The following is a 72,089-nucleotide window of genomic DNA, read 5'->3' on the forward strand; positions in this document are numbered from 1 at the left end:
GTCTCAATCAAAATTGCAAAAGCATCGATTGATTCACTTCATTTGCCATTCACGCGAAATAATTGTCGTTACAGAAAATTTTTTTATTTATTATTTTTGAAGAAGTGTGAAATTTTAATTGCAAGACTTTAGCTACGAGACTGTAGTATGTTTGGTCGTTGGTAAGAATTCGAACCTACTATATGTATGCATTTACTCGACTAAAGAATAAAAATTTAATTGTTCAGAGATTGTTCTCCTAATGGATATTTTGTTTGAATTTTTAGATAATGAATTTGAGGACACTTTCGATCAAAATGATTCAACTATTATTTTCCAAGATTTTACGTAATTTGACAGAAGTGTAAATCCCATAATATTTGTACAAGGGTCATTTGTGTCAAAAAATTACCCACGCGAAAGTACTTATGATTGGAAACATTAGCACCTTGAGTAGGTGTACAAATATATCGAAAGGAAAATTTATATAAAAACTAAACGTAAAGTAAAATCTATATAGAGAACGGACGGATGGATGGATGGACGTATAGATGATATCTGACTAAATCCACCCTTAAATATCATCTCATCCCCCAATTCACAATAACCAAAATGGGGTTAAAGAGAAATGCATGGGGTATTCACGTTTACAAAAGTATTGATTTGTAAATTGTTCTTATACATATATAGTGTATGTTATCATATTTATCCTTCCTATATATGCCTACGAATTTTTACCCCTCTTATTTTTTCACTTTTTCTACTCTGACAACAACAATATCAGCAGGAATAGTTCAAACTCGAACCATGAAAATGGGTGTTGTTGGGTGAATTTGTATGTATAATAACTTTTCTTTTAGAAAGATATTGTTTTCACACCCAAAAACTAATTGAAATATCTTACGTTTTAAAATGTGCACACAGCGAAAAAGTAATTTTTGAAAAACCATGTATGGTTTCACAAATTTCATAACATTTTGCGGATATTATCGGCTCAATTGATTTGAGCTCTGTCAGGTACCTACTATTGAAGACTTGAAATTCTAATCCTAGTATATCATGACATACTATATTTCTATTGTGATATTTTGTGAGGATGCATGTATATGGATTTAACATAATCTCTACGTTATCATTATTTTGCGAGCATGAGCTGAATTTTCAACTATTTTGTAAGTTAACATCAAAATTAAGCCCTTTATAAGATTTCCTCTTCGCGTAGAACAATTTTTACTCTGTTATTTTTCTCAAAACACTTAGTTGAAACAAAATTAAAGTGAGATTGAAATAAGTCACTCTATACCATGTGTATGCTTAAAAAAGGGTGTTTTTTAAAAGGAATCAACTTTATCTCGAAAATTCTGCTGTAAGTGTAAAATATTATTTTCTGATATATTTTCTTTAAATGATTATCAAGATTTATATCGTCAAGTTGTAGTGTCTTATTTTTATAAAGATACTAGCTGACCCCGTGAACTTCATTTCACCCACAACTAATTAGTTTCATTATTATAACTTTTGTAAATTAGAATTTATAATTATAAAATCTTAGTTAGTAAGGGTGTCTATTACTTCCGGTGAAAGAAAATATATCGTTTTACGCTTTACAGAAACTGAAAAAGTTGAAAACAATTTATGGTAGAAATAAAACCCTTTATCAGTGCCTATTAAATAATAATGGGGGTTTAACCTCCGTTTTTGCGACGCATGTCTAGTCACAGAGGCCACCCACATCATTATTTGTTCATCTTTATTTATTAAATTACAAACATATTTACAATTACATTTTTGATGTGGGTGGAGTCGGTTACTTCGTTCTTATCCAAGCGACGACAATGTGATCAATTCTGCACTCCCATTGATTATAAATTGTTCACACTGCCGCAGCCTGGATTCGAACCCGCAACCTAAGTCTAAACCGCTCGGCCATTTAGGCTCAGTGCCTATTGTAAGCAATGCATAAAGAATATTCGTGTTCTAGCCATGAAAGACCATGAACTTTCTTAATGTATTTTTTGATAGAGAGTTTAGAAATACTTCACAACGTTGTTGGAACCCTTTTTGTACGCCGGATGTATACCATAGCAAGTTCTTTCAGTCTAGATGTTTTAGATGTTTTTTTTTTCCTCAGTGAATAGTTTTATTTAAAAAAAAGAGGTGAATACTCTTTAAAAGTAATAATTCAAGGCAAAATTGTTGAAAATAATGTTCATGTAATTGATTAATGAATATTGCTTTACGACTTTATTGGTGCAGAAGGATATTGGTCTGACCTCTCAAAGGCCATATCCATCACAGTTTGTATATTTTTAGGTAATTCTATATCGCTTGGCACCCACAATATACTGATTCTAGTACAATATAATATATACCTACATATAATATTGAACCGGCATATCAACTATATTGCCGCCCGCGTTCTAAAACATACACACTCTCCCTTTCAAAACGTACACAAAACTCCCTCTTTTCACAAAATCAAAGTGGCCTATGTATGACGTCATCGTGCGCCTGTGAAAATATGATTGGTGGAGGATGAAAAACGGACGCCCATTTGGTATAATGGCGGCATGGTGACCGACGTTCGAATTTAATTTAAGAATATTGAAAAAAAAAAAATTTTTTTTTATCGTGTGTGTTATACGCATTTTTTTGTTGTTGTTTGTTCGAAGAAAGTAATTTTTCTATAGGATGCGTGTAGGGTGAATGTATTTTATTTTTTCTACTGGACATACTAAAGGAAAAGATTGATTTATGATGTAAATTTTTATGTGTAACATCTGGTTATATTTTTATGCTTTTTTTTTTTTTTGACTAGTTATGATTTTGAAAAATGTCGTCCATTTGTAAAATGACATTTGAAATGCATTCAAATAAACCTTTATTGGTGCAGATATTAGTAAAATTTTCATGAAACTTAATTATGAATAGTTTATTTAAAATGAGTAACTTCTGTTCACTATGAAACGATGGTTATAACTTTCCCTAGAAGAAAAGGTATCGTCAAATTCGTTGGAGAAAAAGAATCTATGAGCTATTCAATAAATCAAACGGAGAAAAAGTTTCTTTAAAATGAGTGTAGATAACTACTAACTGAGCCAAGGTTTTAATAAGTGGTATATACTTGCAGAACAATGTTTGATCAATTTATAAATTGAAGACTGAACTTCATTAATAGGCTAAGTTCCTAATATTTTATTTTGACTTCTGTTACATCCCAATATATCTCTTTTACCAACTGTATACCTACATACATATCTATAACTCTCTTATCAACGTTTGGGCGTTGTAGGCACCATGAAGGTTATAAGAAGGAGAACGATTGCTATAGAAAATATTGTCCCCGAAATATGGATAAAATAAGTGAGGCGCTGCGACCGCTAAGTAGTATCAATAAAAGCGGGCTGTTGTGTGCTAATTTGAAATGATATATCAATTTGTACATTATGCAACTAACTTCATCTACTTGTACTCATAAACAGCTAACTTTGCAGATACTACTTCTTGATGACAGCGCGGCTGGTGGCTGAAAAATGAACTATAAATTCTACAAATTTTCAGGGACAGACGCGCTAATGCTTTAACACGTAGCGATCGTTCTCCTTCTTTATAACCTTCATGGTAGGCACTATCACTTTTCAATAATCATAGAATTTAATGCTCTTGTACGATGATTGACCTTTATTCATAGTTCATGTCTTATATTTTTAAATTATGATCGTCCATCAACGATTTTCAGTAGTATTAATGTCTTATTAAGTATATTAATCTCAAATTAAATTTTCCATAGGATTTGTATTTTTTTTCAATTAAAAAAAATGGTTTCATGCCAAAACAGTTGAAACAAACAGGGAAAAGTGATAAAATTTCGATTTTTAATGTTTTTTCGCCTGTATCTTTTTTTTTAGCAGAGATAGGCATGGACATTGCTTCATTTCCTTTTATATGGTTTGTTTAAAAATTATTTGGTTAAAAATTGACCGAAATATAGCCAATCAATCTGGCTTTTTTCCCATTTCATCCCTAGTTCGCATTTTATTTTAAAAATTCTTGGTTTACGTAATGAAAGGTATTTTACGTTTATTATTTAGCAATGTATGACAATTGCAACAATTTTGGAATTTAGAAAAAGTAGTAGCTCCATTCTTCCCAACTTGTTGTCATTGTCATATTATTCCTAAGTAATAAACAGAAAATACCTTTTTTTATTGAATAAGACATTTTTACAATAAAATGCGAATGAGGGGTGAAATGCGAAAAAAGTCAGATTGAAATGGCTATATTTCGGCCAATTTTTAACAATAAAAAATTTTCAACATACCATTTAAAAGGAAATTTAATATATCTACTTTCTTCTATCTGGAGCAATGTCAATACAGGCCAAAAGCAAAAACCCATCTATTGAAGACTAATCCTAATGGAAAATGAAAAATCAAATTGTACAGAAAGTTTTATTTAAAATTTCTCGAAATTTTGTTTAATTTACAGGATATTTGGGAAAAACCAAAGGGGGTGCTTTTTTACTCTTATCTTCATTTTTCCACCCTCTATTTTAATAGCACCCTGCGGTTTTTTCTTCTTTAATAACCTATTGAACGATTCCTGCAATAAATTCCCGTGAACTCCTTAGTTTCTTTCTATATGATTTAATCAATAGCCTATAGTAGAAGTTCAGCTTAGTATTTTGTAGTCGCGAATTTCAAAGAACAATGTTTTAGACCATGTCGTGATTGATCCACTACGTATATGTATAGTGATCAACCGATGCATAGTATAAAACAAAGTCGATTCAATGTATGCTTAGATCTTTAAAACTACGCAACGGATTTTAATGCGGTTTTTTCTAATAGATAGAGTGATTGTGTAATAATAATTATTCTAATAGATAGAATGATCGAGTGATTGAGTAATAGAGTGAAGGTTTTAATGTATAATACATGCATAATATAGTAGAGTAAGGGGCTGAAAAAAGATGTGCTTCAAAAACATAAAAAATTGTGCATCGATTAAGCTCGAATATTGACAAAACATCCAATCTATTTATTTATCTATTATCTCATTATATCTATTTCTAATCTTCGGGAGGTGTAAAGTTGGAGTGAGAAAGTGGGGATGAATAATCGAATATTTCAAATATACCCAAGTGGAGTATCAAATAAAAGAGCATGAAGTGTACATTACAAGACAGTAACCCCTACGCAAGGGAATATGGGGAGAAAATTAAAGTGGGGATGTTGCCCAAGGAAGCGGGTAGTTCACAACTAGTATATTTATAAAATAACTATTATTTTAGTTCGCCTTTGCTCACGTCATACGTCTGTGCCACTTGCACTTGACTATTTTTGTTGAGTAATTAGACTCCATATAATAAGCATACACAATTGAATATCCTTTTGGCGCTTTAATGTGCTTTGGGAGCACTGGCTGATATAGGATCGATTCGCTATTTTGATATTTTGTGTAAACATTCCCTCCAAATGGTATCTTTTGTTTAATTAAACAAATTTCGTCAAGTATAATCTCAAGTTCATTTTGTTAGTCTTATTACTGCTATTGGCTATTCGAATAGAATCTGTAGTGTTCTAGTGTTCTCGCCGTTCTCTATTTAGTAAATATTACGTATATGCATGATTCAAATCATATATATAAAAAAATAAATTATGGTACAGTAAATCTGGCATTTTGACTGGAAAAAATTACAATAGTGACTCTGAGGTTATAGATCGTTAGGGGGGCATGTAAATAACTTTAAAAAAAATTAAGAGAATTTTTCGTTCCGCTGTTTTTGAGAAAATCCAAAAAAATGGGAAAAAAAATTTGGAATGCGTTTTTCTCGGAATCTATTGATTTAAGGGAAAAGTTTTTCAAATAAAAAATGTAGAAGACACTGTCAGCTACATTTTATGTCATTGGAGCAACGTCATACGAGTTAAATTACAAAAAGTAAATGGCGTTAAAGTATCAAAAAAAGGGTTTTCCACGGTTTTCATTAAGAAAAAATGATTTTTTTGTAAAAGTGTAAATAAAAAAGTTGTTTGACTCAAAATTAGCTTCAACTTTTATTTAAACAATTTTTTTGTAAAACTTACCGTTTTTGAAATACAGCTTGCTAAAAAATCTGAAAGTTAAGTTTTTTAAAATTTTGAAAAGGAGTACTTGTTTCCTTTTTATTTTCTTGGTTTATTTTAAACATACATTGTTTTACTATAGCTCGGAAACGGTAAGTTTTTTATAAAAATTGTTTAAATAAAAGTTGAAGCTAATTTTGAGTCAAACAACTTTCTCATTTACACTTTTACAAAAACATCATTTTTTCTTAATGAAAATCGTGAAAAACCCTTGTTTTGATACTTTAACGCCACCTACTTTTTGTAATTTAACTCGTATGACGTTGCTCCAATGACATAAAATGTAGCTGACAATGTCTTCTACATTTTTTATTTTGAAAAACTTTTCCCTTAAACCAATAGATTCCGAGAAAAACGCATTCCAAATTTTTTTTTTCCCATTTTTTTGGATTTTCTCAAAAACAGCGGAACGAAAATTCTCTTAATTTTTTTTAAAGTTATTTACATGACCCCCTAACGATCTATAACCTCAGAGTCACTATTGTAATTTTTTCCACGTCCGGCCTTTTTTTCGTCTATATTGACTGAATCATTAAGCGAATGCGCGTATATTAATAATATTGCTACACAACAAAACAAAAAAAACTATTTAAATTGTGCTGTGGAATTTGAAATAGTTACCTAACTGTTTTATGTGCATGTGGTGTGTGTATTTATTTGTGTTTGGACTGGAGGGCCTTAGTAATAGAGTAAAGTTAATATTCATTCATCTAGAATGTATGTATGTACATATCAAATTCTTTACTGATTGAAACAATATTGTTATCTGTCTACTTTTTATATATTTTTACTTAGTCAAATAATAAAAATATTTGAATATGGACCAATTCAAAAATACGAGCAGTTCAAACGTAAAACTTAGCTGACGTTTAGCTGATCATACCGATTCTCCTATTTTTTTTAGCTTATTATTAGAGAAAAACAAAAACTCAAATAAAAAAATATCTAACAGATTTTAATCATAAGCTAACTTCACGAAAAATCAAGGGAATTTAAGTTTTTCTAATTTTTCTAATGTAATCACAATTTTATGCTATAAACAACAAATAAAAGGTTAGTATGAAGCAGGTCCGAGCGCAGGAATTATCCAAGGGAGGGGTCCAAAATTTTTCTCGCCATGCTAGGTCATAAAGTCAATAAAAACAAGAAATTCTTTTTCGAGTAAGAGAACATTTAATTAGGTCAAAATGTGATATTCAATCACTGTTTTTTAATAAGTAATTCTGCGAGGTGAAGAAAAGAACTTTTCCAAAACTCTGTGTGCAATGACGATGTATATTGAGCGAGGACTAAACCGCTTAGCCGATCTTATCTCCGATCTCTGTATTCAGGCATTGTCGATGTAAGATATTGAGACACAGGCAAAACTGCCAGCATTTAAACATTTAATAGAAATTCGGTAACGTATCTTTATTGCAAATATCGAGTGCTTCGAGTGAATTTTTGACACCATCCGGCAATGCGTTTTTTCCAAAGTTGAATTTCGTCGACTCAAATGTGACGGAATCATTCAGAATTGAATATTTTAGTTCAAAAAGTCGAGCAAGAGATTTCATCAAAATATTTCATTTTATTGAGAAGAAACATGCTAAATTTGATAAAATATTGCGATGATTCAAAATTAGATCTATAATCTTGAACTGAATCAGCCTATCAGTATATTCAAGCGTTATGTCTGTTATGACGTGAATTTTTGTTTCCGCACTTTTATTCATCACAGATATCACTCATAGTTTAATACTTTGGCACTACATTATCTCTGTTAGTGAGACAAAGCAAACGTCTGAATCTGGGATTCGTTCTTTCGGCTTTATCGTCATAGTTTATAACTGAGACAGCGAGTGAATTTTAGCGAGACTGGGACAGCGAGATAACATCGTTTTGTTTGTTTACTTACTTATTCTTATTCTATTCGCATAATTTCACACTTAGCTAATTTTGGGCCTGCATAACTTTCAGTGATAGTTTTGCGTTACTATCATATGAATGTTTAGTTGAAAAATGCCTACACGAAGGCTTCAATCATTATCAGTGCGGAAAAAAAAAGTTAATATCCGTTTATGAAAATGGGAAAACCTAATCTTTATAGAATAATTAAGAATAAAGATAAAATTCAATCACAATCCTTGTTCTGAAGGACGAGGAAAGCTCGATGAGGACGAGGTTTATCAGAATATCCTGAACTTGAACATTGATTGCTAACGTGGGTCAAGCAACTTCATAACAAAAACGTAACAAAAACGATTTCGCGAATGCTCGGTATTTAGTTAGGTAGTTTATTTTACAAGTGTCTACCCGACATTATTTTATTTAATAATCGCACCTTTATGACCGGTATTCTTACTTCTATTAATAGATAAAATGAGACATATATTTATTTATACCTGGATATTTGAGACTCTGGCTTAGTGGAATACCTCTATAAGTGAGACAAATTTGCAGGGTCTTTGATGTCTTACTTAACCAGGTTTCACTGTATAACGAAATATATACTGAAAATATCAGTCTCCAAAATGCGCACTCAAGAGTTCGCAGAGCGTACACTTACGCGGAATGTCATGAATAATCTGGCCGCTTGGTCGTCAGGTACTTTTGCTTAATTTTCTCGAACGCTATTTTTTTCTTGAAGGCTCGATTCAAAACATTAACAATTTTTAAATAAACATTATTTTTAAAATGTTAAATGTGGTACAAACTTTTTTATTTTCGTATAATTTTTATCTATTATCGAATTATGAATTTTTCTGGTTTTTCAACGTACTTAAATAATTTCAGTTCTATGTTCAAAATATTGAGATATGGTGGAGATGCATTATAATTTTGTTGTATATTTTTCTGAAAAAAATTTAAAATTGTGCTGCTGTTTTTATTTTTAGACGCTATAATCTGAAAATATTTCGCGTAAATTTCTTAATTGTAAATGGATAATTAAAACGGTAACCGTAAACGCCTTATTATCATGAATAATTTCAATACTATTAAATAAAAATATTTTATTTACGTCATTTTACTATATCATATAAAAAAAATTATTATTGTCGGAATTTGTGAATGGTTTTTTACCAGGATGCATATACTGTGTGTTTATTGTGTATGCTAGGTGCAGGCAAGCAGTTGGGCGGAGGCCTCCTATGAGTAGAAGCGTTTTACTATGGCCTCAATATATCTAATCATTCAAGATAAACTTATAAACGCATATAAATATTATCTTACGCTTCTTGATGACGAATAAAGTATGTTTGATTTCGTAATAATTCAAAATAAAATAAAGTTCAAAAACTATAACCATGACAAAATCAAGCTCATAAAAGTATGAAAACAAGAAAATATTTTCATCTGAAATTATTATGATAAGTAAAATCGTCATTACAGTCAGGGGATCTCTAAGATTAAACAGTTTTCCACGGGACGGAAAAGAGGTTCCCGACTGTAATGACAATTTTACTTATCATAACAATTTCAGATTAATATATTTTCTTGTTTTCATGCTTTTACTCAGTCTCACTCTTTACGTCCTGAGCACGCTATAAAACTTCAGCTTCATATCTCTTTTCGTTTTTGAGTTATCGTGTTCACAGACGGAGGGACAAACGGACAGACAACATCAATATTTTTAAGCGTTACAAATTTGGGACTAAACTCAATATACCTTGATATATTTCATACATGCATGGTTTAAAAAGTGACCACTAAAGGGCAGAAAATTGGTGGCACTGCAGTAGCAAAAGTGTAAGTTTTAAACGAAAGTAATAAGAGTAAGATAAAGATTTAAAAAAGTTGTTAGAGAAGGAGAGAGAAATTCGCATCAAACACCTTTTGCTACACAAGCTCTGGATACTTTTTTACTTTGACCCGTATTTAAGATGGTTTTCCTTTTCTTTACCTTCCATATATGTATATTTGTTCGGGTGGAATCTTCCAACTCTATTTTTATTTTGAGCGCCAAAATTTCTGTCTCTTTTTTAGTAAAATAAAAGCTTGTGATTTAAAAATTATTTTTAATTTTTATTCTTATTATTGTGACAAGGGACGTTAATGTTATTAAAAAATATGTTATCAACCCATTGCCTATGTGCTTTTGCAAATTTCTGTATTTCGAAAATGAAAATTATTTGATGGTATGTTTATGTAAGTTGATTTTCTTATTTTATCTCCTGTTTTATCATATTATTCTTAGTCCAGTTTTTTGTTCTATTAAACTATTAAATATTTTGTAGAAAATAACCAAGGCAAACTAAGGATTGATTTATAAGCTAGCTTTGGCCAACCTCAGATGGTCCAATCCAGCCCTATACCAATACTGGGTTAACCTCGATTATATCGTTACAATATATTTTCGATCGCGAGGATCTCATAATGATGAGAGAGAAGATACACTTGTGATCCAACGGTTTGCCACGAATTTAAGGGAGGTTTATTAAGCTCGAGTATGCGGGTTTTACGCCCACCATGTGATCTAAGCTTTGCGTTTAATGGGGTCTAGTTTGCACAGGCTTACTGAGCTTACTGCTTTTGTGATGTTCACTTAAATACTTGCCTTTACTTAACCAGGGTTGGTCATGCACTTAACAGGTTTCAGTGAGCATAGGTTTTTGGGCCTTCACAAAAACCATTTTTTTTTGTCTTTAAGCCTGTAATTTAGCCCACCAGAGGTTGGCCATGCCTGCCTGCAGGTTTTATGGTCATTACGTTAACCCTATGACTGAAACTCTCTAGCCGCTTAAAAGCCATAAACGCTGAATGCTAACGCTTTGTCGAATGTATATTTCTTTGGATTAGCATAATACTCTTTACCATGAACTTTTTCTGTTCCAAAAATAATTTTTATCTTCAACTTTGGTTATAATCTACCAACTCCACAGAATAAAATGTCAAATAAAGAGTGTTTTATTTGTTGACAATAAATAATAAATAACTAGATATTGTATTTATCTGATATTACCAATTCCACAGGATAAAATGTTAAATAGAGAATTTTTTTTTTTTTTGAAAATAAATAATAAATTATCGGATATTGTATTTATTTTATACTATATTATGTGGATGTTGTGGCATGTGGATACTTTATTTATCGAGTAACGTGTAGTCGAATATTTTTCCTATTTGATTTTTGAGTTGTGTCATTCGATCAAATGCTTCGAATATTTTATTTTTGGATCTCAAGTTACTGCTAACCTTGAGCCATTTGACTGGTATTGTAAAATCTACACTCTTCCTTACTCGGTGATCACTGACTAAAGCAACCAATCACATTCTTATCCAAAATTAAATTTTTTTTTTAACTTTTACTAACAACAAATAATATATGCGATTCACCTCACAGTTTCTTAAAATTTTTTGATACAGATTTTTTTGCATATTCGGTTTACCATTTTTATTTGTGTTTCTTAAACTACATTATTTTGAATAACAACATGCTAAAATACCAACCAATTTTAAACTAGAGGTGTCGTGGGACACTCGGTAGGTACTATGTTCCTATCTTATCTTCGTACGTTATAAATGTAGCGCTTATTTTTTTATTCTGATTTCCTTTAATTTTCTTGCTGATTTGAATGATTATGTACATTTTCAATTTTGCAAGATCATTTTGTGCTTTTTACTTCTATCTATATTTTTTTAAATATTCAGCGACTAGTTGTCTATTTGCTATCAAAAATAACACAATTCCAAAAATAAATGAAAATATACAGGATAAAAATAATTTGAAAAAAATAATTATTGTATTAGTAATTAATTATAGATTAGGTTTGTGGTACGCTACCTTGCAGGTTTAGTGTAATTAGTTTTTTTTAATTGTTTTTTCCCCTTTGGTACTGTTTGCATATCTGTACATTGGTAATTCTGAAAATTTAAAGTATTAATTTAAGAAGTCAAATACTTGTTTTATCGTTTAAAGAATTAAATATCATAGCTACTTTAACTACACTACTTTATATTTTATAAATTAATTGTAATATTAGTTAAAAAAGACATACTTCTGATTTAGTAACCAACCCAATATGTGCGTACATTACTCACAATTTGTTTGATCAGAATATGTAATATGAAATAACAAAAAATTTCCTTGTACTTACTTTAAATTATCTCTATTAGGTTTAACTTCTGAAAACGAAGAAGTTTTAGTTTACTAGGTAACCTACATGTCGGATGTTGGGGTCGTTTTTATTTGTTGCATTTTATTTGGTTTTACTTCCCAACCAGCAAACAATCATAACGTGCGATAAGGAACATAGTTACAAAAATTTGGTAGTTACTTAATTTTTTTAATAATTTTCAAAGGAACTGTATGGTTTATATTTGTAAAAATGTACATCTCAAAAAGAATACGAATGAAATACAATTAAAAACTGCAAATTTTCAAAGTGCATTCTTAAATAAATCTTTCCCTCAAAACGTAAGAGGTAGAAAGAAAATCTGAAGACAAAAATGTCGCAAAAAGACACTTTGATTGAGTTGTTATATAGAGCATGGGAGCAATAACCAAATTACACAAGGGACTATTCATTAAATTTTCGACTGGAAAATATTACTTCGTAAATTTTGCACATAGAGTAATTATCTTAATTATGCAAACTATCTATTCATGTCCCTACATTAGGACAGTGTATGCCCTTGACGCTGGTCAATAGAACATCTGTCCTATTTATAAAAAAAAAAAAAAACCTTTTTTTTCAAAAACACTGCATCCTATTTCATAAACTACTAAAGAATTTGACTCACAGTCAGTCACAGCACAGTCAGTACATACTTCAACAAGTCAACATAACAAGGTTTCAAATTCAGTTTTACAATAATAGCATTAATAATATTTAAAATACTTCTTCGGACATTAGAGAATAGTAAAAAAGGGCCTTCTTATACAAATTAAAACAAAACAACTGCATATTTTTGTTAAGAGAGAAAGCAAATAACATACCGTTCTGTTTACCATTTCAAATGCCTGTTATATTGTAAGTGTTAACATAGTTAGGCTTATCATCATTTTACTAGACAAATTTGTCTTTGTTTAATGTCGGTTTTCACTACACGGAGAGTTGAGGTTTTTGTTGAAAAGTAAAAACAAAAAAACTGACCCAAAACTGAAACTGTAATGGCTATTACATTGCCAGTCTTCAGATGGTTTGTAAAAAGTTGCGATTTTGTTTTTTCAAACTAGTTAAGTGGAAAACCGGCATAATTTTCAAATTTCCACTCCGTCTCAATATTTGTATTTCTCATGAAAATAAATACCACTATCTGGCTCACACTGACGATACATTGTCAAGATTTGTATGTTTATATAATCAAGATATCGATATCCTATATATTTTCTGCACCTCCACCGTTAAATACTTAAAACGTAAAGTATACTTATTAGTCCTATGACGGTATTCTATATTAAGTTTGCAATGAAATAAGCTAACATCATCAGTAAAAGTACTTCGTGCAATAAATCTTATATACGAACTAATAGAAGCAAGCGTATGATAAAAAAAATCGTTTTTATATTAATGCCGGAATATTATTTTGCAAAGTTGTTAGAAAAGGATCAGTTACACTAAAACTCACAGTTTGACGTAAATTAAAGATACTACTTGCTCTTTAGCAGAGGGACTTTAGTTCGTGATATATACTCTGCGTCACAAAATCTGCACACTTTAATTATCCACATTTATTAATCAGTAAAAGTTCTAAGGTTTTCTTGATAGGTATATCACATGTATATCACCATATAGTTATGCTGTATATATCACATGTATGACATTTCCTCTTTTACATTTGCTCAGTGCAGATTTTACCAAATCCAATAATTTCTGAAAAGACGCACATAAAGATGCTTAAATGATGGACTAATCTTGGATGTTGGCAAATTAATAGTTATCGAGATATTCAATCGTTTATTAAAAGAGGTAATTGTTTAGATATGCGATTGTGATTTATCGAAAAGCATTTTACTCTGGAATATTTGTGGCTTTAAATTAACAATACGCCAATATGTATTTCATAGTTAGACATTTCGTGGTTTAGCTAAAATAGGAAATAACACAGTCAGGAGGTGGCAGAGGCGCCAAATGCTTTACCTTTCATTTGACTGCAAATATATATGCTAATACGAAATACAGTAGAAAACATCAACAATTCTGTTTCGGAGAATGGTTTGTATGACACGGTTTGTAATACTGCAAAATACTCGATCATATGATAAAACGATCATATGGAAAAGAAATACTGTTTTCTGTTATAATAGAGGAGCCCAAGAGGGGATTTGTGTAGCAACTCGAGAGCGTCAGGTTAACATATGAAGGGTTTCATGAACCTTCCTTAGTACCTGTTGCAAATATTAGCCCTAAATATGGGGGATGGGCGTAAGGCAGACGATCAGATCAGTAAGAAAAAATTGCGATAGGTAAATTAACTCAAGCGCGCCTGATTAAGATATGATGAGTTAATTACATGCTTAAAAACATAGAAAATGTACATTTCAATAATCTGATTATTTAAGCGTGACGCAAGGAAATGGGAATATTGCAAAGTTGCGTTACCCGTAGTAACTCGAGCGCGATCAAATTTTTTTCAGATTATTGAAATATACATTTTTTAGCATGTAATTAACCCACCATATCTTAATCTGACGCACTCGAGTTAATTCTCCTATCGCAATTTCTTTTTTACTACTAAGCTGATCGTCTGCTCTGCGCGCTTCCCTCCATAGTTAAGGCTAATATTTGGTGGAGGTCCTAACGAAGGTCTAAGGAACCCTCCATATGTTAATCTGGCGCGCTCGAATTACTACACAAATACCTTCTGGGGCTCCCCTATTTTAATGTCGCAGATTACTGAATACTGAAAGTCAATAAACTGAGTACTGACTGGCAGTATTATCAAATATTCAAATTAATAGTAGATTCTATTTTGAGATTGTTTCTGCGACTCAATTATTTTTTTTTTAACAAGTTAATAATATCGATTTTCAATCTGTTCAATTTTCTGACATGTTATCAAATGTCTGGTAAGATATTTCTTTGTCTAAATTTTAATACCTCAAACATATAATGTAATGACGATGCTTAACACAAATACATATATAACGTTTATTCAAAAGCCAGAGTTTATGTTTTTCTTTTTATATAAATTTTATTTTCATCATATTTAATATAGATCGTAATAATTTTCTTTTTGATTTCAAGTGCAAACCTTGAAGTTATATGAGAAAAAGTATGCACGACAAGAGGACGAATAACTCAATATCACGCCAACCGGTTTCGATAATTCTTTTTTTAGTGAAAAATTAGTGTACTTCAGATACACTAAAAAAAAATGAAAACCGATTTCAAAAGAAAAACTTTTCCAAAACAAATTAATATGCACTCAAAAGTAAAATAATGTAGTTAAAATTATTGTTATTTTTGGAGTCGGTGTTAGCCAAGCTAATGTAGCAAACTGTTCTGTCAGAGTTGTTTCCGACTTCGGCTGACATCGACTCCAAAAATAACAATAATTTTAACTACATTATATTATCGTTATTTTTTTACTTTTAAATGCATATTAATTTGTTTTGGAAAAGTTTTTCTTTTGAAGTAGGTTTTCTTTTTGTTAAAAGTTTTTTTTATTTTCCCCTCTCCAGTAAATTATCTTGAAAACGAAAAAAAATATCGGTTCAACTGTTTGGGCGCCACGATGCCACAGACAGACAAGACACACAGGCACACACACATAGGTCAAACATATAACAACCCTTTTTTTGAATCGGAGGTTAAAAAGATAATTTAATTACAAACAGTATCTTTTTTGGATCGCCGAAAACACTATTTAGTAAACCTTAAATATAAAAAATTTTTTTTATATCTACCCTCATATTAAAAAGATAAAAATTTGTTTAGTTTTTGTTGGTGTGTGGAAGCTGGGGGTAAAATCTTTGGAACTACTATACCGATTTATAAGACCATAGTGATGTTTTGTGATTTAACCATCACATTCTTCCCAATATTCTAAGACATTTCTACAGGGACAATATTGCTTTCTCTCTCTTTATTACTCTCTGTTACTGTTACTAGCATAGAAAATAGGATGAAATCGCCAAAGAGTTTAGGTTATTTTTGTGTTTTTGGCTCCCTTTAGCGAATGGTGTATAACAATTACTTGCAACAACGTTCGACCACATTTTAATGTTTTCTGATTTACTCCTGATAACTGTGATTACGTCATCGGCGTATCCTAGCTTGTCAATTCGCCCACAATTAGTATATCTAAAATAAATTCATAACTCAAGATCACTCTGGTGGTGGAAATACCCCTTCTTGTCTTTTGTTAGTTGTCCATTGACGTTGACACCATTTATGAACGTGTTTATGTATTTGAGTGAGAAATCATTGACTCTACCCACTTAGCAGATGTGTTATCTCAGCCTTTATTCCTTACAGCTACTGTCAGCATATCGTACCCTGTGTAGTCAAAGGCACTTTCTATTCTCGGACCTGATGTAGTATATGGTTTGTTAACTTTGCTTTTCAAATATATTTAAAACCTTAATTATAGTTTTTGGTGGGAAGAAGGTTAGGTTAATTGGACGATAGTCCTTAGATTGTGAGCTTCTGTTTTTGTATAAACGTCATATTTTCAATACTTCAAAAACTTGGTGTGTATTCTCAAGCGGAAGATGCTCCAAAAATCTTGAACAAAATGGAGAGAAGTATATCGGGATCTTTCTACAAAAAAATTGCGTATGTAAGGTTCAAAAGTTGTATACAAGGTTCAAAAGAAGTCCAAGTTCGATGTACTACGACTATTTTTGGGAAGTTACTGTTTGCCCAATAGCTTTAACGTTTCTTTCTCTAGTAAAATTTCTAACCGAATGTTTATATCCTACCAATGACGTTAGCTTCTCCTTTGGATATTATTTTATAAAGAAAGCAGTTTTTCATTTATCCTACCATAGGACCTCTACCTACCTCTTACCTCCTTTTGCCTTTCCATCAGCAACGATTTTTAGAGATGATTGTGTTTCAAAATTACAATCGTTATGATAGTGACTTCGCTGGTGTAACTATCAGGATAGACAGTGATCATAGCAGATCACAAGTTGCTTAATTCCACTGTCAATGCTTTGCGATCAATGTAAGTAAATACATTTTTCTATTCGCAGGAATGCGGGCTTGGATTTATTATATTGTTAGTAAAAAACTCCAACTGGTTGAGTTTAACCAGAAAGTTACCGATTAAAATAACATAATTAAGGTGCACTTTCATTCAAATAAAAGCAACTATTAATATTTTAGACCCATAGAATAACGGACAAAGTTATGGCTTACGTGTTAGTTGCAGGTCAGTTCGGTTACAGCTCAGAAGTTGGTTTAATCTCTGGAAGCGGGTGCTCGCACAATGGACCTACAGAGTCCACTCGCCCGGAATTTGGAGACTGGAGTTTTTAAACAAATTCGTTTGGAGATTTCGTTTTACTTCCTTGTAAGTGTTTAAAATTTTTTGGTCTGTTAAGTTTCGTTTGTCGAACACACAGGGTAAGGAGATTATGCTCTTATCTTTCACTCAGCAGCTGCACGGTGCACATTTGCGTCTCTACATTCCTCTCTGTGTTATGGAGTGGTGCGCGCAACGCTTCTCTGCCACTCTCTATATTCGCGCTCAAAACTTAATGTCTATAATTTAAGTAACCATGGATGAGCCTTAGAATGTGGAGAAGGGATAACATTACGTTAAATTTCTAAAAGAACTTCGTTTCAGCTGGGTTGTTTAAAATGGAACACCTGGTAAAATTACCATAATTCTATTATATAATGCGTAGAATATTTAAATCACATTGTAGTTTAGTTTTAAAAGAATATAATTAGGAATTTATTTTATATATTTTTATCATTTTATATTTAATTTGGATGTGATTTACTACATATTTTTTTTCAAACGATGAATGAAACTTTCGAATGATTTGTTTTTATAATTTTTTATCTTGATAAATTTATTAATTTATTTTTTTCAAGTTCTTTAATTTATAAATTGTGTGGAATGTGTCGTTAAAAATTGTTTAATTAATAATAACATAAGATAAACCAAAATGCATTTTTTAACTATTTTCTAATAACTGGCATAATAACATACTACTGAATCAGTCGATTGTCTTTTGTTTTTAAGTTATTGCATCATTTTTTATTTTGGAACTTTATTCGTACCGTGCATGAGTTTCTCAACCATTTCCATGGTAATGAGACACTCCTTTATTAATATAATTTTATGGATGGACAAATAAGTCTATGGATTGTATATTTAGTTTACATTGAAAATTTAATAATATTTTATAAACAAATTTAAAGAAGTAATTATGTATTTACATTTAAAAAATATTATTACAATTAATAGTTATTTTTCAATAATATTATTTAACATTTACTACATCATTTACATGTAAACAATTTTTAAAAAAAAGTCACATTTTAAATAAAACGAATGATTTATTGCAAATTATATAAGATGACAGCGCGTAGATCAATTAAGTTATACCCTCCACCTACGATGATTAAGTTAAAAATATCTGATCTACGCTTGTTATTTCCGTTGCTCTAATATATTAGTCGAGTAATCAAAATTTCAGAGTTAATTCTGCGTTGGATTTAATATTTTCCCAGATGTTCTTCCATTTCGAATTTTTTCTTCCTACTTATTAATATAATTTCTCTAATAATATTTCTGTAAGTTTAATATTTTATAAATTTTTACGTATTCAAAGTTCTAAAATAAAAAATTCTATAATTTAAAACTAGACAAGCGGATAAGAGCTAATGAGCTTTTGCTAACACTGTTTTTCTGCATAGAATCAATTTAATCGTGGAACTAGAAACCTTTCACCCAAACCACCCTATAATTTAATACCTATTTTTCGTGTCGTAAAGGCGATGCCGTAACCCATTTGTTGGATTCAGGTTTATACATAATTTTTTTTTTTAATTAATTAAGAAAAATTAATATTTTTCGAGTACAAAAATATTAATCTTTCCAATATTTTTCATTTGTATTGTGATGATACTAATAAATTTATTTTTGGAGCTTCATTGTGTTTTATTAATAACCCGTAAAATAGAACAATTAAAAGAAGAACTGATAAGTTTTTTTTTTTTTATGCTCAAAACTAGATGGTTTTATGATTCGACCATGTCCAATTACAAAATATTTTGTGAGAATTTAAATAGATTTCATTAAATTCATCGTAGGTAATAATACCGACAAAATATAATCAGGAAATTACGAATAATTTACGACAATTTAAAATAAAATCATTTTACAAATGCATAAATTAACTATGATATTAAAAAATGTAATTAAAACAAAATAAACATTTAACGAAAAATTATTTTAAATATATATATGTAGTTTAAAAAATTGATTAGCCCGCGTTATCATACTACGCACGCACAATTTCCAGTAAGGATATCTACAATGTAAAATATGTAATAAGATGTATGTTACGCATCGCACGCATATTTCGTTGATATTTTCATAATCTTACACACAAACACACATACGCACACATCTAACACAAATTCTAGTCTATTTTAACAAAAGCAGTGAATGTGTGATGCGTTACATTCAGTTCGTAAGTTGCCGCGCCACGCTAGGTGAACTTCAGATCTGTGTGAAAGGAACGTCGCATAAAATACAAATACTTCATACATATATACATATACTTTTTATACTCCTTATCCACGATCAATTGCGTATATTTTATTGAAACGTCAAACGGAAATTGAGTTAGGACAATGAAAATAAGATTAAATTCAATTCCATATTTTCATTGATTTATTTTCCATTTTAATTCATGTGAATACCTTTTTTTTTACACATTTAATGAGAAAAACATCTGAGGTGATATTTTTCGGCGCGAGTTTTAAAAAAGGATAAATAATGTAGTGTTGTGACTGTGGATGATAGTTAAACACGATTTGCAGTAATAGCACAATGCTATTGGTGGATGTTAATAACTTGTTTTTAAACTATTATCATTGTTGTGTTTATAGTTGTTTAGTTATAAGAGCAAAAAAATATATTGTATTATGAAATGGAGAGAGATGAAGGTATTTATAGTATTTATTTTTTAAGTTTTTAACAATTAATATTTTTATTATTATTATTTTAATTTTATTTAAAAAATATTCTTCATAGAAGAACTGCGTACATTAAATGAATTTCCTCTTTAAGTAAACACACATAACTGAATGCACTTACATTTATCGAAAATTTTCACAAACTAATAGAGTTTATATCACTAAGGCTTCTTAATTCCGGAAAAATGATCAGATTATAAAATATGTAATAAAATTTATTGTTTAAAACCTACATGATAAAAATTTCAATTTTATCCAAATTATTAGATTTGTGTTTCATTTCTCTTCTTAAGATAATAACAACAAACGCAGCTAAAGCACTTAAAGGGACGTATAAATACTTAAATAAAAACGCATACTTACTTAATTAAAGTATTTATATATAAAAATTATAACGGAGGGCATTTTCCAAATCTATTAGGCACAATTGATAAATAATTGAAGAAAATTTTGCAAAATTTCATCATTGTTACAAAACCAATAGCTCATTTTTATTGAAGAGAAAATTCTTGCTAATAAATCAAAATGAATCAGTTTACAAATACTGAGTAAAAATTTTGTGATAAGTAAATTTCTTAGAAATATAAATTACTAAGAGTCAAATTCTAGAATTTAATAAAACTCATTCTATTTATGAGTCATATAATATTTCTCATTTTTTCAAGGGCTTCATTTTAAGGTAGTCCTTCCACTGCCTGAAAGTAAATTGGGCACTTTTTACACAAGGAAGCAATAAAATAAGTATTTGAATGTGTAGCAAGAAAATATTGTCTTAAATCAAAGTATGTACTTGTTGCCTGCCATATTAAGAACAAATTTTCCTACAAGTAATTTTTGTCAGTGAATTCAATTATATTAAAAAAAATTTCATGGTAAATATATATTTTAGTGCAAAAACAGAAATCTGAATATTAAATTTTCAGTTTTTGTCACTCCATCTAATCGATAACTGTTAGTAAAATTCAAGAAAAGTTGAAAGGGTCTTACTTTCTCGAGAAACTGTCAAAAATGTTATGTATGTTTGAAATTTCATTATTCGATAGACTTAAACTATTATAAAAAAAATTATTTTTCCTTGTAATCTAATATTTTTAATTAACATTGACGGCGAAAGGACCTCCTTCAACTAATAAATTTTATCCAATTACTTTGTTTTTGTATGTTTAACAACGATCTTTGTGACTTTTAAAGCTCTCATTCATTATTTCACAATGTAAAATAAATATAATACTAAAAGATTCAAAACATCTGGACATTTAAATGCATTATAAAATATTTCCGGAAGTATGAAATCCACAAGGAATTTTTTTTTATAATAAAAAAAATGTATGTTAAACATTTCCAAGGCGATAAAAGTTAATTAAAAATGTTTGTTACACCAAAAAAAAAAATAATAATAATAAAAATTAATTCATAGAGTTCTACTATTTTTTTATTATATTTATTTATCATCCCTTTAAACGGTATAAAAATTTAAATTACAATAATAATTTTAATTAAATTTGAGTTTCAGAAAATTTGAATATTTTTATATATTTTAATAGATAAATACTTTCTATGTAAATTTTATTCATTTTAATTTCTAAAAATTAGATTCTATTATTATTTAGTGTCTATTATTATTTTTGATATTTCCCGCAATAGGGTAGGGTGGACTAGTTTTTATATTTATTTATTTTTATTATGTTCATAGAAATAACTAAAAGTTTTGTTTTTCAAGGCTAGATGTCAAAAAATTTTATATGAAAAGTTGATTTGAAAACAATATTCTCATTATGGTATTATGAAAAGAGGTCACGCACATCAACATATATGTACCTATAATAAGATTATTTGTAATAAATAAAACTATGCCAATTCAACAATTGTGATTTGATTAAACTAGCTTTTTATACCATGTATATATGAAATATACATAGTATATTAAGTTTAGTCCAAAGTTTGTAACGCCTAAAAATATTCATGCTACGAAAAAAATTTTGGTATAGATGTTCATAGAATCACCTAATAAGTCCATTTCCGTTTGTCCGTCCGTCCGTCCGTCCATCCGTCTGTGGACACGATAACTCAAAAACGAAAAGAGATATCAAGATTAAATTTTTATAGCGTACTCAGGACCTAAAAACTGAGGTCAAGTTCGTAAATGAGCAATATGGGTCAATTGGGTCGTGGGTCCGTAGGACCCATCTTGTAAACCGTTAGAGATAGAACAAAAGTTTAAATGTAAAAAATGTTCCTTATCAAAAATTAAACAACTTTTATTTAAAACATTTTTTCGTAAACATCACTGTTTACCCACGAGGGCGCTTATTAGGTGCAAATTTTATAGTATTAATATGGGAATATCAGTGTGTGTGTAGCTATTTAAAAGTGGATATCTTTTTTTATTAACGTGACGTCAAAAAACAAACGATTGCTTCATCAACACTGTCTATACATGGTATTTCAACAATTTACTCAGTCAATTGTTTGTTTTCACTTGTTTTTGGTTAAAATTTATTTTTATTTAGGTCTTGTTTCTTTAATGTGGAGAAATTGTTAAAAATATTTCCAATAATAAAACAGTCATTATACACAGTGATGTATTTAGGTTTAAAACCGCCCTGGGCTATTTAAATTGACCGCCCTATTGACCTTTATAAAAGGATGCCTATGATGCTTATTTCAATTTTACTTATATACAGGGTGTCCCGTGACTCGAAGGGGCTAGTTTAAAATCGTATTCTTTGGACAATTTTAAATCGAAAATGCCTTATACAGGGTATTCCGTAAGAATGTATGTGTTCTTTGAACAATTCTAAGTCAAAAGTGTCTTTGGACTTTTGTCCAAAATGCAATAGTTAAGGAGTAATGGGCACTAGTGAATTTAACAAATAAAGTAAAAACTCGGTTGAGTAAGTTAATTTAATTAATAAAATTGTGTGGTATATCTAAGCCTATTTTGACGCTAGAAAGCTTTTGCTTTTGTATGAATAACTACTTTACTTAACAATGTCTTAACTTTATTGGTTAAATTTTATAGTGCTGATAACTCCTGAACTATTGGGTTTTGGACAAAAGTCCAACAGGCAGTTTCGACTTAAAATTGTTCGGAGAATACACTCTTAAGCTATGACCATCAAGTCACGGGACACCCTATATACTTTTGTCTAAAACCCAATAGTTAATTACTCTATTAAATTTAACTAATAAAGTAAAAATATTGTTGAGTAAAGTATTTTAATGTTTTATTAATTAAAAACTTTTGTATTGCTAACACAAATATAATTACAATTTTCGTTCATTTGTCCTCCCGCTGCCTCACAGCACATTATTGCTCTTCTAGTAATTGAAAACTAAGCTCTGTAAAGTATCTGTGTCTCATATGGATGCAGATATACGCTACTGTAGCTATATTCATATCAGAAGACCAGGATACTCTTCAGAGAGCTTCGTCTTGAATCACTAGAAATGCAGTAATTTATTGTAAGGCAGCGGGGGGGGGGCATTATGCACCAAAATTTTGATTACATTTGTGTTAGCAACATAAAAATTTTAAATAGTAAAATATTAAACTATTTTACTTAATAATAGGTATATTCTTTATTGGTTAAATTTGTTAATGCTCAAAACTCCTTAACTATTGGGTTTTGGACAAACGTTTACAAAGCACTTTCGACTTAAATCTGTCCAAAGAATACGCTCTTAAGCCATGTCCATCGAGTCATGGAACACCCTGTATATTATTTATTAAATAAGCAAAAAAATATCAATACACGTGCATTTAGTTAAATAAAACATTAATTGCTGAGTTAACATGTTTTTAAGATATAATTATAATACTAGCGGACCCGACAGACGTTGTCCTGTGCAAACGTAACTCCAGTTCAATAATACCTATACTATGCTTAGCCTTCCCGATAAACTCATGCCACTAAGCCCATTACGCTTAACATATCCCACTATATCCATCCCGATAAAACCATCTCGCTGTACCCAAATTTTCTCCTACCTTTTGGATAAGCCACGGCCTGATCTTGGACCTGAGTGGAGCCTTTGGTAGTGGAGCTCCGCTGCGTTCGCATATAGCTCTCATAAATACCTATTCGCAATACTTGAACAATAATAAATACAACCTCAATACTATTAAAAATACATAGTGCATAGTAGTTGTAATATAATGTAATATATGATTTATATGCGCTCCCACCATTTACAAAAACAGTTGTACTGTAATAGGAACTATATTTTGAGCCTACAGAAACACTCGAAAATATAAGCACTTATTTTCGAAATTTTTAAGATAAAACGCTTATAAACTTTTCATGTTATGAAACAAAAAGTATTTGTGTCGTTTCCAAAGTTTTACTTGAGCTATAGTTTAATTAGCCCTTACGTATTTACCCTCCAGATTACCTACCTAAATAGCAACTGAATGTCATAAATACATTTAAAATACTTAAAAACAATTATGATTATTTCAGCCGCCTTTTATAAGCTGGTAAATGTTTTGATAAGCCTTACGGTGGTAAATTTATAGCTTTGAGTTGTTAAATTTTGCGTTTTTAATAAGTAAATTCTATATTGAAGTGTTTTTAAAGTTATTATTATGTAACAAAGCTTATTTTCTAAAGAATAATTTGGAAAACTAATATTCATTAGTTAAAAACACGACAAATATTTTCCTGTAAAGAAAATTATAATAAGGGGCACTTGTTTTTCCAAAAAATACATTTAAAGTGATAAAATGAGTGACATTGGTGTGTTTAGGCATCGATATTTCAAAAACTATGGTATATATCGAAAAACATTACTTCTCTTAATTTTCTTCTAATTCTCCCAAGTTTTATCTGTTAATTATCCACTCTTAAAATTTGAAACGTCAGTCTCAAATATTTTCATACACTCATTTTTTTGGGAACGTCCTTAAGACTTAAGATAGCTTAAGACTCTTAGTTATGCATTCGCTATATGCAACTCTATACTTTTTCATAAGAAATCTCTGTTAAGATTCTCTTATAAAAAATAAATTTCATCTATTAGGTATAATAATTTGTTTAAAAGCTTCATTATAAATTCCAAATAAAAAAAAGGGTTGAATAACATTCTCTAGATATCCCTTTTTATTAAGAACAACTAAAAACAGTTATAAATAGAGAGGATTGAATGGCCCATATGGGAATCGTTCTTGTTTTCATAATAGTATACCTAGTTTTTTTTTTTTAACAAAACCCATATTTTTACAAGTAATGCATTTCTATTTATAGGATCGGTATGCATTATTTCCCATGACATTATTTGGTTGTAAGGTCACATAACGTACCTATTCACAATAATCGGATGCACAAAAAAAAAATTTAATGTATTTAATATAAGTTGTCTATGATATCAAATATCATTTGAATATATTTTCTTTAATAATTTCGGTATTGTGTAATTTTTTGTTTAATAAAGAAATTATTATTTATATATTCAACCGATTATTATTGGGTATTATTTTCTGATTTTATGTTAATTTTTATGTAAGTACATTAGATTTTATAAATTAAAAAGAAATTTATGGGTTAGATTTATTATTAAAAATTAAATGAAACGATTTTTTAAATAATACTTATGGATGGTTACACAAAAATTCAAACTAATAGTCACTGGCTGAGTTTTTATCATTCAAAGTACTTACATGCCCTAAAGCTATTATACCCTGTATATTTAGGCCTAAGTTTATAACGCTCAGAAATATTGGTGATACTACCAAAATTCATAAAATCACCTAATTAGTCCATTTCCGGTTGTCCGCCCGTCTATTCGTCCGTCATCACGATAACTGAACTCAGAACGTAAAAGGTGAGTTTAAATTCTTAATGAACGTAGGTCAATTGGGTCAAAGTTTAAATGTAAGAAATTTAGATAAATTTTCCTTGTAAAAAAAAGAAACTTTTGTTTGAAGCATTTTTTTCTCAACATCACTGTTTACCCGTGAGGCCGTAAAGTGAGCAACTTCAAGTAGGGTCTTGTGAAACATTCTCGAAAAAAGAGAAAAAAATTTCGAAAATAAATAGCATTCGACATTTCTATACAAAGTATTTCAACAATTAACTCAGTCAATTGTTTGTTTTCAATTGTTTTTAAGATAATTTTGCCACAGCGACAATACTGGTATAAAATGTCGGGATAAATGGGGTATTTCTACGATGCGGTCTTTATATTTAGGGAATATATAATTTTGTACAAAAAATGTCATTACCAATATTTCAGTATTTTCCACTAGAATCTACTAAAACGCGTTTAAATGTTGGTACGGGGTTAACAAAACCAAAAACTGTTTTCCATAGTTTGCTCTTTTGAACATCTAAAGTAACATTTTCAAAGGTTAATTTTAAGCACTGTCGCCATAGTGGCAATACTGGCAGAGGACAGAAGAGGGAGTTCTTTTCCAAAGCACTTAATTGCAAATAAGGCCGAAAATTTTAAACGTGTGAAGGAAAAGTGGCACCGATTAAGAGAGAATGTAGTATATGCATTTGCACTCATATCTACATGCTCTCTGGTTCGGTTTCACTTTGGTTTAAACGACCTACATACATTTTTTTAAATTTTATTATTGCTTTTCAGTGTTTTGCATACTATGTATGCAAAACAAAGGGGTGCCAAAATCGTTACTAAAATGTACTGTGTATGCAAAACAAAAGGGTGCCATTACTATTGGCCATTTAGTCAGAAAATTTGATTTCCTGGCATTAGTGATATTAAGGCTCAGGCAGCGTTAGTGATATAAGGTGGTAAGAGGTGCTGCAATTAGTGTTGCTATGATACCGATCCATAAAAATATCATGGTAACCGTGACCATCAGTAAATCATATGTACATCTCTCTAACTGCAAAGTCGGTCTTGGCAGAGTTTACTTCGGTCGCAAAGACCATTCTTTAGGATGAGGAATCGAAAATAGTTTATTTAAGAAACAAAAGTAAAGAAATTCTCAGATGTCATGATCATCAGACGAAGCTGAACATCTCGGGAAAAATTAAAACTGCAATAGATCAGGGAAGAAAGTGGTACCTTCGTTTCTCGTTATGGAACGAAAGTTACTACTTCCGCCCCGCAAGAACGAAAATAATTTTTCATAGAAAAAAGTTGGTATTTGAATTTTAGATCGATGATCTACAGCGATTTTTTATTGATCTATAAAATTCGAAAAAAAATTCTTAGAATGCCCAACTCTTTTCCTTTTAATCATTTCTTGTTTAGATAGATAATTTTATTTCAAATAAATCAAGTTCGTATGCATTCAGATCCGAATTCAATTTTACTCGTAAATTCATTATTATTTTATAAAAATTTAATAGTAATCATTTGTTTTTACCAAAAAAATTTGATAAATATTCTGTTGTACAATACTCAACTGTGCAATTATGCAAAACGTATTTGGACAGAATAATTGTAAATTGTTTTTGCTTTTAAAGATCTATTTAACGCTTGCTGAAACCTATTTAAGCCTGTTATTGACCTTAAAACTAAAATCATCAGTATTCGCTTATCAAAATTACGAATAAATAATAAATTAATACCTCCATAATTGATACTAGATAATTTTAAATAAATATAATTTTTGTTACAGGAGCGTCAACGGCTGAAAGTACAACACAATCAGCAACAACACCCCCGTCCGCAACATCAATACCGCCTGAAGAGATAACAGGTCTTCGACGTGGGAAATGTAAATGGTTCAATGTGGCCAAAGGTTGGGGCTTTATTACACCTGACGATAATGGTCAAGACGTGTTTGTACATCAAGTAAGTCAAATAAATTTGTTATCTTCTGTATTTTATTATTTAATTAATACACAAACAATATCCTTTTATTTGGGATATTCATTTATAGTCCTTTGCTTTTCCGATTTTTTGAGCTCAAAGCTCAATACTCACTTCCATTTTATGTTCTTGGATTAACTGAAAACTTAATCAACCTACTCGCTCCCCCCTCCGTTGGAAATTTTTTCTTTAAAAACAAAAACTATCGTGCTTTCAAAACAACAAAATTCGCTTTTTAATTTTTTCATTATTTATGTCCACTCTGAAAATTATTACAAGTTTATTGAAATATTTGAATACATAACATTATTAAATTATCAATTTATTCAGGCTTTACATTCCATAGCACACTAGTTATAAAATTAAAAAATGAACTTTTATAACTTTGTTTTTTTCCGATATCTCTTAACCACCTTTATCGCTAGGCAAAATATTAAGAGTCGGTCCTATTTGTCAAGTGTAGTATGCTGAATTTGAATTTAAGATTTCGGTAAACTATCGTTAAACATGTGACCCATCACCATGTATGACTGTGCAAAATTTCAAATCGATATTCCTATAAATAACGAAAATATGAGGGTGTCTTCTTCTTAAATGCGACACACTTACTATTTTTAATAAATTTATCTAAAATATAATTACACCTCCTTTTTCTATGGATTCTCTACATATATCCATTTCTGCAAAAATAAGTTTTGTAATAAATTAAACAGCTAAATTATAATTTAACTGTTTAATTATTTCAAAACTTTATATTCGTTAGTCCTTTTTAGCTCGATGTAATACACTGAGGATCCAATTCATAGACGAACCCCACGATTAAGTAGTAGTCAATCGAATACAAAAATATATAAAAGAAAATTTAATATTTGTCTCAAGTTTGTCATATTCTTTACCTAAGAGTGGAACACTTGATTGAAATATTTTTTTTACTTTGATACACTATTTATTTTTGTTTGCGAACATAATTTACTTGGGCTTAGATGACGAAATGATTTAAAACAAGAACTATATTTTCAAGAAAAAATTTCTCTTAATTCAAGTTATTTTTTAGAAAAATTTCTCTTATTTCATTTTATACCATGTATATGAAATATACCAACGTATACTAAGTTTAGTCCCAAGTTTGTAACGCTTAAAAATATTGATGGTATGAACAAAATTTTGGTGTAGGTGTTCATAAAATCATCTAATTAGTCCGTTTTCGGTTGTCTGTTGGTCGTCTGTCGTATGCTATCACGATTACTCAAAAACGAAAAGAGATATCAAACTGATTTTTATAGCGTGCTGAGGACGTAAAAAGTAAGGTCGAGTTCGTAAATGAGCAACATAGGTGAATTGAGTTTTGGGTCCGTAGAATCCATCTTGTAAACCGTTAGAGATGGCACAAAAGTTAAAAAAAAAATGTTCCTTATAAAAAAATACATAACTTTTGTTGGAACATTTTTTCGTAAACATCACTGTTTACCCGTGAGAGCGCAAATTATGTGCAAATTGTATAGTATATATTATACGATAATATCAGTTATATGTGTCTGACTTGTATGTATGTGTAATGTGACAGAGTAATCAACACTGTCTATACATGGTATTTCAACAACTATCTCAGTTAATTGTTTGTTTTCACTTGTTTTCTTTTATACTTACTTAGATAGGGATTGTGTGGCACCTTTAACATGTTCTTTAATGTAAAAAACAACAAAAATGTTTAGAAATATTATGAAATTAATATGCTGAATAATGTGACAATGATTATCGATGTTTGTTTACATTTCTGTTATGAATGAATTTCTTAGCCATAAATATAGTTGTTGATAGTATCGGCTATATCTTGTTCACTACAAATAAATCGTTCTATTCACTGTTTTTAAAAAACTTGAACTCAAGTCTTGCACGTGATTATTGTGGTTTAGTTTGTTTAAGTTAAATTTTTACTTTTGTTGTTTAAAATGTAAGATGTGAATATTCTTGCAATTCTTTATTAAATCAAAACACAAAAATGAGAAAAATAATTATAATTTAAATTAAAACAAGTGAAAACAAACAATTGACTGAGTTAATTGTTGAAATACCATCCATAGTCAGTGTTGATTTCTTTATCACATTACACATACAAACATGTGACACATACATAACTAATAAAGTATAGTACATATGTAAATGACTTTATAGGTTTCTGCCTTACCGACCGACATTTAGTGTATAGTTTGTACACATATTATAAAATTTCCGCCTAATTGGCGCCCTCACGGGTAAACAGTGATGTTTAAGAAAAAATGTTTCAAACAAAAGTTGTTTAATTTTCGATAAGGAACATTTTTTACATTTAAACTTTTGTTCTATCTCTAACGGTTTATAAGATGGGTCCTACGGACCCAAGACCCAATTGGCCTATGATGCTCATTTACGAACTTGATCTCACTTTTTACGTCCTGAGTACGCTGTAAAAATTTCAGCTCGATATCTTTTTTCGTTTTTGAGTTATCGTGTCCACAGACGGACGGACGGACAACCGGAAATGGACTAATTAGGTGATTCTATGAACACCTATGACAAAATTTTTTTCCTAGCATCCTTTTTTTTAAGCGTTACAAACTTGGGACTAAACTTAATATACTATGTATATTTCATATATGCATGGTATAATGAATATTACACTTGAGCCGTTACAAAACTTGTGTATGTTCCTCAAAGACGATTTAGCGCTTACTCTTGTTTTTTAACTGTGTTGTAAAAAGTTCATCACAACACCAATTCAATTTTTAGGGTGTGTTCACCAAAGACACAAATATGGTTAGTGTGGAATAATATTTAACATTTACCATTCAATTCAATTCTCCTTTTTGAAATAAAAGATAAGTAGAAAGGTATAGTCTCACTAATTGCGGTGTTGTGTCTCAAAGCAGGAATGTATTTAGCTTAAGTTGTTTATTTATTTCACACATTTTCATAAAATATATTTTTGCGAATTTTTTATTTGATAGTCTGACAGACATCGAAAAGTATGTTATACGCACAATCAGGCAAGCAATTTTTACAATTCTGAATTTCACAATCTCTAAATTTCACTTGTCAATTAAAGTATGTATCTCGCGTAACTCGCGTTTCTTGGATTCCTGCTATGCACGTTTACCAACTGGGCCGAGTTGTTATAGCCGTTTTGCATGAATCCAAGACACCCGACTTACAAATCTTTTTAAAACACACGGTTGCTATATTCTATCCCATAGAAACTGTGAATTTTTCCTTGATAAAAATTAGCCTTTGTTATTCTTAACCCCTAAACTATCAATACCTATTAAAAATCGATCCTTTGCTCTATGAAAAATTAAAACAAATCTATCCCACGAAAACCATACATTTTACCGGGATACAACCATACATTTAGGCTATGTGCTATTCCAGACTATAATCTATTCCTGTGCCAAGATTCATCTAGATCTTTTCAGCCGTTCTGGCTTGATACTACTTCTAAATAGATTTAAAGTTTCTCAATCAAAAGCATATATTGTTTCTTTAAGAGGGGGTGTATGGGTGGTCAAAGCACCTGGTGTTTGTTTGCGAATATTATAAACAAATCAGATAATTGTTTTCAATAGAACACTAGATATGTAATATACTTATATGTGCGCCCAAATAATAAAGAACAGTTTCTGATTAAAAAAATATTATAAAATATCTTTAACTAAACATATAACCTGTTTTAATGACATTGTCATGAAAAAATGTTAAATAACGAACCTAAAAAATGTATGTACATAATATTAAAGTTATTCTCACATGCAGTTATGCTGGGAATTTATATTTATTTTTTATTTATTTATTCATTTATTTTAGGTTTACCTCTATGCACCTTATTAGTTTTTATAGAATAACTAATATCACTACATAGTATAAAACAAAGTCGCTTTTTCTGTCCCTATGTCCCTTTGTACGCTTAAATCTTTGAAACTACGCAACGGATTTTGATGCGGTTTTTAATAGGTAGAGTGATTTAAGAGGAAGGTTTTTATGTATAATACATCCATATTATAGTAGGGTAAGGGGTTGAAATAGGGGTTGAAAGGGATATGCTTCAAAAACTAAAAAAGTTGTGCATCGATTAAGCTCAAATATTGACAAGATATACAACCAGCTTCAAAGATATATTGTTTTTATCTACTTTGAACCTTCGGAGGGTAGAAAGGTGAAGCGAGAAAGAGGGAAGGAATTATCGAATGTTTACAAATATACCTAAGTGGGGTATCAAATAAAAGAACATGACGTGTACATTACAAAACTGTTATCCCACGCAAGGAAATGTGGAGGGAGGGGTGCAAGTGGGGATGTTGCCCAGCAAAGAGGGTAGTTCACAGCTAGTATTGTATATATTGAAGTTTTCCACCCAAAAACTTGATGAGTGCCAAAAAGTTGCTATACTTATTGAAGTCTTTTGATTTAAAAAATACCTTTTCAGTCATTTCATGTGGTTACTGCTCGTTAAAAAAAGGCCTAAACTTCATTTAAATTATATAAATTTTGATTCTAATCGAAAGTGGGCGCTTTACCTACAAATTTTTCGATTTTCAAACTCTCTGAAAAACAATACCAGAATTTCGTTTTACAGGTAATTCAGTAGGTATATTCGCATTGAGTATATACACTATACAAGGTGTATTATTTAAATTTAAGGTATAACTCGTAAAAAGTTTTCTCAAAAATGTATTTAAACAAATTAGAGCATAAAAAACTGTACTGAGTGCTAACGAGATTCTTTGGCACACAACTTAATTCTTTATTACTAGTAAGAGCTCGCGCCATAGTTAAAATTTGGAAGTATTTCGTCTTAACAAGCCCTTTTATTCAAACTTATTGTCAGAAATAACGGATAAATTCGGCAGAAATCTAAAGCAAAATTCTTTCAAGTCAATCTTAGTAGAGAAGTCTCTTATAGTACTACATTTGATACTCTGTATGTTTATGAAATATATATCAAGGTACAATAAATTTTAGTCCAAAGTTTGTAACGCTTAGAAATATTGATTGATACGAAAAAAAAAATTTTATAGGTGTTCACAAAATCAATCATCTAAGTAGTAAATTCCTGTTTATCCGCCTATCTGTACGTCTGTTCGTCCGTCCGCAGACACGATAACTCAAAAAGAGTTCGTGTATGAGCAACGTAGACCGATTGGATCTTGGGTTCATAAGACTCATCTTGTATACCGTTAGAGATAGAATAAAAGTTAAAATGTCAAAAATGTTCTTCAAAACAATTTTTGTTTTAATATATTTTTCCGTAAACATAATTGTTCACCCAAGGGCGCAAATTAGGAGAAAACTTTGGTATTCATTTTCTCCAAAAACTTGAAAGATAGAAAGTAGAAAATTTGCAGTCAGCTACAACTAGCAGGCTTGTGAGAGATTCTCGAAAAACGAAAAAAATCTAGAAAATATATTCGAAACAGCGCTGACATCCAACGCTTTCTATACAGGATATTTCAACAATTAACTCTGTCAATTGTTTGTTTCCATTTATTTAAACTATTATTTATTTATCAAAAATTCAGAATAATTATGGTGGGAGCGCAAATGAATGTTCATACTTGCAAGTATGGAAATTGTTAATCTTGAAGATTCTGAAAAGGATAATCGGACAAAATTAATAAATTATTGTATTATCATCGTTCCTTGATAAGCGCGCGAAGTTTCAATTCAATCTGAAGTGGGTGAAAATTACGTTCAAATATCCCATTACATAGGAGATACATATCAAGCTTATAAAAGCGTTTATAGAATGCCCAATTATAATATCCCCAGCCTAATTTTTATATCATGTATATGAAATGTATCAAAGTATACTAAGTTTAGTACTAAGTTTGTAACGCTTAAAAGTATTGACGCTATGAAAAAATTTTGGTATAATGTTCATAAAATCACCTAATTAGTCCATTTCCGGGTTGTCCGCGTGTCTGTCGAAAACGAAAAAAGATATCAAGTTGAAGTCTTGGGTCCGTAGGACCCATCTTGTATACCGTTAGAGATAGAACAAAAGTTTATATGTAAAAAAATGTTTCTTATAAAAAATACTTTTAACAACTTTTGTTATAAGGACGCAAATAAGGTTCAAATATTGTATGTATGTATTATATGGAAATATCAGTCATGTGTGTGTAACATGTATGTATGTGTGGCTATCTTTCTTTACTTACATGACGTACAAAAATCAAACGATTTCGTCATCAACAGTGTCTTAGGTATTTCAACAATTAACTCAATCAACTGTTTGTTTTCACTTGTTAATAATAAATTAGAAAAATGAGACGAGTAAAATCTTACAAAGACATCATTAAAATTTGACTTGAACTTTAAGGATCGTTTAAAATACAATTGGACTTTGAAAATGATTATAGATACAGGAAATAATTTTAAAAAGTTAAAAAAATAATTAAAAAGAATTGAACCCAGGTCTCTTGGATTCATGCCAATAGTCTTAACCAACTGGGCCATTCGTGCTCCAGGTACCAAGTATAATTTTTTCAACTCAACGAATTTTAGTTTTGTTTCGTTTGTCAACATAACTTATTTATTAATTATTAATGTTTGTTTACTAAGTTTTGTATACAAATTGTCAAAATTTTAAATTTTTTCATTTGAAATTATGCAAAAATCCAAAAACAGTCGACAAATTTGGCCTATTTTTTCATAGAATCATGTTTGCCGTGGCATCCCGAGGTTTAAAAATTTTTGTTCGTTTAGATCACGAGAAAATCAGCTGCAAAGTTTGCAATTTCGAGAGCTAAAGAATCTAAAACTCACTGTCCTCCCAGCTATTTTTTTACGATCTTTAAAAGTTATCTCGCCAGAATGGAAAAAAAAAAGTTAGGAGAGATAAAAGGAATGTTTTTCGGGAAGCACCACGTAGTTTGTTTTTCGAGACATTATTATCTTGTGTTTTAAACGGTCAAAATTCGTTAAATTCTGTCAAAAAGTGGGTTTTACAATAGTTTTAGCATAGGAACAGCAAATACCATTGTGTAAATACCTGAAATGTATGCCGTTCTACATTTTTTTTTTGTATATTTATATATTTTTATTTTTACATATTTTTAAAACTGTATTCTTCCATTTCACCTGAAATATATTAAACGTAAATAATAGTGCATACAGAGGTTGTGTGGCATTCTCATCGGAATGTTTTGTAATTGTAGTAGTTGTTATATTAGTAAATACGAATGTATATGAATGCATATTTCTTAAATAACAATTCATATACCTTTCTTACTTAGGGAATAAAGTATTCCATACGATTACGGAAATTAATTAATAATGAGAATAAAAAAGTTAGTCAGTTATGGGGACTCTCGAAGGAAGTGAAAACTTCAAACTATCGAATAACTGGTTTTTGGCCTGGCTGGAGCCTTCGGTAGTGGAGCTCCCTGCGCTGTCATATAGCTCTTATCAATACCTATTCACAATAACTGAATAATAATATACTATGTGCTTTTGTACCATCTAGATATATGAATATCACTAGTATGACAGAATACATGCGTTAAGCAATGCATCTAAGTGAGAGGTATTATATACATGTGTTTAGCATGTAACTGCCTCTACAGATACGATACGACAGATCTTCTGTTGTGTGCATGCAAAGAGTGGGAGTTTTGTTGCACGCATGTATATAATACCTCTCACTTAGATGCATTGCTTAACGCATGTAATCTGTCATACTAGTGATATTCATATATCTAGATGGTAAAAAAACACATAGTATAATACCTCAATACTATTCAAATAGCTGTTCATAATTCTAGATAAATATGGTGAAAGCGCAAATAAATACATTTTAATAGTAAGATGTAATTAAATATATTATTTATATGCGTTTCCACCATTTATTTCATGGGTTGTAATTTTTTGATGCAGAACCCTCAAAAACATTTTGTAGTGTACTGAACCATCCTCGCATCTACTTGAACACACACACAAAATTTCATCAAAATCGGCCCCTCTGTTTAAGGGGAGTTCAATTAAAACATACGCGATAACAGGGACGGTGACCATGACGCGATTTCCATGGTTTTTGATAGCCGAGTGCTCAACGAGCCAAAAGAAGTTTTCATTTCAAAAAGTTCTTTTTTAGACGCAAGCATTTACAGTATTAAAAAGATGAAATTAAAAAAAAAAAATTTCAGCCCCGTCATATATGACTATTGCTGGAGGCAGTCAACTAAAAATATCAACGATGATTCGAAGCGCCTCAAGCTTTGACGAATTGTCGTGTACCTATGAGTGACTCATAGAAAAAATTATTTTCTTCTTTTTAGTAAATTAAAAGTTTGTGCTTTAAAAGCATTATTTTTTAAATGTTTAATTTAAAACTAAAAAACGTATGTATATCAAATATGGTGGAAGCGATGGGAAAATCAGACCTTGCTCAATGCATTATCATCCGATTTACATATGCGTGCAAATTTCAGCTCAATCGGAATTTGGATAGTGGGGCAACTTTAACTTGCACGATTTGTTTACATTTGTTTACAAAGTAAATAAAAGCTTGTCAAAAAGTAAGGCTATAAAATTAAATTTGCTTTTAACACTTATGCTAAGAGATAAAAATTGTTATTGCCATTATAGGGGATAGCATCGGGTAGATCTTTAAAAATGGAATAAAAAGAATAAAAGACCCGTACATTCAGCTCATACGTTTTATTCACGATAATATCGGATCATATTTTGCAAAAAAGACACCTATTCCTCAATAATATCGGATTGTGTTACTTTAAATCTAAACAATTTCACTCAGTGAAAGTGCAAAAAATCCGAATCGGATTAAAATCCATATATAGAAGTTCATGTCAGAAAATTGAATCCAAATACTGTTACAATATTAAAGAGATAAAAGGGGTCAAATTTCGGGGAACATTTTTTGTTTTGTTTAAAAATTTGTTTCAAACCATGGAAATTAAAAACAAGTGAAAAGTTTTTATTTAAAATAATAATGGTTTTTCTATTTACAGAGTGTGATCCAAATGACTGGTTTCCGTTCATTGGGTGATGATGAACAAGTTGAATTTGAATGTCGGATATCAGATAAAGGTTTGGAAGCAACAAAGGTAACTGGTCCAAACTCTGCTGATTGTCATGGATCACATCGCAGACCTGTTAGCCGTAGACGATTTAGAAAAATTAGGTAAATAATTTTTATTAGATTTACACACCTACTGCTATTTTACAAATCTTTCTTAGGTGGGTTATACCCTGGTTACATTGTAGAGGCCAACCTTGAAAAAACAAATATTATTCGAGTAAATTCGAGTAATTACTAAGCTCGAACACTTTGAAGTTCCCGAGGTTGGCCTCTGCAATGTGACCAAGGTAAAAAAAAGGACGATTAAAAACTCCTTAACTTAAACCCTTATAATTAAGTTAAAAATTCGATAACATATATAACGATAACATATAGATTTTTTGACAATTTAATAAAATATAAAAATGTGGCAATAACAATAAAATATGTAAATAATAAATTACTAAATCAAGATAAATATTTTTCCGATTTAATACATAATATATTTGTTTATTATAGGTGTTACAATTGTGGTGAATTTGCTAATCATATCGCTGCAAAATGTGCTCTTGGTCCACAACCAAAACGTTGCCATGCATGTAAAAGTGAAGATCATCTGATTGCTGACTGTCCGAAAAGACCTGCCGGTGAAATACGTTCCAAATCAGGTTTGACTGGTGACAGCGGTAGTTCTTTTAGTGACTCGTCTCCAGAAGGTATGCCGGCAACAAGTAGTGAAGACGCGAGCGCTGTCACTGCGGCAATAACAGAACTAAAATTAACACATCAATAAAGTTCAAGTCTTGACTAAATTTATTTTAACTACTATTTTCGATACTAGGAGTGTAAAATATAGTTATTTGAAGTCACATCATGATTTCAACATACTGACGTTGATTATTATTTTATTATTTTTGGAACAAACAATAACAACATTAAATTCCCCACAACTACAAAGTAGCAGGCGAAATTTTTTCTTATAGGCGATAACAACTACAACAAAAATTTATATTTGGAGAAAACTAAAAAACATTACAAGCATACCCTAATATAATAAATAATGGAAATGGAGTATTCCAACAATTGGAGTAGAAATACATAAAAATTTAAAAAAATTGGAGAAACTATAACACAAAATGACTAAATTATTGATAAACAATTCAAGATAAAGATAATTAATGAAATCAAATAAAAACTAACACTTGTCTAAGATATAAATTTTTTTTTGTATGTAAACTGAAGTACCTGAAATATTAAGTACAATTTATTCATAAATAAAAAAACAAACTTACCAAATATGCGAACAAATATCTTACATTGTTTATCAAATTTAGTTTACAAGTGCAATCAATTGACAGACGGTCGCCATTTTAACTTGAATCTACGAATTTATAAACATATCGCGCTGTGAAAAAAATCAGAATAAATTCAACTATGAATTATTACGATTGTTGTATTCAATCGAGTATAAAGCTAAATTTAAACTCTTTGATAATTCGTGGGCTAAATTTTTAATATATTGACCGCATAGAATTATGTTGAAAATGTTTAGAAAAAATTTTACAACGATTCGTGCGAATAAACTGCTGATGAAGTCACGCGAAAGATTTTCGATCCAACAACTTTTTATAAGTCCTGATAAAATTCGGCAAAAAAATATTTTGGAAACATCGAAGCCTGCAAATAAAAATTAACAAGAACAACTTCAAAAAATGTACTATTTAGACAGCATAATTGGAATTAATTTCATCATTATTGCCATTCTAATGAAGAATAATGAATAACAAACTCAACTCAATCAAGAATTAAAAACCTACCGAATCAGAACAAATTACAAATATTAAAATTAATGTATTTTATTAAAACTGTTATGGAGAATTCAAAATTTCAAAATATTCCCAGTTTTCTCATCCAAATTTCTCGTCTAAGAAACAGTAATCTTATCTTGTGGTCTGTAAGAGATCCGGAAATGTGTAGGTATGAGAACAAGATCGGAACTTCTACCGAAAATTATCAGGTACATTTAATTTCCGAACAGTTATTTATTCTGAGAAATTTTACCAATTTTGAGATATTTTTAAAGTAGTTAGGTCATTGGAAAAGCTAGGAAATTTTTGCAAAACATTTTCAGCTCATTTTCTCAAATACTAGTGATATTTACGTTCAATTTTCTTAGATCAATATCGAAGAGTCTAAATTTGCCTGAATACCGTAGGAATTTATATATTTAAATTAAAATAAATATTTAAAGAGAATTTTTTATTTCAGAGGGGTAATATGTCCATTCCCCTTTAAAATATTTTGGGGTAATTATTTCGTGGACATTTTAATAATTTAATTCTAATTGAGATTTCATCTCGTAAATATATTTTTTTTGTTCTTTTATATAGAATTTCCTTCCTCCTAAGAATGTGTTCAATTAATTAACTTTAATTTTTTTTAAATTTAAATTTCGATATAGGGTAATTATTCTATTTCACAAGTTAAAAAATTATAAAGAATTTTTTTAAATTATATTGAAAAATTCTTTTTAATTTTATTTGTGTAGTTAGTTAAGTAAAATCGTAAATATTATTTTTAAAATTCAATAAAATTTTTGAAATAATATTTTAAAATGTATTTTATAAAGTCTAAACTTTGTGATTGATTGCTATTTGATTTTTGGGAATGGATATTTACAGATTATTTTTCATCTAAAAATATTTTAAGGATGTATGAGCATGACGATCAAGTAATTTCAAGTAAACAAATTTAAAATATTTATATTTTTAAGTGATAGTGAATAATGTTATAACTTGGCGATTTAAGACGAAAAGTAATTTTCAAAATATTGAAAAATGATCAGCATTCAATATTCCGAAAACGAAGACAGATATTGAGAAATTTTTTTTTTTTCGTCTATATTTATGAAGCTATAACAAAATTCATAATCAAAGTTAAAAATAAGATAAAAATAATTTCATCCTTAAATCTACCCTGCTCGTACATCCCTTATATGGATGAAAGCATTTGGCTTTTTTCTTTTCTTTGCCATTGCTAATGTGTTTACTTTCTATGAAAAAGTTTTTTTTAAATTTGTTTTCATTCGTTTTAAGTGAAAACTATCAAAAACTTTCAAAATATGTCGTTTTTTGGTATTTCTTCGTAAGAGCAATGTATTTTACGCCGATTTTCGATAATTTATATCTTTAAAATGTGAACGGTTAACTACCCTGAAATTTTAACCACATATACTTTGAAACATTGTTGTCATGCTCATACATCTTTAAATATAGGCAACTTTTTTTACAAATATGTAAAAAGTTGTCTATAATTCAAAGATTCTCAAATATTTCCAAACCTATATTAGCTGCAATAAGGCTTAACAAATCTTGTTAAGGGTTTTACTGGCATTTTGTGGCTAAAGTATTACTTGAACTACAAATTTGTGTCATTTTCTTTCCATAATATCATTTTTGTATTCGATATTTAATGTATAAACATCCAAATGAAATCTTAAAACATTAATGAAAATCAATACATTATCAGTTTTGATGTTGAATTTTAAATGATCTCAAAAGTAGTTTTTTTAATTCACCAAAGGTTGTTTCCCTCCAAACAGAAAACTTTCTGAAAATTTTCCTTTTTTAGGCATACTTTATAATACAATTTATTTCAATTTCAATTTGAAAATTATATTTTTTTAAATATTTGAAACAAATATAACAAACTCACACTTTGCGGCAAAAAACACATTATTTGTTAAGATAATTTAAAGATCCAGCCCCGCTAATAGTTGATGCAAGATAACGCTAAAGAATTCACTGGGTTTAGATTTTATGTAAAATATGAATACGTAGCAACTAAAAATATTTTTGTATTTTTGTACAATGTAAAAATATAATTAAAATCAGATCTAGAAAATATATAAGCTCTGTGCATAGAAAAGATCTTTAAAACTAAATGACGCTTAAAAAATACAATGCAAAACTTCAAATAGTTCCTATAAAAGAAAAATTATTAAAAACTCATCAATCTACCTCGTATTATGTAATTTCTAGATCTAAATTAATTGAAAATTAGTTACCAATAGCTGTTTAATTTCACAAAAATTTCATGTTTAATTCATTTAATTAAGGAAATATTAGTAGCGCATAAGATAATTTCCATGTAAAAAAAATGAAAACAAAAATTCCCAAAATTTTATTTATTTAATCTCTAAGAATAAATTGATTATTTTTAAAAACAAAGTCTATTTAAAAATAATATATCAAATTTAAATAATTATTACAAGGTTTTTAAAATTTTTTTCTGGCGAATTTTTATTTCTGAAATTATTGTTGTTTTATTTTTTTCTTTTACAATAATTTTATTATTTTATTTATCGATAAATATTTTTTTTTTTTTGTAGAAATTTGTTTTAACTTTTCTAATTAGCGATATTTTTCAGTAAATTTTAGCGCAAATATGGATTTTGTTTTCCAAATGTATTTTCGTGTTCGTAAAACTAAAGAGAGAATAATTGCATAATTTTAAGAAGAATTTTGTACAATCGTTTTACATTCCTTCTTTCTACATTTCTTTATAAATTATTTAATATCTTACGTCTCGAATACCACTTCTTTTACAAATTTTTTATTCTATCCACACATAGGGCCCCAAATAAGTACAGACAGAATAATATTAATAATTCTACGTCTAATTTTTACCAAAAATATATTTGTAGTTTTTGAATTCGATGTGTACTATTAATGAAATACTGCTTCATTATTTATGATTTTTTAATTTTGAAAATTTCAAGATGAATATTCCCAAATTGAAATTTTTTTAATTATCAAAGTTACAAAGAATAAGATTTACTACAATTTATCTCCAAAAAATAAAAATCTACCACCAGAGGCGGATTAAGGCTTAGCCCGTTAGGCCGTGAATCTTATGCGACAGCATTTAAAGGTCGCCGGAATTTAAATGTCTAGGTTATTTGTATAGCCAAATCCAACATTGTTTACCATTGAAATACATCATTACCCTCGCCTTCTAGATAATAATAACAAAGTCCTGTGGCACTCTTTTTAAAGCAGGGGACTGCCTCTGTGAAGAGGAATATTGGTTTGAATCTTTTAAGTTTGATTCCAATTCCTTTGGCCTGTTTTTGCATATTATGAAATATTCAATTCCTAGATCTTTTCCACCATTTCTCTCCATTTGGTTTTCTTCTTTGCATTCCTTGTTAAAAGGCTACCACATATCTTCCTTATTGTTGCCCGTCAGCCCACCTTTTCATTTATCTTCCCTGATTTATTTTCCTATCTAATGGTGTCCACTCTGTAAGTTTTTTACTCCACTTCCTTTCAACTATTCTTAAAACATAGCCAGCCCATTTGAACTTAAATTTATTTATTACTTTCTCAACCTTACCTTCTCGTTTTGTTCTTAATTTCCCGGTTATATCTATATTTTTGATTCTTTGTTCTTTCTGTGTTTTAATTATCGAATCGTTAATTGTAAAAATATAATAAAAAAACATTTTGAAAAATTCTATCTTGCTTCTACGGTTGATCTCAACATCTAAGAATACCATTTGTGCTTCAAAAATCATCTTGGTTTTACGTGCGAAAATTTGACAGACTTATTATTTTATAATTATTGACAATTAGGCGATTTTTTTCAGTTTAGATATTAAGTTATTATAATTACTGTACAACATTCTACCTCAATTATTTAACTATTATATTAATATGTTTAAAATTTAAAAATAGTTATAATTTTTTTATGCAAAAACTTACAAATTTTTTTTTGTATACAATATTAGACACACGCAAAGTACCTTAATTAATTTATGTTTTTAACTGCAAACTAAATGTTGATTAAATCTTTGTACACACGATATAGTTTTTTGTGCCACGTTTTTTCTAAAATTTGGATGACTGTGTTGGCTGAAAAATATTTCTTGCAATTATGATGTAAGTTTTCTTAACCGTATATTCATTAAATTCACTATAAGTACAGTGGACTCGCGGTAATCCGACAAACTTTTTGCAAGTTGGTGTCGAATTATCAAATTTGTCAGACTATAGAGTACTTTTACAAGCCCCCTGTAGTCCGGAACTTTTTGAAAAAATATACTTTATAATACCACAAATTACATATCCAAGTGATAAGATTGCAATCATTTTCTATTTTCAGCCACGAAGAATTCTTGTATTTATATTAAATCTGCATTGTTATTATCGTTATAGTTATGTCGGATTACAAGGTGTGCCGGATTAGACAGGGGCCGGATTACCGCGGGTCTAATGCATACTTAAGCATTAAAACTAACTGAAAATTGGAAAAACTTTATTTTAGTCGAAAAAATTCGTCAAAGTATGATTTTCAGTAAAAATGTACATTATTTTACTCATAAAATGAATATCCATTCAGGAAACATTCAGATTCAGCCCTATAGTTTCTGATTTTATTTTTTTCGGGCCAGTTTCTCAAAAAATAATACACTTTGTATTAATTATTGTATTCCTTTTTTATCGAAACTGGTTTTTTTAATCGTGGTAGACCTATAAAAGCGAGGCCCGGAGATAAATTTTAGTTAAATATATTTGTTTTTAAACTCTCTCTAAAATTGCGAATTATTTCTAATACTGTTAATATTGACCTATAGAAAAATTATATTCTTAAAGGAAAAAAGAAAATTCCGTGGATGAATCCCCACAATTGGGTGCGAACCGGGCTCCCTACGTAATGATGCTGTCTGTCAGTTTGTATTTTTTTTAACTTAACTAATCACATTTTATAATTATTAATTACAATTTTATTATCATTTCTTCAATTATTTTGGAACGATTAATTTACACTTAAAACACAGAAATGCTATTAATTTTTTACGTAATGCCTGTTTTAATACATAAAATTTATCGCAATGTATTTTGTTCCTACCGAGTGTCCTACAACACGTCATCATCAATGACCACAAACTGTATAGACGAATCAATCGATAAGCATATAAATAAATAGCACTAGTACCATTTTTTCTTTAATAATAGAAAAACTGAAGTTTCATGCAACTTATAGAAAAGAAAAGCATCGAAAAACGATATCGAGTGTAAAAGTTTTAACAAAGTATCTTTTATTCAATTTTGCTCAATTTACTTCCTTTCTTTTATATTTGTACTTAATTCAATTTAATTATTTAAAAATAGACTGATGTATTTCTTTAATTAATTTAAGTATGATCGGATAAATACCTCACAAGTAACTCAGGGATAAATACAAAGTTACAAAGTAAATTTAATCGTATTTATTAGTTTGTTTTTAAATATTGGATTGTTTTTTCAAAATAACGAAAAATATTTTACTTGAAAAATGAGTTTCAATATTTCTGCACAGTGACTATTTTCAATAGCATGCAGTTTTATCTGGTAGCCATTATAAATTCATTCAAGAATCTTTTGATTTAATAGTGGACGTTTATTAAGAATGGTCAAATTGTATTCTTGTAAACATTACTACCGTCATTACTACCGTAAATGACGTAATTAGAATTTTGTATTGGACGTGACTCGCGAATGTTTACAGTAATAGAATGTGATAAACATGTATAAAAGGTTGGTTCCTAAATTAGTCATCTAGGTTCCTCAATCATCTAAGTGTTTCATTTCGGAATCTAACGAAATAAACTGAATATTTGAATATACCTTTATTTTGATAGTACAAATGATGTCTCAAAACTCACATATGATAAAAGTTGTAGAGAATAAAGTTTTCTAAAAATTTTGGCTGAAAATTTTTTTTAAACTTTGTACCGTTTTTGAAATAAAGGGGGCCGAAGATGGAACGCTCAACTATACGTACCTTAGAGCAGAGTCAATATTTATAAATATAAGATATTAAATAATTATTTATGTCGTATTTAATCGGAAGAAGGTCGAAAATGAATTACTTATTAACTAAAAAACCCGTTAATAGATTGGGTCAATCGTAAATCATAGATACTCCTTAAATACGGTTCCAAAAACGGTTCAACCTTTAAGGAAAGGTTTCAGACAAAATATATATTTAGAGAATATAATATATCATACAAATTTTATAATAATATTTTTAATATTCAGCTTATTCCGTTTGATTCCGAGGTTGACTATTAAAACATTCGTTGCATGCAAAACCGAATGTTGCGCCACTAGCGTAAATAATTATAACTTCTTCTATATCGTTTCATTATTATATAAATGATATCATTCTGTGAAAACTCAAATTTATAATATAATGAAACGTATAAAAGTTATAAGTTTTTCCGTGAACGAAAAATTAAAACGATTCGGCGCTGAAAACGATCCTGCATGAAACGAATACGATAGGCTTGCGGTTAGTGTCCGAGTAGAATGTGTATTCTTTTACTAAATTAATGGTATGGTATTTCGTTTATAAATTTATTTTTAATTTCTATTGTTTTGGGGGAAATAAATTATATCATTCAGGATATAATTTTATTTTATAGTTTCAAACAACTATGTGAAAAGTTTCATAGAGTTCAACACAAAAGTGCATTTTCATAAATGAAATTTTTTTTAAATGAAACTACATTCCAATATTTATCTTAAAAATACGATTGATAATATAATGCCATAATTTAAAAAGTAAATCACATAATATAATTATTAAACTAACAATTGCTATTATTAATAAAACTCTAGAATTAATTATAACAAATTCGTCGTGTACCAAAATGTAATATGAAAATTTAAAAAAAATAGTTTGTACAGAAAATAAGTGCTTAATTTTTATTAAAACTTCAGTGCGTACCTTTTTAAATCCAAACCCAAATACATTTTTCACCAATAGTTCAGTGGACAGGTAGTTTCAGATAGAAAAAGGTCGGTAGTTTATGAAACTTTGGGGATGTTGTTCGGGGATGGTTAGTTAACATTTTCTCAAATTTTGGACCTCGAGGACCCTGTGTAAAAAAAAGGAAAATTTTCAACTTTCATCCGATTTTTTCCTTACATCTTATACGGTAAAAAAATTATTATACCTTTTTGTAGAAAAATTTTTTGTTTGAAATTTTCTCTTCAAACATGTTTTTATGTCAATTTGTTCACGAAATTTAGCGTTCCAAAAATATCATTTAGACTAGAAAGAATTTCAGAAAATGTAACTTTTAGAAGCAAATCATATTACTTTTGGGCAAAAGGTCTTTTCCCCCTATTTCGACCCTGCTGAATCCGAATATCCCGGTTACCCAACAGAAATCTCGACCAGAAGTGAGATATTCAAGATGGCGACCAAATTTTTGCCCCTTTTTTTAGTTTTCTCAATTTAAGTCCAAAACTATGCGTTTTTTCAGAAAATATTTTCTATAAGTTTTTCAAAAAGCAGAACATCGCTATAATTTGGGATCAAAACCAGCTCTGTAGGTTTAATACTTACTGAGATACAGCTTTCAAAAAATTGGCCATTTTTTCGAAAAAAGTGAAATTTTCATACTTGGTCTATTTTCGACTTAGATATCGAGGCAAATACTAATTTTATGGGTGAAATCATGAGGAAAGATGTTAAAGAAATGTTATTAGCTTTAATATAAGCAAAAAACGATGTCTGTAGGCCATATCGTTCACTCACAAAACTTAAAAAGCCAAAATAGAGAAAACTGCATTTTTCGCCAATTAGCTCTGTGTGGTTCTCATAATGGTTTGAAGGTAGTTTGAAAGGATCTATCATAAACATCCGCAATAGTCTGGATGCGAATTGCAAAATAACTTGTCTTAACGGTAGGAGAGGTGTTGTGGGACACCCTTTAGGAACTATGTTTCTTTCGTTTTAAATTATATATTATTTAATTATGTATCAAGTTTTCGTTTATCAAGTTCTGAAAGTTCTTTCTCTTATTGATAATGGACTAATTAAGTGATTCTATGATCACCTATACCAAAATTTGTTTCAATATTTTTAAGCGTTACAAACTTGGGACTAAACTTAGTATACCTTGCATATTACATATATGCATGGTATAAAAACGCATACCTTCGTAAGCGCTTAGTTATTATTTGACGCACGAAAACCTGTTCTATGGATATTACTTATCTCACATGAGTAAATATTCCTCGTCTTTGGTCTTTTTTGGCAATCCGGGTCCCTTAAAATTTTTTCCGATTACATTTGCTCCTTCACAACATAGCTTTTCAGAATTGCATAATGTATTCATTCAATTCAGTTTGTATATTATGGACATCTATATGTATAATGTTGAAGCTTTGAACCTCATAAAGTAGTTAATAAACAATTCATCAAATAGTTTCTTTTTTAGTCTATAGATGGCAAAAATGAAAAAGTCTAGACATTTAGCACATAAAGTAGCCATACACGGCCAATATTATATAATCAACATGTGGTAAAAATCGAGTGCCCTTATAGGAATCAATAATATTGGTAAAAAAATTTCATTATTCAAACAAAACCATTATTAGCTTAAAACAAAAGACCATGTATTTATAAATCTTCACTTAAAACTAGCCTCACATGGGCAATATTATCCAAGTAATATTATTGCATAAAAATTTGGTAAAATCTTACACGCTACGAAAATATATCCGCTCTCCTGATCCACAACAACGTCCATTACCACCCTTAACTTTTTTACCATTTCGCAGTAACTCGAACTTGATTTTTTTTTCTGTCATCATGTTTATACTATTATATTTGACTAAAGATTGAACACCTATGGGTGTTTTTGCGTGAAAAGAATTCTATGTACAAAATTTATTGTGTATTTTTAATATACAGTGCACTCATTTCAAAAGTATCCACCCTTTATAACTCTTAACCTGATGTGATTATTGTCCAGTGTAAAAATACATCGATTTGGATATCAAGGGGGAAGTTCAAAAATGGTGTCTAGATAATTTTAAGTGCCCTTCTCTTCTAGGCATCCCAACTTTGAAATTTCAATTGGCACCCCCTACTTTGTTATACCTCATTTGAAAGGGCAAACAATTTTTTCTTCAACCATGGTAAAAAAATGAAATTGATCGATTGGTTCTTAGGATAAACTACACAGAAGATAGAAGGTATGAAATACATCTTCTGGGTAGTCTATCTTAAGAACCAAGCGAACCATTTCATTTTTCAATCATGATTGAAGAGAGAATAGTATGTCCTTTCAAATGAGGTACCGCGAGCTAGGAAGTGCCACATGAAATTTCAAAGACAGACTACACATAGAAGATAGAAGGTATGAAATCCATATTCTGGGTAGTCTATATTTAGAGCCAATCGATCGATTTCATTTTTTTTATCATGATTGAAAAGAGAATTGTATGCCCTTTCAAATGAAGTATTGCAAGGTAGGGGGTGTCATTTGAAATTTGAAAGTCGGGTATGATGGGGGTGAAAGAATGAGATCTAAAATTAAAAATTCCAAATTCCCTAAGTACCATTTTTGAACTTCCGCGCCGATATTGAAATCGACGTGTTTTCACATTACTACTGAAATGAACACACTGTATAGATAAATATTATTATCAACTTGGAATCATTTGATCGCAACAAATTTTTTAGTGATCATACGATGTTTTGGTAATTTTCACTGAACAAATTAGTATGCTAATGTAATAAATTTGTATATAAAAAGTAAACAGCAAGATGTTGAGCTTTAATATAACGTTAGTTTTGAAATTCGAATTTCACTAAAATTAGACTTATTCTTGGATTTTTTGTGTGAAAAAATTGTCTTTTGTGATAAAAATAGCGTATTCACCGTCAATGGCGTTTGAAAATATTATAGCAATCAATTTTTCGGAAGCAGTATCATACACACTTCCGGCTAACTAGGACAACCTGTAGGTTGGGCAAAAATGAAAAAAAAAGTATTAATAATTGTTTAAAAGTTTATACCTACCTCAATTGGAACTACACTTTCACATTATACTTGCCTACTTTTTATTATTATCTCCTATGTTTTAGACGAGCTAGTTAATTAATCACAAAGATTTTTTCACTTACAAGTGAATTACTTATTTTATAATTTACTTTTGCACAATAAACTATCCTCTCTTAGCCGTTTCATCTTGTCGTTTTTATAGTTCGAGTGGAGCTTTCCAGACTTTACTTTTATTTACAAATTGATTTATTTTTTATCAACAAGGAATATTATTATATCGAATCTTCCGCGGATTACAGTATTTACAAATTAATACTATTTATTTATAATTGTAATAAAAATAAAAACAATGATTTGTTTATGTGTATAATATTGACAAATAAGAATGTACTAAGTATATAAAGTGAAAATAATCGCCTTTAATGAATAAGAGTAAAATTGATACTCGATAAATACCTAAGACAATTAGCTATAATTTACAACAGGAACTAACAATTTTAATTTTAAATTAATTTTTTGTAAAAGTGATTAGGTTCGACAGAAGTTCAATAATTTTTAATATGACTGTTTTTAATCCATGCCTTCGTGAGAGTTATGCAGTTTCAATGGAAGTATTTGATGGTGATATTGATTTTACCAAGCTTACCAAAAATCACTAAGTTTCTGTTGTATTTATCAATTTGGCTTAATAATATTAATAATACCTAATAATGATAATAATGGAGTCTAACCCCCGTTCCTCTGACATATACGTCTATAACATAGGCACATCAATATTTTTATGCTTTATTTATTTAAACTACATCAGAATACATACAATTAAATTTATGATGTGGGTGGAAGCGGTTACTTCGTTCTTTTCCAAGCGACGACACTGTGATCAATTTATTTAAATTAATCAGACTACCGCTGTCTGAATTCGAATCCGCAACCTAGCAGTCTAAGTAGTCAAACGGTTAAAGGTGATTGCGCTTTTACTTGCTTGGAAATTTAGCCGGTTGCATCTATTTGATTTTTAATTGATTCTCTATGTCTTCTCAGCTATGAACATGGTATGATATTTCGAAATTCAAGGGAAATTTTATGCCAACAAAAGATGTCTTCGATACTTCGAACAAATGTCATTAAGGTCATTTTGGAGCTTTCTTTACTGGGCAAATATAGGCTGGAATTTTTCCCTAATCTATTCAGTTATAAAAAAGATGTTTCAAACAAAAAATGACAGCATTTTATTAGGTAACATTCTAATCTGATTTAATCATCTGACTTTTAACAGTTAGGAACCTGTTACTGTTAAGTAAACCAAAGTGTTAAAGTCAAATTCTAAAAATTACTTGTCAGAACTGCTTATTAATTTTCAAATTTGAATTAAACATTGGGCTTGTTCAGCAGATATTGACGGGTTAGCGAATACGCATTAAAATATTTTGTGTCTAGCTGATTTATGAAAAATTTCACACTCGCTTCCAGTTTTTCTGCTAAGCAAAAAATATTTTTTACGGCCGGAAGAAAGCGAATGGGAATTAAACCGGCTACTTCTACTGAACAAATCCAGTAATTTGTTTTACACAAGATATAGCAGTAAGAGTAAAATACTATAACCAGTAATCTCTGTGAATGAATAAACCAAAAACTACACATTAATGTGCTACAAATACTCAAATATAAATACAAATGTGTATTTGTCGGAGACGTACACCACTCAGCTCTCATGTTGTATGAAATAGCCTGAAAGCGAGAAAAGAGTAACATTCTGTTCGTTGCATAAGGATTGTATGTGTACGTGTTTATTACCCCTAGTCTAGAATGCGTGGGCGCTTTTATTGAATACGGGGGTGCAGCTCTACTAAATACAAATATTTTGTGCAGGCAATGCCGTCATTATCATCAACAATACTGTACAGTGAGCTACGTTTTTTCATTGTTTAAGTGAGGTTTTTGCTATAGTTTGCTGAATTGCAATCGTATTTATATAAATATGTAGAAATGCATGGATATCCATGTATCATATCATGGCTATAAAATCTGGGTACAGATTGATTAACATGCTGGCTTTATACTCGGTGGGCCATTATAAGGCCTCATAATAAAACTAACATTTTTCGCCTGAAAAAAACTAAAAAATACGCGAAGTTTGTCGATAATTGTAGGTCAAAATTATGAACTAAGGCGAATGTACTCTATTGAACTAGACAACTTTTTACTGATCACATTTCTTCCGAAAGCTAATGTTTTTCGAAAGAATGTTTTAAATAAAAATGGTAAGTTTATGAGGATCCACTTTCTAAATTAACATGTTATTTTATCTCTTACCGTTTGGAATCTAAATTGGCTATTAAAGCAACTCCAACAACTAGATCCAATCTGCTGTACAAATATGATTTTTGAATAGGGGGCACTTCTAGCGAGATATTAAAAGCATAAAATAAACTGGCTCACCCTGTATAATAAGAGGCGACTTAATTAATTTTAGAAAATCCAGCCTCAATTGCTAGAGCTGTATTAAGTATTATTTAATACGTTTCATATTTCTTTTTTATAATAGTTCTAGCTATTTCGAAGTAGATTATAAAAGTATCCAATATGATGTAGCCAAGTAGCCAAGATGGGCAATGCTATTTTCGTTCCAGTGCAGGGTTAATTCAAGTCACCAATACTCTTTAATTGTATCACCTGTTAACTTTCATAGATCCTCGTTAGAAACAATCGGCGAGCACCATGTGCCACGCATGCACCAGTATCATATTTTAAAATTTGTTCGCAATTTGTTAGTAGTCTGCAGGTCGTGCATATTTGGTTAGATCCCCAAGTTGATTGAAGCATGACGTACTCACTCTTGGGAGCGTGGTGCTTTATTTATTCGGTATTTTATATCTTGAATCATCTCAGATCTCAGATTTTATTCTTTTATACCATATGTATATATGAAATATACATAGTATATTAAGTTTAGTCCCAAGTTTGTAACGCTTAAAAATAATGATGCTAGGAAAAAAATTTTGTCATAGGTGTTCACTAAATCACCTAATTAGCCCATTTCCGGACGTAAAAAGTGAGGTCAAGTTCGTAAATGAGCATCATAGGTCAATTGGGTCTTGAGTCCGTAGGACCCATCTTGTAAACCGTTAAAATTAAACAACTTTTGTTCTAAACATTTTTTCGTAAACATCACTGTTTACCCGTGAGGGCGCCAATTAGGCGGAAATTTTATAATATGTACTATACTTGATTATCAGTTACGTATGTGTCACATGTTTGTATGTGTAATGTGATAAAGGAATCAACACTGACTATGCATGGTATTTCAACAATTAACTCAGTCAATTGTTTGTTTTCACTTGTTAAGTATAATATCTAGAGAGATGTTCACAATTGTACAGTTCTAATATAAAATTAAAAATTTTCCGGTGACTATTAATCATAAATTGGATAATATATGTTTTACTATAAAGGACGCACACCAGATCCTTAATTAACAAAAATGACAAATCATTAAATATCTCATAAAGCAGGTTAATTGATTGCCTAGACGATTTAACTTTTTGACGATTTGTTGACTTTTCTATTTGTAAATATTGTAAGGTAAAGGTTTACGCTATAATTTCGCAAATCTTAGATCATCTGAAACTAAACATCATTGATGCCAGTCAAGATATAAGTGTAGAAATGTGTCGAAATTTTATCCAAAATTTCGGTATAACATGTTATTTTTAATTATTAAATATACGATAAATAAAATTGTCATTGCAGTCGTGGTGCTGATATTTTCGATTTACTAATACAACTCGTTTTATACTTTTTAGTCGTTATTTCGCAGGGTCTAGTGTATGGTTTGGGCAACGATGCAAACACGTTGCCCCCATTCCCAGAATCGTGCATTTAACTCAAATGACTTCAATTATCTTTCCAATGAACTCCAATGAACTCAATGAAAATGTGTAGCGATTGTATTATTTTTATGTGTTTAATTTAGATTTAAAGTTTATTTCTTTGAAAAAAACACCTTTAATATTGTTAAAAATGCTTAATAACACTATAGCTTTAATTTTTACACAATGAAAATGAAAACTGTTTTTAATTCTGCTGCACAACCTTCCCATTCCTTACACATGCCCCATCCTATTATTTTTGACTTATTCTGTACAATGACTATTGTAAAAAAAGAGAATTAATAAAGAATTATTATTATTATTATGAATTCTTAAGGTAGTACCTACACGAAAGTGATATTTCAAGAATTTCTCAAAACTCAGAATATAAAATATTTAATTCATAATACACATGCTGTTAAAATTAGAAGATGATTTACCATGTCATACATGAGATATTAGCAATTAAAAGTGACGCAATTTGTACGTGTACATGGGAGAAGCGTATAAAAATACACAAATTTACAAATATTATATTTATTTATCAATGAATGACGTTCACCATCTCTATGAAAAACTAATATAATGTAGAATACTATATTGAGAAAATATATAAAAAAAAATAAAAATTATTTACCATATAGTTTCGATAAAAAACTTAAATAAATAACTCGTTTTAGCGATTAATTTTTGTGGAGAGGATATAAAAACTAATGGTAAAGGTATATATCATAGTGTGTGTGTGTGTATACGTATAGGAGATATAATTGTGAGTAACTACAGTCTTGTGAAAATAATATATGGTATATGTATAATAGTCATAGCACAGTTAATGCACTAAATGATAGTATTAGTCCAAAACTTTTTGACTGGACTGTCGCGGAGGAACTACCTTAAGACAAAAGATAATTAATTAGCTAATTAGTACCTATACATTGCATAAACTTCCTCATTTGTACTTTTTCTCCAAAGTCAGTCACTTCTTCTCACACCTCCATAAATTTTCCTGAAAATTTTCTTTCCCAAATAAGTAATTTGTTAGCCGCTGCCTTGTTCGTAACCAACTTTTCCGATCCATAGAGTACCGTCGGCCAAACTATTGTCTTGTACATACGGGCCTTTACTTGAAAATATTTGGGATGCCAAGATGCTTCTCAATGTACTGACGACCTTGCTTCCTTTTTGAAGCCTGTTATTAATTTCTATTTCTTCATCATGATTGGAGATAATTAAGACACTTAAATATTCAAACTCTGTAATATTTTGGAAGGAATACGTTTTCTCAGATGTATATAGGTATGTGTATACATATATATATATACAAATGTATACCTTTATGTGTTTGTACTCTCTCCAGCGGTCGCAATTTAAGTTCGATTTGAATAAAATTTGGTTTTAAGTAGAGTTTTGGTATAGGAAAGGTCAAGTTTGTTAATGAAAAAATCGACAGATTAACAAGGGGCGTCGATGGCGGCGGGTAGTGGTTGCGCAAAATACAAAATTTTGAATTTAATCAAAATAAAAACTATTTTTGTATTTTTTGATTAGTTTTAAGCAAATTGTGATTTTTTTTCTTGATGCTTAGTTTTTGAAATAAAAACCCTTGAAAAAGATAACATTTTGTAATTTTTTCAATCATTTAAGGAGGAATTCGCTTAGCCAACGCAGCCCCTGCGCTGTGAACTTTTTTATTATTACTTATGATTTAATTTTCAACTTTTTTTCATTTGTGGTGGTTTTGGAAATATTTGGAATTAAAAGTTTTCTGGGGTGAAAAAGCCAAAATTTTTAAATCCGTCTCACGTTAGAGAGTTAATTTTTTTTATTTATGCTACCACAAGTTTACCTCGTTAGGAAAAAGTGAAAGGTGGTAGCCCCAGATGGCTCTGGTATTATAAACAAGATAATCATGTTTTCATAACAGATTTTAGTTCACATTTTGAAATAATGCAATAATTTAATGGTAATATCCCTTATTTGTCTTATATTTTATTTTTATAAAAATTTTTGTTTCGGTGTTTTTCGCAAACACATGAAAAACTAGTTGACACAGTCGAGAGAATGAGATTCAATTTTGGATTATGACCATATTTTAGGCCTAGAAAAAAGCGCTAATGCTAGTTGTACGAACTTTAAACAAATTTTACGATGAACCATTTTATAGTTACCACAGTTTTAGAAATTTTTACTACATACAATTGCAATAACAAAATAAGTTCACAATACTTTTATTTTAATGTTATGCTGATAGATGAGTTCTTCACTTCACTCGTTCTGTAGTTAAATTGGAGGGTCTGTATTGTAATCTCATCTATTGTAATCTATCCTGACGGTATCGCACACTACTGTTTATATAGTTGCAATCCATTGTTATCGTATCGTCTAACAAATTCTAGAACTGTCATGTATGTTCTATTGCATATATCTAACATATATCTTACTTGTAATTGTTACCATACAGTCTAGCAAATTCTAGAACTGTCACGTATGTTCTAGTGCATATATTTTACCATAAAACGATATTGTTTGTTTCTTTTTAGAATTGTCTAGAGCTTGTAGTTGTACTGTATGTGTGTGTTAATTGTTAACACCACAACATTATGAACCTTTTCGTTAGTTTTCAATATTGCAATAATGAAAAAAATAACAAAAAATAAATGATTATCAAGAAAAATATTAATACGCATGAAGCTGCGGTACACGGTTTGTAAATAATGAAGTAGTACACATTTATTAAATTTTATGATGAATAAATTACAACATAAAATTTATGTTATACAAATTATTTGCAAATAAAAACAATGATATAAAAGAAGAAAATGTTTCCTTGTATATTTTATACAGTTCAACCGAAATCATACGATTTTTAACGATATTGTATTATCATTGTATGCATTCAGTGTCCTATATAGGACACAACCTATATCTTATCAAAAGTTTTTTTTTTTACTTTGTTTACAAGATTCTAGTTCAACGTTTTAAAAAATAATGAAAAATAAAAATATTCCCTGTCCAAATAAAAAAAAATCATTTTGCAGTAATTAGAAAAATGTGTACATAAATGTTTGTAGAAATAATGCAATATTATCGAATATTCTATTATTGAAAATGCAATAAAAATCTAAAACAAATCTATGTAATTATGGAATGGATGATGTAAACGGAATACGGAAGAAACATGAAGCTGCCTCGGGATAGTACAACAATCAACTAGCGCCACAGTAGCATATTATATGGTACTAAACATTGAATGTAAAGGTAGCCGGGACGCTGTCGTCGCAACGCCCTACACGCCCCTTGAAGTAAGTGTGTCAAAAACTGAACCTGATCGAACACACAATCTCTTCTACTAAATATTTATTTGTGTATAGGAGTGTGCAGCTATTTTAATAAAAATTTGCCAACACAAATCAGGTTTTTAAAAAAGTACATATTTATTTAAAAACATTTTCATCAAACCATTGTTGTGTTTATTCAAAAATTTGTTGTTTCTTTTTATAATTATTAAAAAAATTACAAAATTCAAAAATCAAACTTCACGATTGTTATTTGTGTGTAGCCGACTTCGTTACGTTATTAATTATTCAACAATAAAGTTTATCTTATTATTAAAAAAAAAAAAAAAAATTCTTACAAAATTGAATTTTACAGTGTTTATTTATTTATTTTTTTAAATTAGTTTTTGAGTGATTCATTTTTGAATTATTGTTTTTCAAGTGTTATCTAAAAAAACAAAACAAAAACATTATTCATTTTCATATCAATTTAATTTGATTTTAATTTTTTTTTCCAAAAAATATTAAAAAAAAACAAAAATATTTCAGTATTATGCTATTACCTACTTGAATTATTATTACGTCACGCGGCCTTGATTTATTTCTTTATCTGTCAAATAAGTTTCAATATTTTTCTATCATTTTTTTTTCACTTACTTTTTTCCTCTTTTCTTTGATATTTTTATTTTTTACAGAATATTATTATTATTATTAAGATTGTGTATATTTTTAATTGGTATTTCATTATTTTTGTATTTTGAAACAAAATTTTTTTCAATAAAAATTTAGAAAAATCATTAATTTTTTGTGTATTTTTATTTATTATATTTTTTAAACACCATTATTCTCATCTCAATCATACAAACAATTTAATTTTGATTTTTATTTTTATAGAAAAAAAAATATTATAACATATTTGTGAAAAGAGCTTAGAATTAATTAAAAAAAATAATACAAACAAAATAGTGCCAATCAGAAATTAATAAATACCTAAATAATTTTAAAATTAGTGTCAAAATAATAAATAAACAAAATAAACTACTATATAAATATTTTAGTTAAATTTTTTTATTTTATATATTAATAATTTTTGTTTCCTTTTGGGTCAAATATTTATTTTAATAATTTATTTATTTTTTTTCGGTTTGATCACTCTGAATTTTCAAACGTGATTTATTAGGGAATAAATATAATAATACAAAAGGTAGGTGTATTTAGTGTACCATCTGGTGGTAGAATTTAGAAACAGCATGATCGTGATTTATTATAAAGCAAACGCAATAATAATAATAAAAATATTATTTTTATTCATTCATTCATGACTGAATGAACTTTTTAATTTAATTAAATTAAATTTAAATTATTTTTTGGAAATTAAAACAATTTTATCTAGCTTTTGATTTTGTTTATTAGGTATGTTGTAAAAGTATTAATATTATCAGTATAGCAGCTTACAGCTCTTTTATTTATTTTGTTTTTTGTTTTAAAGTTATATTTTATGTAATTTTATTAAGCTGTTTTTTATTTTTATTTATTTATTTTGAAGCTTAAATAAGTATTTATATAAATTATGATAAACTTAAACAAAAATTTTGAATTAAAAAACATTTTCTAAATAATTTTTTCTTTTTAAAAAAGAAATGATCTCTGACTTAAGGGTCTGATTAAATTGATAAATAATATTTATGGTTGAATTTTTCAATATATTTTGGTCAAGAAAATATTTTCCCAAGTAATTCATCAGCAATACTGGTTTTATAGTTATATATCACTATACGGTATTTTACTAGTCTTTTGATTTTGTTGTAACATAAAATGAGCTATCTTTGTTGAATACATAACAATATTCTATAATGGTATCCTTATCAGCCACACCCCAACCAGGAGTATGAAATGTCAACGGCCGCTTTCTGCAGTTATCATATTCGTATATAACCTCTACCTACACAGCGCCGTAGCACCGTAGTGTTGTTGGTAGTGTTATTATATCGTATATCTTTCGGAATATACATTGTGTTTATTACAGAATTCCTGAAGTCCATAGGACATGTATTATATGGGTTTTATTTGGGAAAATTGATATAAATCTTCATTTTCTGTCAAAGAATGTTGCATTCAAGGAGGGCGGGGAATTTTTATATTGCCAAAAGCTTAAAATTATAAAATTCTTTTTTTGTTGTTGTTCTCAGTAAAACCCGTTCTCAGTTTTTTCCGTCCTATAAAAAGTTATGCCCGACGCCACAAAAATACTATTTTTGAGGTTTTGGGCTTGGAGTTTTGTCGAGTGCCGGGCAAAATGATTTTTGCATTTGCTGTTCAACGTTCTTTTACTTGGACTTTAATTTTTAGTTTATGAAATTGAAAGTCTCGTGAAGGAAAACACAGTATTTTAAGTAATATTAAAAATTTTCATTTAAAATATGTACTGTGGACTACAAATGTTGTTCAGATGTTTCTTCTCTTTGAAAATGACATTATGAGAAATATTTATAATGCCCTATTCAAAGATAAGATGGTGTTTTGGTACCAGGAAACTAATATCGATCTGCTGGTAATTGATTCCCTTTTGACAATTTTTATCATGCTGTCTTGCTGTCTTCATGAGTTGCATTTGATGCTTTGCGTAATTTTGGAGTATTATCAAAATACCGATAAATTGCCAAAGGATTATAATTAAGAAAAAAAAGTTATAGGATATAATAAACATATTGAGATATTATGTTTTTGAGTGATTCGTTAAATCGACTTGATTCAAAAATAGTGTGCCATAATCTAAGGTAAATTTAAGATAACACAATCGTTTTTTTTCTGCAGGCAAAGTAGTACGTTTGCTTGGATTTGTGAGAAATAAATCACGTATAGTTTTTACGAATTTCCTTTGAATTTCATATTATTGAATGTTTGGAAACAGATAAAAAACAATAGGTATGATTAAGTCTATTTCTGGCAATTGACATTAACAGTGACATTATAAGTTGATATCAGGAGAACATTGAGTTTTATTGCCTTTTTTTGCAATAATTTCTGTATGAAGCTATTCTAGTAAATACAGAAACTTTTTTACCATTTGTGAAGTAAATCTACTTATCGACTGGATTTACACAGGGTGATTCAAGTTATAATAATACAACAATAATAATAATGGGGTTTAACCTCCGTTTCTCTGGCATACACGCTTATAACAGAGGCCTCCAACATCATTATTTGTTAATGTTTATTTTATTTTAAATACATCCATATTTTTACAATCACATTTTTGATGTGGGTGGGGTCGGTTACTTTGTTCTTATCCAAGCGACGACAATGTGATCATTTCTACAGCCTCCATTAATTATAATTCCTCATACTGCCGCTGCTTGAATTCGAATCCACAACCTAAGTCTAAGTAGACAAACAGTCAAAGTCTCACGTCTTAGACTGCTCGACCACTTAGGCTCAGAGTGATTCAAGTTAAAGCGACAGAATTTCATCAGATGCTAGATAACGTTAAATTAATGACAATTTCTCAATACTCTTATAGCGTCTTTTCTAGATATATGTTTAGATTTTAGAAAAAGAAGAAGATATGATTGTGAATATTGCCAACCCTAACCATGAGGAATTGCATAACGTTATTGTATTTCCAATAATCACTGCGCTGGGAATTATTTTTTCCCGAAACGGAGTGATGACACACCCACATTTCTTCCGCTGGTTTTCGTTATTAATCATGATAAACGTTAAATCGTGAACCATTCTTAGTTCTGTCATATTTCCAATTTTCCTAAGCAGGAACTTTTGGAATATTGACAAAAATATCATTTTTCCTCCCAAATTTCAACGGCCTGTATCTAGAAAAGAACGTTATCTTAGCTAGAAGTGTATGGAGAAAGTGTCTTTATTTTAACGTAATCTACCATTAGATGAAGTGTTGCGATTATAACTTAGACCATCCTGTATATTCTCACTAAAAATTGAAACATAATACAAGAAACTAAACGCACGGTACATAATGGACGTTCTTAGTTATGAGAGATATCATTTAATTATTATTTGATGTTCTTGAAATTCTGTTCGTTTGAGTCTGAAGATAATAAACACATGATTCTAAAAGGATATTTAACCTCATAAGACCTCAATTACAAGGAAACAATACTAGCTTTATGGAAAAACTAAAAATTTTCTGGACAAAAGAAATGTACTATGCAACAAAAATCATTTGAGGCAGTTGATTATAGTATTTATTTTCATGGAGACAGTAATCGATGTATAAGAAAAGTAGGTAGGATAGTAAGCTTTTATTTGAGTACATATTTAACAGCTGTTAGGCCGTTCAATTGTCCAGTACTGGGTTTGCTTCCAATACTGTCTAATTGTCTGAGTGTACAATTATTATCTTTATGCGTATATGAGGTATTGTAACTCGTCGTGACACATTTTGGCAGGGTATGCTGAAACCAACATTTCAGTGTTAGGAATATGTCAAAAAATTTACTTTGTTGTTTAAAATTTTGATCAATGAATGTCATTCGCGTCCTTGCGATTCTAATGCTTATTATTTGAAGGATAAATGTGATAAAAGGAAAGTGGAAAAAATTGTTGTTAATAATTATACCACAATTATTATTTAATTAAGTAACGTTTCAATCTTTTTGCTCTATTTCTAACAGTTTTGTACATTTAATCCGTCAGTACTCCCTTCAACCGTTCGATAATCTTTAGTCTTGTGATGAGAACAAATTTTAATAAGTGAATAATTAAAGAATAAAAATGGAAATAATCAATATAAAATAATTCTTTGACTATTAAAAATGAATTTTATATAGAAAACAAATATGCTTATGGGCTATGTATACTCAATGTCACAAAAAATGCTCGTTTTAAAACATTCTAAGTGTTACTATTATAACATAACATATGATGAGTACGCTTAGAATGTTTTAACTGTGGCACTTTTTTTGACAGTGAGTATACAGTAAAGATGTCTTCAAAAATCGTAAAAAAAGTTACCTACAACAACGTCATCTGCATTAGTTGAACTTATTATTCAAATTAATTAATAATTATTAATTATTATCACTAAACTTATTACGCAATTAAATATTTTGACAAATAAATTACAACTATTTATACCGTACCGAGCCGAATATCTGCAAACTAACGGAAGTACAGGCTCAAAAATTTGCTCGTAATGAGAGAAATTCTCACAATTTTTGAAGGGCTTGAATAATATATTTAAAAAAACTGTAGATAAATTGAAAAATTATAAAAAATTCATAATTGGAAAAGATAGAAAAAGTTTATACACATATAGGTACCGTTTGAAAAATAAAATTTATGTTTTAAATCGAGCGTGAGCAAAATACTCATGACGGGAGTGCTTTCGACTTAAAGTAAGTTTTGTAATAATAAAAAAGTAAGTAAATGAATAAATAAATAGTTTTTTTTAAGCAAGTTTTTTGTATATTTGTAACAAACTGTTAAAGATATGGCAAACCAAAGTACCTACAAATTTTGTACGACCGGTATGGAGCAATATCCTAATGCAAACACATTCTAAAACAACGAGTAACTTCTTCAATTTAGTTTTCAAAATAGGCTTCGCTCTCAAGTTTACGGGTTTACACTTCCAAATACTGCACGAGGAACTTCCTAATTTTTCGACCAATTACATTAGCTTTTACATATTCAGTCTATTATAATTTACAGCGTATAATCCAGTGCTTTGTGGATTAAACTTCTAAACAAATACATAGTTCAGTTGATTGAAACATACAAATACATAGTACTTACCTCTTATTGTTGATAAATTATCTAAGTAACATGCCAAACAAGATTTTAGGAACTCACAGGAAAACCAGATCGACATCTTCTCGGAGGGCAACTATTCGAATCGTATTTCTTTTCTAGTTTTTCTTTTCTAGTAGTAAATGGCAATGTTTTACAGTTTGAACAAGTAATTATACAATTTTTCACTTCCTTACAATTACAAAGTGTTCTCGAAACCTAAACCTTGCCTAAGAAATTACAAAGTGTTCTCGAAAAATAATTAGACAATTATATTAAATAGAAAAGTTATAAAGTGAAAGCATAAATGTGATCAATTATTTATTTAGCAATTATTTTTACAAAATTTAAGATTTCTGCCTATTAGCAAAATATTAAAAAAAATTATAATGAAATTTTTAGCCTTATTAGCCTCCGCAAAGATGCCGTACTCTTCATTTTGCGGGTCCCAGAAATCTTATTTTTCCTTTTTCTTAGGTAATTTATGAGCAATAAAAGTGCGAATTAAAGAATATACAAATTTGCTGTTGCTTTTTTCCGTAATTATATGATATATCTAATCCTTATTATTATGACTGACTGCAGTCCATAATTATAAGGATTTTTCGCTTACACAACGTTGGAACACTATTTTAATATAGAAAATAATTTTTCAATTTTTGGGATACCGATCCTTTTTTTATTTTTTGAATCTTCTGAATTCTCATATGGCCTGTCCAACTTTGCCCAACCAACCTTTTTCCGAAGATTAGACCTGGCTTTCCAGAAAATTATTAGTCGTGCAAAAAAAATGTACTTACAAAACATTTTATGGATAATGTTTTCATTTAGTGTCCAAGTACTTTCTGTTGTTAGCATCTGCTTTGAAAAAATTGGAAATGAATTAGGTACATGGACATTTTATCTTAGACTCTCTGTACGATCTAGCAAAATAATGATATGTGCAAAAAACCACTACACGGCTAATATTTTTACACCCTGTGTATTTTCTAATCCCATTATAATACGAATCCATGGAAACTACTTTTTTTTTGTTTAGAGGAGAGCGGGTACAAAAGTAAAGGCGGGTCGAAAGTAACAAATGCTCTGTAGGTTTATCTAACAGCCGCTTCACTGCCGTCAAATGCAATCCGTCGGTGTCAGGCGCGCGCCCGGAGGTGTCAGGTTTTGTGATAGGACAATACGTGATTTTACAAGTCAAAAGTAGGATTATTCTGATATTAATATGAGAGTTTGCATATTATTTCTTGACTACATTGATTGTACTTGACTACATTGTGTTTTAATTCGTTTTTCCAACCACCATCCGTTTTAAGGTTATCTTTATTGTTTTACCAAAAATGTGTTAGGATACAAAAGTAAAGTAGCCCTGTGGGTTCACAAGTAACATGCCACTTACACAAGTGGGTACACAAATGCACAAGTAAAATCTAACTTAAGACCGATATTGAATAATCAGATTAGAATATATGATTATCATATAATAATAGATCTCATTACTTAAAGTAAGAAAATTTCTTTTGAGGAGTTAACAACATTGATTTGTTTTCATAAAATATATAATTTTTGAATGCAAATGTTAATTTTTCTTGTTCATATAAACTTTTCTAATAAGTCATTTGTGGATTTATTATATCATAGCATATTTATATGAAACCCCTTTGTTCTGTTTCTTTCGACCCGCTAACGTGGTCGAAAGTAATAACTTACGAATTTTTTTTAAGACTGTGCGATTCATACAAAATGTACAATTATAAGGAAAATGAAGACTCTAATGTAAAGAGCATGCACGGTATTTATATATAGATATAATTATTTCATTAAAATACTAACACCTAACCAGGCAACCAAGGTGGAAATACAGTGTTACTTTCGTACCCGGTCTCCCCTACTTTTAAAAATCTATGTATGCTGCCATAGCAATAAATAACAAAATGAACTACTTTTTTTGTCGAGAAGTTTATTTTCGGTTGTAGGTAATATTGAAACATTTTCACAAAATTTGTGAAAAATAATTTTGAAAACTTCTAACTTTAGAATAAAATGAAAATGTGTTTTTATATTAACAATATCAACAAATATATCACCTGTATTTACAAGTACTTTGACCCACTTTAAATAATATTGAAAGTATGACCATAAAAATATATTATAACCATTAAAATAATAATAATAATAATAATAAAAAAACAAACAAACACTAACTAACTCATAATCTAAAAATTCATTACTTAATTTGTTTTTTCATTTTGTTTTTTAATTTTTATAATTAAATTAATAATTATTTTTTTGTTAAAAAAAATTAGGTTAATTATTTTATTTATTTTTTGTTTTTATTTAAAAATAAGAACGAAACGATTGATAATTTATTGTCACTTAGTTGAAAAAAAAAAAGGTTTTTTGTTTTATGTCTAGACAAGAGTCATTTTTCATCATTTTAAAATTATAAACTGTCTTATATTTTTTTACATAACCTTTTATTTACCGGATAATGTTTGTGTGGTTATGGTGGTATGTAAAATCCGCACTCCTGTTCAATTTGTGTTTGCAACTATTACAAGAAAATTATGGTTAAAGAGAATTGAAAAAAATACACTTAAACCAAGGACTCGAACCCGGACGTCTTAGATTCATGCCAGGTGCCCTATCAATTGGGCTATTCGAGTTCTAGACACAGAGTGCAATTTATTCCACTCATCGATTTTTTATTTTGTTACTTTTTTTAATTTTTTTTTTGTGTTGTTTACTTTTAACCATGTATACGATATTTATTTACATTAACATTTACGCTGTATGTATCATATTAAAATGGTCAATTATAATCGAGAGACTTTGATGTAAATAAATATCGTATACATGATTAAAAGTAAACATCACAAAAAATAATAGAAATAAGTGAATAAACAAAATAAAAATTCGATGGGTTGAAAAAATTGTACTCTGTGTCTAGAGCTCGAATGGCCCAATTGGTAGGGCGCTTGGTATGAATCCAAAAGGTGCGGCTTCGAGTGTATTTTTTTTCAATTCTCTTTAATTAGAATTACTAGATAGTATATTTGTCAACATTTAGTTTACGCTGTATCATATTAAAATCGTCAATTATAATCGAGGGACTTTGATGTTAATACATATCGTACACATGATTAAAAGTAAACAACACAAAAAAAATGTGGTTCTTGTCCTCATAAAACCTTGTTACAAAATTTCATTACAAAAAATGTAGTTGTTTTTAGATGAAACCGTGGTATCTATTGGCCATGCTTAAAATTAAAAGGAAAATTTTTGTTTAGATGCAGGTCAACTAGTCTGCCTTGTTATCGAAATTAATAGGAGATTAAAGAAAGAGATTTTAATGATTTAAATTCTTTATATTATAAAGCATTTTGATGGTCAAATTATATTGCCATTAATTTTCAATCATAAAAGGAAAAAATGCAACCACTTACTTGTAGCCATTTAATTATCATGTTTCAACTTTAAAAAAATATTTAATTTAATAGTGTGGGTATCATCCCATTAATCATTTAAAAAAACATGACAAACATGTTAGTGCAGTCGTCCCACATAGGTTTTCGTTAAAAGCTCGAAAAAAATTATTAGACAGCTGGGAATCTGAAATTAAATTGCTTTAAGTATGTCAAATTCTTAGACGTCCTGACGATTTTAGTCCGTCAGCACTCGCGTCATTAGCATTTATTTTTTTATCAGACTATGATTTTGTTTGAAAAAATTAAGTATTCTTAAAATAATTCCCTAACTTTTTTTCTTCCATCATAGAGTGCGGATATTACATACAATTGTGTGTTTGTTTATGTATGATTTCTTGCAGTTGTAGAGTCTATGTCATGAAATCTATACATCTGTAAATGTCCTACTAATATTTTCTCAGCACGTTTTCTATGTAAGCTTCTATTATTTTTAGACAAATGATAGAAATAAAAAATTGTGACAATAAGAAATTACATTAAAATTGAGAAAATACTCTCTAAACGTTTGTCAAATGTATGAATGATATATAAGTAAAACTATTATTTATTTTATTGTTCTTGGACAAAAATGGTTTTATGGCCGTATGTTTCAAAATCAACCTAGTTGGCGTTGATTCAGTTTATAGAGGATAGGAGTTATTACGGGTGAAGGTGATTTTTGGACTTTTTTGGGACGATAAAGGACCTCGCAATATTAGATAGAGAAAGTGGCTTTCTGTGAAACTTTTTCTAAACCATCCTAAAATGTTTTTTGTATCATTCTGATCAAAAGCCCCCACGGCCATCTAAGCGGGTCATTCGAGCTACGGGCTATCAAAGCTACACATATATGTATAATGTTTATAATGCCTATATGACTAGGAAAATGGCTTTCTGCCAAACTTTTCAAACCACCCCAAACTGTTCTTCGGGTGGTCCTGATAAAGATATGTTGCGGCCACTAAATTTTTTATCGGGTAGTTTTCGAGCTTCGGGTGATGAAAGCTATACATACATACAGCTATATAGCCCGTAGCTCGAAAACTGCCCATTAAAAATTTATTGGCCGTGAGAGCTTTTGATTAGAACGACCAGAAGAACATTTTGGGTGTGGTTTGGAAAAGTTTGGCAGTTTTCCTAGTTTTATAGCTATCTAAGTTTCACAAAAAATGCACGGATTACATATAGTACTATATGTAATTCGTACATTTTGTGACACTGAGTATACTGAAATATAATATATGTGTACCTTTGATCACAAGTAGCTCGAAACCTTTTCGTTAAAAAGTTTTGTGGACGTGTGAGTTTTTAATCAGAACAATGTGAAGAACATTTTGGGGGCGGTTTGAAAAAAATTTCACAGAAAGCCATTTTCCTAATCATATATATCAACTATAATGTTTTCGAAGTCATACACGTAATATAAATGTAATATATGTGTAGCTTTGATCATCCGTTGCTCGAAAACTACTCGTTAAAAATTTTTGTGACCATGAGAGTTTTTGATCAGAATGATCCAAAGAACATTTTAGGGTGGTTTAGAAAACCATTTTACAGAAAGCCATTTTCCTATCTAATATTGCAGAGTTCTTTACATCTTTACTAGTTAGTTTTGAATTTGCTAGTGCTTCTTAAATGAACACTGTTTTTCTTAAAGAAATGAGCTACTTTCGTTTCAATTCAATTCAATTTATTCATTATTTTTTTAACCAATACAATATTGTACAGAACATGTCATCATTAAAAGACATAGGGAAAAAAGGAAGGGAAAGGTATGTCGCTATGGCTGACTTTGTTAGAAACTATCCCGGTATTAATCTCGTACAAACCTAATGGAAAACCATAGAAAACCATAGGTATGATAGCCGGCACTTGATACAAAAAGATCAAATGTCTCCCGAGTATCACTCATAGTGTGATTCGGTTAAGGATTTGGGATAATTTGGGGTCGTTCTTTATAAGAAGTTTTGCTTATTATGAAAAGTATTTAGGAATATTTAAAACTTCTAAATAATGTATAGGGTAGCCAAAAATTTGGTATAACTATTTTTTTTTTGGGTAAACAACCCTACGTTTTTAAAAGTTGACAAAATGTTACTAAAAAAAGTTACTCGAAATTAACAATTATGACTCAATACAATAAATAAAGTAGATCTTTCCAACTTTGACAATTCCATTCTTATTGAATGTTTATCCGAGAAAATAAATTTTCTTTTTGATTTTCTAAACTAGTCCACAAAAAATTACACTCTCGGATAGTACATGTTAATTGATTTATTATTATTTTCTTTTTTACGTTTTTTTATAATAAGAGCTTTTGTTCAAATAAAAAATGATGCTATAATTAAAGTACACGGATCTTCTTGATATTTTGTACAGAGTCATAATTTTTAATTTCGAGTAACTTTTTTAAGTAACATTTCACAAACTTATAAAAAAGAAGGATAGTTTACCAAAAATAAAAATAGTGATTCCAAATTTTTGGCTACCCTGTACAATATTAAGAAGTTTTAAATATACCTACATACTTTTCAGAATAAGCAAAACTTCTTAGAAAGAATGACTTTTTTAAAAAAAATGCAAAATAAGGAAATTTACAAGCATAGTTACCCCAATCGGGGGACACATTATATAATAGATGATATAAAAGGAAATTCCTACTAATTGACCAAAGAACTAGAGTTGTGAATGATACAAAATAGGTTACATGTTCTATGGTTTTTTGTTTGCTTGAAGCAATGGAAATAGATGTTTATATCGTTATAAATCGCTATTTACCATAGTTTCTTGGAGTCGCGAATTGGATTAAGTAATTTTATTTTGTGGTTATGACGGTGGAAATCTAATCTGCTACTCTATGCATACCACGTACGGAATTGGCGAAACCAACACTTAACCCAATTGAACCACTAGGATGGACTTAATTGGGAAAAAAAATACTTTGATGTTTAATTGTCATCTAAAAGTGTGAAAGAACAAAGTTATAATTATTATCTAGAAAGTCTTGCTTGTAATATAAAACGATTACATTTTATTTATAAATTTGAAACAAAATATGATTGGCAATTTAATCTCAATATATATAAAATAAAATGACACTGATTTGTTGTCGACATATTTTAAAATTTACTTTACAAAATTAAAATGACATGAACAAATTTTATTTTCATTGTATTGGTAAATTCGTTTAATTAGACGTAATGCTTTTTATTGGAAATATGTCAAATAATAAGCATATTAATTTTTTTTCACTTCTATATGAGGATGTCATACTGGTTCTTTTTTCTCTTCTTAAACAAGTGAACAGAGTTACTTGTTTAAACACTCTGCATATGTTAGAGTTTTAATTTTAGATATGTTATAAATATTAAGATTTTTAAACTACACAAACTTTGATCATAAATAAACAGATCGTTTTAAAAAAGAGTTAATTCCATCCTTGTATGTAAAAAAATCAATGGAACAAAAAAACAAAAAAAAGTAGTATATCTATCATTCCATTTTTAACCAACTTCAAAAAAGGAGAAGGTTCTCAATTCGACTGTATTTTTTTTATGTTTGCTTAAACAGTTAAATGAAAATATAGTATTATTATACCGAAATGTTCAGAGTGTCATGATCAAATGGGGGTCAATACTTAGATGGATACGTATAGATTCCTATTTTTGGATGCTTTTGTTAGAAGATTTTTGTACTAGACCTCATTTTGGAACCTGATTTCAGGTATTTTAGGTAGAATATTAGCCCAGAAAGATCTCAAAATAATAATTTTTTGTATAGATTCCGAATTATTTTTGAAAAACAAATAATTTTTTTGTTAAAAATTTTTTTCTTTGACTTTTAATTTACGAAATTAAACCAGAAATTGAGTACTAGGAAAAAAAAATTGTATAACAAAATTTGTATTTGTATAACAAAACTTAATATGTATTTTTATTTCCCCTCAAAAGGAGCTGGTACGAGCTTTTGTATTTTATAAACATCGCGTTTTCGAAATACCACGGTGGATGAAAAAATCATCCTGTATAATAATATAGGCGTCAGTTTTTTTAACTTAATATAAGGAAATTATAGGAAGTTACTACAGAAAATCGAAATTCCGAAATCGACCACGAAAGTTTAGTAATATCTTAAGTTTTGAGTTAAGTAGAAAAAAAAAATGTATGTGCGCGATAATCCCCGATTACTGTAACGACATTGCCATTGCGTTTCTATCGAGTTACCCGTTCATTCGGCTTCCGCCGAATTTTCTTTGTTTACGGAAAAATAATGAATACATTTCTAATTTAAAATTTTCATCTAATTCGACGAATATGACTTAAATTTGTATCCATTGCGCTGGATAGTACAGACGGGATTTTACTTGTATGTATCAATAAAAGGCATTTTTTTTACGATCGAGAGTGTAATGTTGTATGTGATATTTACCAGTCCAATTCTAAAAGGGGCTGAAAAAAGGCCTGTTTTGTGCTAATTATGTTTAAAAGATCGGCTCAACCCCTTTATAATGAATATTGAAGTTATGCGATGTCCATACCGATCTGTTTATTTATTTACTTTACTTACTACGGATTTCCTTTATTTTTTTTTTTCAATTACATAAGCTTTTAAAAACATTATGTTAAAGTTTAAATAAACTCTTAAATAGAAAAGTTTTATGAACAAAAGTACATTGTGAATTGTACATTCAATAAAATTCATTTATTACATAAATATTACAAATTGATAATTTTTAATTAATATTTAAAGAAATCTAAAGCAGCCACACTCGACTTACCGATTGAAATGCCTACACATACCGATTGAAAAATTAAATTGTTATCATAGTAAACCCGAAAATTAAATTGTTTTAATTAGTTAGAAGAAATTTTGTCCTACCAAACTGAAAAACAAAAACTGATAGGAAATTCTTAACAGCTTATTCTAAACTTAAATACGAAAGTGACGATTGAGCAAAATTGGACAATCATTGTCTTATGGAAAAAACACCACTTTATAGCCTCCACCTCTCTTTATGTCACTTATTCCCATCCCACAACAATCCTCCGACAAAATAAAATAGTCAAAATTTATTGAGTATATCAGAAAAGAAGGCCATGAATTGTTTAATTATAAATTTTAACAGAAATCTTTAATTTATTTATTTAAAATAACAGAATAAATTTAATTTTTTAATTTTTTTATGTTTTATAGCTCATGTGTTATTATGATGTATGAGCTATATTGCTGAAAAGTTTCATTCAAATTCATTCGCTAGTTTTTGCGTGAAAGCGTAACAAACAAACAAACATCCCTTCTTGCACATTTATAATATATAGGGATAAGGATAAGAAGTATCTAATGAAAGTGATATCCGATTTCAGTGACGGAGCTCCGCTTCACACGAGCTTTTATTTAAAATTTTCAATTGGTAGTGCTTTAGTTTATTTATCACAAGTCCCCTAAAATTAAATTATACATATGATTATGTTTATAAGTGTAGTGTAGTTAGTACAAACGTAGGTACTTGATTGGTCATATAGAATTGAACTATTAAACCATCGTTTAGTTGCGCAATCGTAAAATATATATATAAATGATATGATTATATTATATGTATAAACAGTTTGAACCTACTACTAGTGTTTAAACACTTTGTTTATATTATGCAGTAAAATTTGATGCCATGGTAATATCGATATTTAAACTAAATATAGTAGTTATTATAGGCCACTTGAAGAAATTTTTACAAACGAATCAAATTACATTATTTTAACACACGACATGTATCTATTATACTTATATTTTGTTCAAGTAAAATGGCTTCTGCCCAATTTTCTTCACTTTTTTATAATATAAAGATATGAAAACAAAAATGAATTTTAGCTGGATAAGTACATAAAAAAAAATTTGAAAAAAATCATTTGTTTTTGTGAAGATTTGGAAATAAGTTTCGGCAACTTGTTTTACCCCCTACTAACGCTCAAAAATGCTAGAGTTGCGTTAATTAACCCTATGTGTACATCAATTACTGAAAGATTTTTGGCCAATATCTTGGAAAGCTTCAACATTATGAAATTGTCGAAAAATTTTTTTTCTAAATAATTAAAAATTTTGAAATCTTATATATATATTTATATGCTAATTAACAATATCTTGAAACTAATTGATTATTTAAAAAAAAAATTTTTGAGGTCCCTGAACTTTTTAGTTTTTGTCGAAATTTTTTGTTTCATTTAAATTGCAATATTTGGAAAACTGTACATCCGAAACTGTTAGAACTTGTTGAACATGTTGTCCGTACCTAAATAGAGTAAATTGGAAAACAGCAAACATTATTTATACATCCCGTGATAAATTCATCACTTTTCATCGTAAATAAAACATTAAAAAAAGTAAGTTTATTTTCATTATAACTACGTCAATTTTTGTGCAAATGATTTTTTTTTCTTGCAAATGAAACTTTTTTCAAAAAACCTTATATTTTTCAATTATTTGATGTTAAATACGTTATTATAGGACGTTAAATACGAATTTCAATCGTTAATAATAAGGAAAGTGTTGAATTTTCGAAATATACTTAAATGATCATTTTTGCTTAGAACTTAATACTCTATCGACTTCGACCGTTGTCATTTTTAACATTTTAACATATACTTTTCCACCTACACCTCCTAGAAGGGTTGGTTACCATTCCCTGGTCAAAGGCATCACTTGGAACCATATAACTTTTGTCATATTATCAGGTCCATCGGAGCTATAGTAAAGAATTAAGAGGTGTAATCCTCGTTTACTGGAGTAATATGGATTTAAAATTATTATATCCTGTAAATGAAATATACCAAAGT

The 72,089-nt window shown here is 29.4% G+C and overlaps 1 protein-coding gene and 2 long non-coding RNA genes across 3 annotated transcripts in view; 1 reads left to right on the forward strand and 2 right to left on the reverse strand.

Annotated features, from left to right (window-relative positions):
- Positions 1-14,580: 14,580 nt before the first annotated feature.
- On the reverse strand, positions 14,581-25,936 carry LOC123291947. The gene is made up of 4 exons (XR_006534987.1): positions 25,926-25,936; positions 23,298-23,300; positions 22,648-22,653; positions 14,581-14,712 (listed from the first exon to the last, which is right to left on the reverse strand). It is a non-coding gene; the product is annotated as an uncharacterized LOC123291947 (long non-coding RNA).
- Positions 25,937-26,410: 474 nt separating this feature from the next.
- LOC123290864 (protein lin-28 homolog) lies at positions 26,411-37,872 on the forward strand. Its single transcript, XM_044871212.1, has 4 exons — positions 26,411-26,471; positions 27,792-27,967; positions 36,988-37,160; positions 37,557-37,872. The coding sequence occupies exons 1-4, from the start codon at positions 26,411-26,413 to the stop codon at positions 37,828-37,830; spliced, it is 684 nt and encodes a 227-aa protein (XP_044727147.1). The 3' UTR covers positions 37,831-37,872.
- A 33,408-nt stretch (positions 37,873-71,280) lies between these two features.
- The window catches only part of LOC123304983, a 4,654-nt gene continuing 3,845 nt past the window's right edge, over positions 71,281-72,089 (reverse strand). The window contains exon 3 of the long non-coding RNA XR_006536827.1: positions 71,281-71,294. This is a non-coding gene — a long non-coding RNA (uncharacterized LOC123304983). The remainder of the gene's footprint in view (positions 71,295-72,089) is intronic.

The sequence above is a fragment of the Chrysoperla carnea genome, chromosome 1 (genome assembly GCF_905475395.1).
Source record: "Chrysoperla carnea chromosome 1, inChrCarn1.1, whole genome shotgun sequence".
Lineage (NCBI taxonomy): Eukaryota > Metazoa > Arthropoda > Insecta > Neuroptera > Chrysopidae > Chrysoperla > Chrysoperla carnea.

Excerpts from the sequence above, each read along its gene's own strand:
- LOC123290864 (XM_044871212.1), top strand. The coding sequence starts at position 26,411 with ATGTCATTACCAATATTTCAGTATTTTCCACTAGAATCTACTAAAACG. Across the intron at positions 26,472-27,791 it reads TAAAACGCGTTTAAATGTTG|GAGCGTCAACGGCTGAAAGT; the intron begins GTACGGGGTTAA and ends TTTTTGTTACAG. Across the intron at positions 27,968-36,987 it reads AAGACGTGTTTGTACATCAA|AGTGTGATCCAAATGACTGG; the intron begins GTAAGTCAAATA and ends TTCTATTTACAG.